The 65984-nt window shown below is 34.3% G+C and overlaps 2 protein-coding genes across 29 annotated transcripts; one reads left to right on the forward strand and one right to left on the reverse strand.

Moving 5' to 3' along the window:
* Nucleotides 1-30973: 30973 nt before the first annotated feature.
* Nucleotides 30974-38635, reverse strand: LOC18096745 (DEAD-box ATP-dependent RNA helicase 20). Of its 2 annotated transcripts, none has more exons than XM_024598208.2 (10): nt 38446-38635; nt 38067-38335; nt 36408-36587; nt 36133-36294; nt 35781-35935; nt 34872-34964; nt 33551-33636; nt 33219-33445; nt 31937-32170; nt 30974-31362 (listed from the first exon to the last, which is right to left on the reverse strand). In XM_024598208.2, the coding sequence occupies exons 1-10, from the start codon at nt 38499-38501 to the stop codon at nt 31304-31306; spliced, it is 1521 nt and encodes a 506-aa protein (XP_024453976.1). In that variant the 5' UTR covers nt 38502-38635; the 3' UTR covers nt 30974-31303. The 2 variants fall into 2 exon arrangements, with proteins under 2 accessions (XP_024453976.1, XP_024453977.1); XM_024598209.2 differs by having other exon boundaries at nt 38067-38327; nt 38446-38597.
* A 7213-nt stretch (nt 38636-45848) lies between these two features.
* On the forward strand, nt 45849-51125 carry LOC18096746 (uncharacterized). 27 transcript variants are annotated; one of them, XR_008058892.1, is made up of 7 exons: nt 45849-45974; nt 46472-46593; nt 46846-46943; nt 48045-48097; nt 48281-48566; nt 49030-49132; nt 50558-51125. XR_008058892.1 is itself a non-coding variant. In XM_024597499.2 (7 exons), exons 1-5 carry the CDS (start codon nt 46342-46344, stop codon nt 49073-49075), a joined length of 534 nt encoding a protein of 177 aa, XP_024453267.2. In that variant the 5' UTR covers nt 45981-46341; the 3' UTR covers nt 49076-49132; nt 49727-49821; nt 50558-51125. The 27 variants fall into 27 exon arrangements, 9 of the variants coding, with proteins under 9 accessions (XP_024453267.2, XP_052307721.1, XP_052307722.1 ...); XR_008058891.1 differs by lacking the exon at nt 45849-45974 and adding an exon at nt 45981-46246 and having other exon boundaries at nt 46862-46943; XM_024597499.2 differs by lacking the exons at nt 45849-45974; nt 46846-46943; nt 48281-48566 and adding exons at nt 47223-47345; nt 48807-48866; nt 49727-49821 and having other exon boundaries at nt 45981-46593.
* Nucleotides 51126-65984: the final 14859 nt, after the last annotated feature.

The raw sequence follows: 65984 nt of genomic DNA on the forward strand, positions 1-65984 counted from the left end.
GAGAAGTATTTGTTAGCGAGAGTGAGAGGAGAATGGAAGAAACGGTGGTTGGGTCTACTTCTAGTGCTAGCAACGTGCATGAAACAGCAAATGACAACACTAATCCTTACAGAAATATGGTTATGGATGCAATGAGAATGAATCAAGGTAATGGCAGTCAATGTCCAATCGTAGAAGAAGAACCTAATGTAGATGCAGCTAGGTTTTTTGATTTGTTGAAAGATTCTGACGAACCATTATGGGATGGCAGCACGAACCACAATAAATTATCGGCCGTAGCACAGGTGTTCACCATCAAGTCAGATCACGGGTTGAGTGAGGCCGGGTATGACAAGATTATTGAATGGGCAAGAAGCATTTTACCTGAAGGGAACAGGCTGAAAGAGAACTTCTATGCTGCGAAGTCCATGATGAAACCCCTCGGTTTAGGATACCAGAAAATTGACATGTGCCCTAACTTCTGCATGTTATACTATCTTGAAAATGTTGAGATGACCGAGTGCATGACATGCGGGCATTCCCGTTACAAACCTAGAACTGGCAGGGGAAAGACTCTAGTGGCATATAAAAAACTTAGATACTTCCCGATCACACCTAGACTGTAGAGGTTATTCATGTCACCAAGGACTGCTGAGCACATGACATGGCACCAAGCACATCATGCGGTTGATGGAGTGATGGTTCATCCTTCTGACGGCGAAGCGTGGAAACGCTTTAACAGTGTTCATCCTCACTTTTCCGCTGAATCAAGGAATGTGCGTCTTGGGTTGTGTACAGACGGATTCAACCCATTTGGGTCATTTGCTGCTCCTTATTCTTGTTGGCCGGTCATACTCACAGTTTATAACTTGCCACCGGGAATGTGTATGAGGCCGGAGTTCATGTTTTTATCTACTGTCATACCCGGTCCAAGAAGCCTGGGGCGGAATATAGATGTTTGTCTTCGACCGTTGATTGATGAGTTGGCACAGTTGTGGTCCTCCGGAGCTCTGACTTATGATATATCGAGGAAACAAAATTTCCTTATGAGGGCGGCATTGATGTGGACTATCAATGATTTTCCAGCTTATGGAATGCTTTATGGTTAGAGCACGCATGGGAAACTCGCATGTCCATACTGCATGGAAAACAACAAGGCATTCACGCTAGCAAATGGAGGTAAAGCTTCTTTTTTTTACTGTCACCGTCGCTTCTTGCCACTTTATAACAGGTACAGAAAGAACAGAAAAGATTTCTTTGTTGGCAGAGTTGAAAAAGATGTTGCATCCCCGCGTCTTTCTGGTGAAGAATTGCATGATGTTGTCTTAGAGTACGGTGACATTGTGTTTGGCCTTCAATCAGGTAAGCAAAAGTTTCCTGGTTTTGGTTTGACCCATAATTGGGTAAAGCGAAGTATCTTTTTTAAGCTTCCTTATTGGAAGACCAATTTGCTCCGCCATAACCTTGACGTCATGCACATCGAAAAGAACATGTTTGAGAATATTTTCAACACCGTCATGGATGTGAAGGGGAAGACAAAGGACAACATCAAGGCTAGATTGGATATAGCTTTATATTGTAACCGTAAAAATATGGAGTTGGTTTATGATGAGTCACGGGTCGCAAAACCAAGAGCAAGCTTCGTGTTAGAGAAAAACGCACAACTGCTAGTCTACAAATGGCTTAAGAGTCTGCGTTTTCCGGATGGACATGCATCGAACATATCAAGGCTGGTTAATATAGAGGACTGCAGATTGTATGGAATGAAGAGTCATGACTGCCACGTGTTTATGCAAACACTCATCCCATTAGCTTTTCGTGATTTGTTGCCAAAGGGAATATGGGATGCACTCACGGAGATAAGTCATTTCTTCAGAGATATATGGTCCAGCAAGTTGAATGTTGATCACATTGAGAGGCTTCAATGGAGCACTATGCAAACTTGAGATGATATTCCCTCCATCATTTTTTGACTCAATGGAGCATCTCCCTATACATCTACCGTTCGAGGCAAAAGCTGGAGGACCAGTCCAATATAGATGGATGTACCCATTCGAACGGTTAGATATTACAGTTGCAATGTAATTCATATATTAAAGTATTTTATATGTTTTTCTTAATTGAAAATACTTGATTAATATTTCAATGCAGGTACTTGTTTAATCTCAAGAAAAAGGTTAAGAACAAGGCGCATGTTGAGGCTTCGATATGTGAGGCCTATATTGTTGAGGAGATCTCAACATTTATCTCGTACTATTTCGAACCTCATCTGAGAACGAGAATCAATCGCGTTCCACGGCATGATGATGGCGGTGAAGTGCCTTCCAATGGGAACTTGTCAATATTCTCCAATACTGGACGACCCACACCTAAAAATGCCGTAAGAGGAAGATATTTGTCGGAAATAGAATTCAAACAAGCACACAACTATGTTCTATTTAACTGTGATGAGCTGAGACCTTTTATTCAATAAGTTTATACTAATTAAACTTTGTTAGTAATATACTGTTAATTATATATTGTAATATCATACACTCATTATCACTTGCAGGCAACATCGTCAATATTTGCTCTCCAATAACTCACAGCTGACTGAATCCCAGATCTTTCAATTACAAGATGAGCAGTTTGCCACGTGGTTCAGAACACATGTAAGCACTATCACAAACTCATTCTAACTTGCAAAATTACTGTACGTATGCATGTCATTACGAGATTCTCGTTCATTTACTGTTTATTGATGTACATTACATGCAAGGTTTATCAAATGGGAAGGAGTGCACCTAAGTCATTGTCTTTACTAAGCCTGGGGCCTGAAAGAAAATGTAAGTGCTACAACGGGTATTTTGTCAATGGATATGTTTTCCATACTGAAGAATACGGGCAAGGAAGAAAGACATACAACAGCGGTGTTTGTGTTAAGGGATCCACTAGTAGTGAGTTAGAAGTTGACTACTATGGTAGATTAGAAGAGGTCGTCGAACTGCAATATCATAACGAGCAGAATATAGTGTTTTTATTCAAATGCTATTGGTATGACACGACTGACAGAGGAATCAGAGTTGATCCGCACTATGGTCTGGTCGAAATCAACTCAAAAGCTAGACTCCGCAACATAAACGATGTCTTTGTTTTCGCAAAGCAATGTCAACAAGTTTATTACACATACACCCCTTCATTTAGAAAGGATCGATCAAGAGTGGATTGGTTGTCCATTTTAAAAATGAAACCCTGGGGTCGTGTCGAGGTTGTTCAGGATGAGAACGAAGACACAAGTGTGCGAGATGAAGTCTTTCAAGTTAGTGAGGTGGTTGAACCATATCGAGTTGCTCCTTCGATTGAATTGGAAGAAAATTCAAATTTTCGTGTTTTCGATGATAGTCTTGTTGATGTTGACGCAGATGAGTTAAATTTTGTTTTGAGCTCTAGCGGACAACCAAATATCGATGAAGAAGATGATATTCATATTGAAGATTGCGATGAAGGTGATGAGAATTCAATTGATGACGAAGAAGAAGAAAATTCTGACTAACTACCAAAATGAAGCCCTATGTAAAACCCTTTTTTTCATGTAATTTAGATTATGAATGATATATATATTTTGAAACACAAAATATGTATTACTTGAAATAATTAGTTGAAATGCCACAATTATGAGATAATTACTTGAAATAATTATTGATAATGGATGATATATTTTGTGACATGAAATAATTACTTGAAATGCCACCACATCACCGACGGACTTAGTCCGTCGGCATTTCACAGAGAGTTCACAAATAATTACTTGGCATGCCACCCAATCACCGACGGACGTAAGTCCGTCGGCATTTCACAGAGAGTTCGAAAATAATTACTTGAAATGCCCCAATCACCGACGGACTTACGTCCATCGGCATTTCACAGAGAGTTCGAAAATAATTACTTGAAATGTCACCCTATCACCGACGGCCACACCGACGAATTTAAATCCGTCGGTAAGTTGTTGGCGGTTCAATTTTACCGACAACATTACCGACGGACCGCGCGAATTTCAAAGGGTTGCGCATTAAATGCGCCTCTGACCGCGTAATCTTGCCGACGGAATTACCGACGGACCACGAAAAATATGGAGGGTCATTAAAAATTTTGGTGCGAAATTCAAAATTTACCGACGGAATTTTAACACATCACCGACGGAATAAATTAAAATAATAATTAATTTTATATCCATCGGTGAATCCGTCGGTAAAACTGCCATATAAGTTCAAGTGACTGCCCGTTCAGTTCATTTTTTCTTCTCCTTCGTTTCTCACCTTAAGCTTTTGATTTTTTTCCTCTCCATTCTTCAAAGCTTTCACCTCCAATCTCTAGCAAGTTTTCTTCATCATCTTCATCAATTTAAAAGGTTAGTGTTTCCTCTATTTCATTTTACTTTAATAGTTTTTTTTGCTGTTTTTTTGGTTATTTTTTTTGTTTTGGTGTATTTTTTGTAATGTAGATAAAGTCTATAGTTTTTTTTTGCATAATTCATTGCTAAAGTATATAGTTTTTTTTTTGAATTTATTGAATATTTTTTATTGTTGTATTGACATAATTATTATTAGTTAATTTGTTGAATTTTTATTGTTAATGTTGAATTTACCATAGAATTAGTAATTGAATATGTTGGAATAATTATTAATTTTACTTTATTATTGCATGATTTGTGTTTAATTTTTTCCATTTATTTTGATTGTTATTCTAGAGTTTTTTTTTTAATTTATTGAATATTTTTTATTGTTGTATTGGCATAATTATTGAATAATTACTTGAATTGTAATTGTTAATGTTGAATTTACAGAAGAATTAGTAATTGAATATGTTGGAATAATTATTAGTTTTACTCTATTATTGCATGCTTTGTGTTTAATTTTTTCCATTTATTTTGATTGTTATTCTAGAGTTTTTTATTTATTTATTGTTTTGTTGTATTGGCATGATTATTGAATAATTACTTGAATTGTAATTCTTAATGTTGAATTTACCTTAGGATTAGTAATTGAATATGTTGGAATAATTAGTATAGATTGGGTAAATTGGTTGTGGCTATTGTTAATATGTGCAGGTTTGTGGATTTGGGTAGTATCCGGTATAGGGGAGGTGCTGTCAAATTTTTTTTTTACATTTGAATTTAATTATATAATTATTTGTATCAAATTGTATAGATGCGTAGAACGAAAACCAGAGCTGGTCGCTCAGGTGCGGTCGCAGCTAGTTCGTCTAGCAGTGAGGATGATATTTCCTTAGGTGCCTCTCAAGAAGAGGCACCTACACCACCTGCGCCGTCAACCGATGCTGCGACTTCCAGCGGTACTTCACAGCGCAGAGGCGGCGTGCCTTCGCAGCGGAATCAGTTTACCCGCAAGTATGAGGCACAGTGGAAGGACGACCTTTCAATGTAAGTTTGTTAAGGTTTTAGTTTTTTAAAAAAAAATTACAACATAATTTATCAAGTAATCACTATTGAATTTATTTCATTTATTTTCAGGTTCACAAACATTGAAGCCGCCCGAGTAATATCATCAGCGTTTAAATCGTCGATGGAGATTCCATTGTTTCAATGGAGTCAGATATCCAAGCATCCTGAATGGATGCCTCAAATCAATGCATGGTTTAACAGGTTTGAGGTTGGTATTAATTTATAATTTTCAGCTTATTAATATAATTGTAAATAAATTATTATTTTTATTTAAACTTATTTATTTATACAAAGCACAAATTCTGTTGGGACATTGAGCATAACACTGTTGTGAGGAGGGTGTGGGAAAATCACGCGGCAACTAGGTAAGATCGAAAACAATACATGATTTTTTTTAGACAAAAATTTATGTTTCGAAATGTAATTTTTGGTTGCGTGAAGCAGGTTGCGTGATTTTTGGTATGAAGCACAGAAAAAGGCAAAAAAAACCGCAAGGGATAGGGGTTTCCAAGGCTGGAACGATGTTGCGGTTTGGAGGGATTTCAAACCGATATACATCCCGGAAGATATATGGCCGCACTATCTTGAGCACGTGACGTCTAAGCGGTTCACACGACGCTCACAGTCTGGTGCTGGCAACCGGAATCGGCCAATTCATGGCGGGGTGACAACTCACACTGGCGGCTCCGTTCCGTTTGCTGCACATGCGAAACGGATGGTAAGATTAATTTAAATGAAATATATCGTTAAATTCAGTTGTTGTTAATATATCTTTTTTCATTATAGGCTGCGTCTCTTGGACGTGAGCCGAGCCCGATGGAGCTGTTTGTGGAGACGCACGTGCGGAGTCAAGACCACCAAAAGGGGGCGCAACAGTTCGTTGATAACCGTGCTCAGCATTTCGTGGTATGTTTGTTCAACCATTTTATTTTGTAAGTTATTATGTAAGTTATTATGTTTATTGTATTCAATATGATGATTACTTTTTTTTTTTTCAGGAGACCTATAATAATCGGTTGATGGAGAGATACGGGGACGACACTTTGACCCATCCGGAATTCGATCCGGATTTGTGGATGGAGGTTGGCTCGTCAGGTGGACCCGATTAAAATCGGGTTTACGGGCTCTCCAACACTACGGCCGACAACTTGCGGTCGACCCGTAGTGTTTCAACCGTTGGGAGCTCCCAATCAATATCGAGCTCCCAATCTAAGGAGTTCGTGGCTTTGCAGCAATTCACCGAGAAATACGATAACCTACAAGCGGAGTACGCACAACTCAAAGCGTCTCATGCACAACAAAGAGCGGAACAAAGAGCGGAGTCTGAGCAATTCAAAGCGTCTTAAGCACAACAAAAAGCGGAGTATGAAGCGGCTCAGGAATAGCAAAAAGCGGCTCAGGAACAGAAAAAAGCGGCTTATGACCAGCTTTACGATATGATTATGAAATTGTCAAATAGCGGAACATGTGCGCCTAATCCTTTTTGGCCGTATAACCACCAGCCTCCGCCAGGATCTCCTCCTCCTCCACAAGCTCCATCATCTTTATATTAATTTGAAATCAACATTATTTACCTTTAAAACTTCATTTATTATTTTTCTTGAAACATATTCAGTTTGTAATGAATATTATTTAACTTTGTTTTTTTTTTATGTTTAATATAAATTTTATTTGCATAATTGGTTTGTATTACAATTAATTTATATAGTTTTATATTATATATCCTAAATAATTTTTTAAAAACAAATTAAGAAAAAAACTATTACCAAGGATTTTACCGACGGATTAATTCGGTCGGTATTTTAAACACTCACTGACAGACTTACCGACGGACTTAATCCGTCGGCATTTAACAGTAGCTTCCACAATCACCGACGAATTTACAGACGGACATATTCTGTCGGTATTTCATACACTCACCGATAGATTTACCGACGGATAGTTTTCGTCGGTCAATCACAATATCCCGACGAAATAAAAATCCGTCGGTATATTTCAAGCGGGAATCTTTTTTTTTTGCGCGCAAATTCCGTCTGTAAAACCATCTGCAAATGGTTTTTTTGTTTTGCCGACCGATATAGCGACGGAATGGGGAATCACCGACGAAGGTAAAGCCGACGGACGTAATCCGTCGGTGATGACGTCGGTAAAAAAATCACCGACGAACTTCTTATCACACACCGACAGAATTTTTCCGTCGGTAAAACTGTGAAATCTTGTAGTGATCCCCACGAACACCACCATCATGTCGAGACGAAACAACAATAATCACAAAGCACTGCAATATATGATGATGATAAAATCTGTAGAAAACGGATCATCTACAAGGTGAAGAATTAGAACTGTTAATGCATATTCAGCACGCTGAAATTTAAAATTCATTGCCGATAAAAGGTCGTCAGCCAGTCATGGTCCAACTAAAATGGAGTCAAAGGAGAATGAATTTAGGACAGTACTGTCCTTCAGCATCTTTACATGAACCACCTGCAACCAAGTGGCTGATAAACCGTGATTTTTTCTAGTTTTTTTTTTTTAGCGTAGCAACAAAAAAAATTAATAAAATAACACAGTGTAAAAAATATTTAGAAAAATAGCACATTTTAGAAAGTCTACAAATGACTTCCACGATTCGTGAGTTGTGAGAAAAAATAAAAGAAAAAAAAAGATTTCATACTAAAACTCTTGTAATGACATCATCAATACTATTAGAAAGATATTGATTAGACGAATCAAATGACACTAAAGAAGGTAGCCAATAACGACCGAAGTGGGCCACACAAACGGCATAAAAGAAAGTGACCTTCAACACCATTGAATGACTCGTATGACCCACTCCATTCACCGTTCATGACTTTATTTGATGTTGCTAGATTTGTCTTGTCGAGATCTTTTATATAGTACCGGTGGCATCATCATCGGAACTTTGGTGTGCCTCTGGAGTCATTTTCTTTTTTTTTCTTTCTTTGTCATCAAAGAATGTCACAAACGATGAACAAAGTGGACCACACAAGTTTTCCAAAGGTGTCGGGCTCACTTGTCTTTGGGGTACTTTTATGGCACACTCTAGTCACTATTGGTAACCTTTCTTGGTGTTGTTTGATTCACAAATGACACTTGCGACTCGCAAATTGTAGATATCATCCACGACTCTTTAAATTGTGTTATTTTCCTAACTATTGTTTGATGTGAACCTCTTGATCACTTGGTCAAGCTACCTCCAACGAAGTAGATAACAACCTGAAAAGCTAAAAATCAGGTTTGATAAAACATTGACCGAAAGGTAACCCTGTACCTAAGAACCAAAGATATTGGAAAAAGACTTGAACCCAAAGATAACCTTGTATCTAAGAACCATAAATATACGAATGACGCCACAAAGCTAGTTAATCTTCGATAAGTCAATGTACGATCTTTATCCCTATAAAGAAAGGTTGTTTTGCCACAAAAAAAAAAAACAAAAGGAAAACTCTTGTTTATTCTCCAACTTGCTGCTAAAATTTTCATCTAAAAAAGTATAATATAGTCTCCTCTAACTAACCCTAATAAACCCCTTTTGAGTTGCAAGCTAATGAGCATAAACTAGTAATCAACTAATATAATTCCATTAATAAAATAGACCCCTAAACAATATCAAATGGGCACATTGTCACTTGGAAGAGAATGAGGGTCATGGCTTGTTTTCTCCTTGATTCAACATCCCGAGAACGCTTTTTAGATGTCATACCTTTTGAAACTTGAAGAAATTGACTTGAAAAGGTTGGGTTTTGTTGAAATTTGAGATATTTTTAGAGAGAGTTTCAGGTTAGGGTTTTTAAAATTGATTTGGGAATTTTGTGACCTGCTAGAAAGGGACAACAATATTTATATTTTTAGGAACCCCAGTTGTCTTGAGTTAGTTAAGTTAGTCGACCGATTTAACCTCAACCATGAAATTTCCTAATTTTCTCTTTCGATCCTTCTTGTGCACTTAAAAGGAGTCTTTTCCATGCAAAAATTATGTCCAAAACCCAAAGAAATTAAGGGGTCAAAATCTAAAATTTTAGGCAATAGTGTCATTGTTTATGTTGTTTCAACTAGTAGGCCAATTGATCTAATCGTATAAACCGGTAGACCAGTTCATACAGAATTTAGATTTTTTTGTATTTTCTCTTTTAGATATGTTTTATAAGTCTAAATATATTTTTTTTGTCCAACTTATAGACTCAAAAATTAAACCTCACTCAAAACTCAAAATTTCATTGTTCACAAAGTATCTTATGCTTTGTTTCTCTACTTTAATCAGGCGGTCAATTGAATTGGTAAGACAAACGGGTCAATCGGTACGTCCCAGATTTGCACTATCATGAATTTTGTTGCAAAACAGATGTTTCATGCAAAGAAGGTATACATTTTATCACTTAAATATATCCAACTTATTTCAAATAATGCACACACACAAAGATAAAACCTCAAATGTCATTAGCATGAATAAAGCCTAAGTTCCTTCTTATTTCGCAAAAGTGATCATTTCCTAAAGGCTTTGTAAAATATCTATTAATTGATGTTTTGTTCTTAGAAACTCAAGTACAATATCACCCTTCATCATGTGATCCCTTAGAAAATGATTTCTCACTTCAATATGTTTTGTACGTAAGTGTTGTATAAGATTCTTAGATGGATTTATTGCACTAGTGTTGTCACACTTAATAGGTACCTAATCCAATGCAAGACCAAAGTCTTATATGGTTTGTTTTATCTATAATATCTTAGCACAACAACTACTAGTTACTATATATTCCACTTTAGTTGTAGATAAGGCAATTGAGATATGTTTCTTACTTGCCCAAAATACTAATGATGATCCTAGAAAATAACATGTTCCATCAGTATGTATTTTATCAACCTTACACCCGGGAAAATCAGCATTTGAATAGTTAATCAAAATCAACTTGCTTTATTTTAGATATCATAACCATAAGTCAAAAAATACATTTTATAGCACTAATATGAGATTTTTTAGGATAAGCTTGAAAATATGTACATAGACAAACACTAAACATAATATTAGGTCTACTTGCAATTAAATATAAGAATGAATCAATCATACCTCGATATTTGGTAATGTATCAAGGTATGATTGGTGTATGGGCTGGTGGTGTAGAGAGGGTAGTTGCTAGCATTACGAGTATGTTGCCACTAGTGGTAACAATGGTTGATACCGAGAAGAATGGGAGACGTCGTTATTGAGGAAGACAAAAAAAAAAAGAGAGAGGCTGGCTAAGAGAAGAAGATGAAATGACATTATTATTTTTTTATGAGGGTGAAAGATGGAATGGTTGGTACCTATAATGTTTCTGCCAAAAGAGGATCTGGTTTTAGAGAGGCTGCTCCTGGTGAAGAAGAAAAAGAAAGGAAATGGCATTGGGCAGTGAGGTATTAGATGCTAACCAAAAGTCTGATGTGGGTTTTCTTTTTTTCAAAGAGGAGTCGTTAAACAATAAGATGTTGTCGTGGGTTTTGGAGGGAGGCTACCAATAATGGTGACAATGAGCATAAAAGAGGTTAGGTTTGGCAATTAATTTTAGCTAAGGAGATTAAGGTTGTAGGTGCGCTTTTTCTTGTGTGGTGGCTAGCAGCTAAAGAGTAACAAAATAGGTTTAGGTTTTTTTGTGAGTAGGGGAGAGAATCTAGGTTTTTTTAATTTTCTTTAAGTTTTTTTTTTTGCCTCCCCATTGCTTGGTTCCAAAAACACTTTAGTCCCTCATTTTTTTCTTTTGCATTTTGGTCCCTTTTATCCAAATATTTTTTCTTTTTTATTTTTCTTATATTGTTGAGTTTTGATTTTTTTAAAAAGGCAACATCAACATCGACTCGATGAGAAAAAAATCAATGATTTTGAAAATAATGCGTTAAAAGTTGAACACGTTGAAAAGAAATTTAAAATTTTAATTCTTTTAAGAAGACACCAACAATGTTGAAAATGACGCAAATACATCAAGAATAATTTATTTTTTTGGTATTTTGAAAATATTTAGAAAAAATAAGGGGTCAAAAATTGATTCGCGAACGAGAAGTATAAGGATGATGCCACGAAGTCAATTGTTCTTCGATAAGTCATTTTTCAGTTCTTTAGAGAACCAAAGAAGGGAGATTATCCCACCAACACACAACAAGTGCGGCAAAAGAAGTTTATTGATCTAAAAATTATGTAACCCTTACATGTCTGGTTATGCTTTTATTCATACTGACTCTAGACTGTAAAAACCTCCACCCAACGAATAGTGATTCGCGAGCGATAAGTATAAGGATGATGCCATGAAATTAGTTGTTCTTCGATAAGTCATTTTTCAGTTCTTTAGAGAACCAAGAAAGGGAAATTATCCCACCAACACACAACCCTTACGACAAAGAAGTTTATTGATCAAAAAATTATGTAACCCTTACATGTATGGTTATGCCTTTATTTATACTGACTCTAGACTGAAACAAACCCTAATAAACCCTTTATGTGGACTTATATGAGACCCACTTACAATTAAACTCAAATAATATAAATAAAACTCTAAACTAAGAAGAAAATAATAATAACAATAATAAATCTAAATTTAATATCCTAAATATGATAGGATCAGATTTGCTGCTCTAAAAAAGTCCTATATAAGCTAGGAAAAATCTGATTTGAAACATTTGTGCTGCCACCCCCTTTAAGTCCTTGATTAGCTTAGATTTCCTTGTTTAACTTAGACAAATAAGAAAACAAATTTCCCTTTCAGTTGTTGATTTAATTACTTTCCTTCCTAGGCTAGGGAAAACATTAAATAATCCTTCCCTCTTTAGGAATCAGATCTGCCGAAACTTCCTTGATTGTTAGGAGAATAAATTGTTGACTTTTTACCCTTGTATCATTAGGAAAAACAAGTCTAAGAAGGCTGGTATGGGGTCGGACACATCAGCCCCTTTTTCCACACAAATTGGGCTCTTCTTTGACCTGAATTAGAGGTTGTCCTTCATGCTCCTTAGATGTTCCAAGCTCCTCTAGGTCCATCTTGCTCCATATGTTTTGTACAAGCACATTCAATGCTTCTTTAAGCTTATATGCCCTAGATCTTATAATTAGCCTAATTGGCACCTTCAATGGGTTGTTGGCATGATTACGCTTGGTGTTGGGTTGATCCTCATCATCTCCTCTCTCTTCAAAAGGATTTGATCTCGAATTATCAAACAGAGTAAGATTAGAAACATTAAAGGTAGCACTAACATTATACTCACCTGGCAAATCAACTTTATAAGCATTGTCATTGATCCTCTCAAGGATCTGAAATGGCCTATCTCTTCGTGGTTGTAGCTTCGATTTCCTATGGGCTGGAAATCTCTCCTTGCGCATATGCACCCAAACCCAATCGTCGAGTTGAAAGACAACATGTTTGCGCCCTTATTGGCTTTGGTTGCATACACACAGTTTCTCTTTTCAATTTGTTGCCGCAGACTCTCATGGAGTGTCTTCACCACCTGTGATTTACTATCACCATCCAAACTAACACTTTCATCAATAGGCAAAGAAATCAAATCCATGGGAGTCAAAGGGTTAAATCCATACATAATTTTATATGGTGAAAATTCAGTAGTAGAATGCACACTATGATTATATACAAACTCTATAAATAGCAAACAATCTTCCCAATTCTTTAAGTTCTTTTGAATGACAGCACGCAGAAGTTATGTTAAGGTCCTATTAACTATTTTGGTTTGTCCATCTGTTTAGGGGTGACAAGTAGTTGAAAACAACAGTTTAGTATCCAATTTACCCCATAACACTTTCCAAAAATAGCCAAGGAATTTAATATCTCTATTAGAAACAATGCTCTTAGGGATCCCATGAAGTCGTACTATCTCCTTAAATCAACAATGTTAGTTGCATCATCGACTTATGACATGGAATAAAGTGTGTCATCTTTGTGAACCTATCAACAATTACAAAAATTAAATCTCTATCCTATTTTGACCTAGGTAAACCTAAGACGAAGTTTATCAAAATGTCTACCCATGTTTCCTTTGGTACAGGCAAAGGGATAAATAAGTCATGTGGTTGAGTCTTAGACTTTGTTTTCCTACAAGTTATGTATTTATCACATGTGTTGCACATCTTTTTTTTTCATTTTAGGCCAATAAAAATGCTTATGTAACACATCCAAAGTCTTAACAACACCAAAATTCCCTATCAACCCGTCCCCATGTGCTTCACGTACAAGCAATTCACGCATAGAACTTAATGGAACACACAAACGACTCTCTTTAAACAAATATCCATCAAGTCTATAGAACTTTCCAAAAGCCAAAGTTTCGCAAGCATTGTAAACATTAGTAAAATCATTATCATCCTTGTATAATTATGTTATGTGTTCAAATCCTAGAAATCTAGCATCCAAAGTAGACAAAAGAACATACCTGCGTGAAAGTGCATCAACCATAATGTTTTCTTTTCTTTGCTTATACTTGATCACATATAGAAAGGTTACAATAAACTCAACCTATTTGGCACGTCTCCTACTCAACTTACCTTGCCCTTTCAAGTGCTTCAATGATTCATGATCGGAATGTATCACAAATTCCATGGGCCACAGGTAATGTTGTCATGTCTCTAAAGTTCTTACCAAGGTATAGAGCTCCTTGTCATATGTACGATAATTCAAGGTTTCCGCCATTAAGTTTTTCAATGAAATACATGATGGGCCTCCTATCCTGCACTAACACAACTCTTATACCTATGCCTGAAGCATCATATTCAACTTTGAAAGCTCTCGTAAAGTCTGGCAAAGCTAAAAACAAGCATCGGACAAAGTTTATCTTTCAACAAATTAAAAGCCTTATCATGTTCATCATTCCATTTAAATCCAACAGACTTTTTCATAATTTCAGTTAAAGGTGCAGCAATGGTACTAAAATCATTCACAAACCTTCTATAAAATCTAGCAAGTCCATGAAAACTCCTTACCTCACTTACTGATTTTGGTGTAGACCAATCTCGGATGGCCTTAACTTTCTCCCCATTCATCTAGATACCCTGCGCAGTTACGACATAGTCAAGAAACATAATTTTCTCCATGCAAAAGGTACACTTCTTAAGATTAGCATACAATTGCTCACTATGCAATACACTAAGTACATTACGCAAATGATCAAGATGCTCATTTAAGTTCTTGTTATAAATCAAAATGTCATCAAAATACACAACGATAAACTTACATATAAACGCACGCAATACATGATTCATTAAATGCATAAACGTAGCAGGCGTATTTGTAAGTCCAAACGGCATGACTAACCATTCATACAAACCATGCTTAGTCTTAAATGCAGTTTTTCACTCATCACCTTCTTTCATCCTAATCTAATGGTAGCCACTTTTTAAGTCAATTTTAGAGAAAATACACGATACATGTAACTCATCTAGCATGTCATCAAGCCTAGGAATAGGATGTCGATACTTTACCATTATATTGTTGACAGCACGATAGTCAACACACATCCTCCATGTTCCATCTTTTTTAGGCACAAGTAACGCTAGTACGGCACAAGGGCTCATACTCTCACGAATGTACCCTTTCATCATTAACTCATCTAGTTTCCTTTGAAGTTCCTTCGTCTCTTCGGGGTTGCTTTTATAGGCTAGATAGTTAGGAATCGAACCTCCGGGTACAATGCCAATCCGATGTTCAATTCCCCTTAATGGTGGTAATCCATTAGGGATGTCTTCAAGGAATACATCATCAAACTCCTGCAATAAACAAACAGTCATACTAGAAATAGCAGAATCAAGATCGTTAGTGTTCAAAAAAGCCTCCTTATACACAAGTAAGATCATCAGCTTGTTAGTGAAAAACACAGATTTGATTTGAGCTCCTTTTACATAAAAATTAGGTTGTTTCTTTAATCATCACACAAGTTTACTTTCTTCACTCTTTGGGTTTTACCTCCACTCTCAACCGGTTTAATTAATAATTTAGGTTTAGCCAAATCTGATGGTCTTTTCTCACCATCGTCCTCACGTGAATTTTCACTCTTCTTATCCTCACATTCCCTTCTAATTTCAATTGATCATCATACATTTATTTTGGAGAAAGAGGTATAAGAGTGATGGTTTTATCATCCTTTACAATAGTAAACCTATTTCTAAACCTATCATGAATCGCCTTTCGATCAAACTGTCATGGACGTCCCAAAAGTAAGTGACTAGCATGCATTGGGACTACATCACACATAACCTCATCAGAATACTTCTCAATAGCAACACAATCAATACTTGCTTAGTAACCTTCACTTCACCACATTTATTCAACCATTGCAATCTATAAGGCCTAGGATGCTTAATACAACTCAGATTCAATTTCTTCACAAGAGTTTCACTAGCTATATTAGCACATTTACCTCCATCAATTATCATTCTACATACCTTGTTTTGGATGTGACATCGAGTGTGAAATATGTTTTCCCGTTGTTGATCTACATCATCTTCTTTGATTTGCATGTTCAGCACACGCCTTATAACCAAGGACTCTCCCTTAACAAAATATGTAATCTTCTCATCACTACAATCCATCAAAGGTGGTATCTCTTCACTTTTAGATTTGTCACTTTCAGATTCAACCTCCCTATTATCTCTTGTAAGCATAACTATTCGATTTGGACAATGAGATGTAATGTGCCCATCCATATGAGCATCCTTTTTGGCCTTAGGTGGTTCGGCCTTTGCATAAGGCTTTGGTTGGACAGTCCCCTCTCTCTTCAGATTCAGCCTCCATATTAAGGAAGATGAAGTCGGATTGGTCTAAAAACTACTTTCTTTAAGGAAAGTGATAGAAGATCTCGATTCTTTCTCTCTAATTAACCAGAAACATAGGAGGAATCACATCGTGGCTATTCAGCGGGTTGATGGTATGTTTACTACATTGGTTGATGAAGTGGGGGAAGTTCTTGTTCAATGTTATCAAGCACTACTTGGTTCTTTGAAGGCCACTATTCTAATAGATGTTGAGGTTGCTCTCATTGGCCCTTGCCTTGATGATAATTCCCATACCATTCTATTAGCTCCAGTGTCTAATGCAGTTATCAAAGAAGTTCTCTACAGTAGTGGCAATGACAAAGCAACAGATCCTGATGACTATACTTCTTTTTTCTTTAAAAAAAGTTTGGCATATGGTTGGAAATGATTTTTGTGATGTTGTTACAGATTTCTTTGCTTCTAGAGAACTTATAAAGCAAGTGAATCATTCAATCATAGCTCTTATACCCAAATTAGCTAGTGTTACTTTTGTTGCTAATTTTCATCTTATCTCTTGATGTAATGTCATATATAAAGTCATCTTCAAGATCCTAGCTGGTTGTATTACTAATGTTCTTCAGAGTATAATTAGTCATGTGCAGAATGCTTTCTTGGGTGAGAGAAACATGGTTGATAATATCAATCTCTTGCAGGAACTTCTTCGGGAGTATGGAAGGAAGAGGGCCTCTCCTAGATGCATCATCAAGATTGACTTCAAGAAGGCTTTTGATTATGTGCAGTGGCCTTTCTTTAGGCATCTATTTATGTTGTTTGGATTTCCAACTCGCTTCGTTCACTTAGTCATGAAGTGTGTCGAGACAGCATCCTTTTCTGTGGCTGTGAATGGTGACTTGTTTAGCTTCTTTCCAGGAAAATGTAGTGTTAGGCAAGGTGATCCATTATCTCCTTACTTATTTATTACATGCATGGAATACTTTTCTAGGATGCTTCACTTGGCTACACAACAAGCTGGTTTTTGTTTCCACCCTAAATGTAGCTCCCTTTGAAGTTGTCACCTTGCCTTTGCAGATGATGTTCTTCTCTTATGTCATGGGGATATATCCTTAGTTGTTGTCCTATTTTAGTAGATTTTATCTTTTGGAAGAATATCAGGGCTAGCCATAAATGCTACTAAATCTTCCATTTTCTTTGGTAGTATTGGCAATACTGCCAAGCAAGCTATTCTACAACATATAGGGTTTTCTGAAGGCAATTTCCCCTTTAAATATCTTAGAGTGCCTTTAAGCCCTCACATTTTACTAGCCAGCCAATACTTTCCCCCCTTGCATAAGTTGGATTCATGCATTCAAAGCTGGCATGGGAAACACCTTTCGTATGTTGGCAAGCTAGAGCTCATTCGATCTGTTCTGTATGGAGTGGTACGATTCCGGATCAATATCTTTCCCATGCCTAACCTTGTTATCAGTAAGATTACTTCACTATGTAGGAATTTCTTCTAGAATGGCAACCTCACGAGCAATAAGTCTGGTTTGGTAGCATGGAAAAATGTATGTCTACCAAGAAGTGAAAGGGGTTTAGGCCTTTTAGATATCAAAGCCAGAAATAAAAGTTTTATAGCTAAGCATATGTGGAATATCCATCTTAAAATAAGTTCTCTATAGATTCGATGGATACATCATTACTACTTACCTCATCATACAATATGGTCTTCAGAATCTCAGCGACCTTACTTCCCGCTCTGGAAATATAATCTCCTTGTAAAGGATCAGTTGCTAAGTGAATGTGGTGGCACTGCTGAAACAATCAGCTTGTTATAGTGCTGGCAAAACTCATTGGGGATCTTCTTTGTTGTGGCCCATAAATTCTTCAGATTTAAGGCTACCACTATCCTATAGCACAATGTGTATGGGAGCATTGGTCAATGCCCAGGCATAGTCTCCTTTTATAGCTAGTTGTTCTTAGGAGATTGAAAACAAAAGATAGACTCAGGGTCTCTTTGTTAAATAAACATTGCATGTTCTGTAGATAACATGAGGAGACACACATCCATCTTTTCTTTGCTTGTAACTGGACCTCTCTCATATGGTGTAAGATTAAGTTTTGGCTTCGTCTTAACAGAAGCATGGCTACTCTGAATGGTGCGATTAGGGGCCTCAATGGTAAAAAGAAAGGTCTTCAGCCAAGAATGCGTAGAGTTTCCCTATCTTTAGTTATATGTTTGATTTAGGAAGAAAGGAATATAAGAGTGTTTAACAGCTCTATCAGATCGATCGACTGCTTATTCTACAAGTTCCAAATTCTTTTCTACACAATCTTATATTTTCATTAAACAAATCACTTGGTTTATTTTATTGCAGACTGAGAACTAGATTGTTCTACCACTATAGATCCTATTTTCTCTCGTGCCGATGCCCAGTCGAGGTTGCTTCCATTCTTTTAACAAGACTGAGATAGGTTGCTTCTATTATTTCCGCTACGATGGAATGTTTGGGCTTTTACTGTCGCTGTCGGTCCTTCCTTGTTATTTTGTAGTGGCAGAGATGATGAAGATTTGATTGTTTGCCTGCTAATTTCTGAGCCTAATAAGGCTCTCAATAATGAAAAACCTAGCAATGTTTGACAAAGAAAGAATCCAACAAGACTTCAACAAACAAGAACCTAACACGGTTTTGGGCCTAGGAAGGCTCGATTTGATTTTCAAAGCGTAACAAGATTTCAGCAAAGAGGGAATCCAACAAAGTTTCTAAGTCCAGTAAGGCTCTATTTGATTAAAACCCATCAAGGTTTTGACAAAGAAAAGTCTAGCAAGATTATAACAAAAAAGACCCAGCAAGGTTCCAAGCCCAACAAGGCTCACAACGAATAATAAGAAGTCTAGCATGGAAAAATCAAAACATGGTCCACTTTAGAAAAGGAATCTTCAATTTTAACCTTGCCATCAGGAAATCAGCTTTGCAATCAGGAAGTCTAACTTTGCCATCAAGTAGTTTTAGACTCAACCATGCAATTAAGACATCTCTATCCAAATCCTTGAGCTAGGTAAGTCGTTTTTCACCTGGGCAAGTAACCCATTACAATGCGACTATTTTGAAAAATCTTTGTATTTTCACTTGGGCAAGTCACCTATTACAATGAGACTATTTTGAAAGATCTTTCTATTTTTCACCTGGGCAGGTGACCATTTTGAACAATCTTTGTATTTTTTACCTGGATAGATCACCCATTATAATGAGACCATTTTGAAAGATCTTTGTATTTTTCACCTCTGTAGGTCAACCATTATAATAAGCCATTTTAAAAAAAAATCTTAAAATTTTTCACATGGACATGTCATCTATTACAATGAGACCATTTGAAAAAATATTTAAATTCTTCACTTGGGTAGATTGCCCATAATAATTTGACCAATTCAATAAATTTTGAATTTTACCAATAGATAGGATGCCTGGTACATCTATACCATTTCAAAAAATCTTTTATTTTTTCATAAAGATCATATTTTTCTTTATAAATTCTATTTATTTTCTTTTGAGTGTGTTTTTAGCTCTTACATATCGAATAACGCGCTTTCTGACCCTATCTGTTTTCTCTTGAGTGTATTTTCTAGCCATCACATATCAGATAATTCACTTTCTAGCCCTAATATTCTTTGAGTGCACTTTCTAGCCTTCATCCATTAGATAGTGTGTTTTTAGCCCTATCTCTTTCCCTTCAAGTGTACTTTCTAGCTCTCGCATACCAGATAGTGAACATTTGAGTCTTATCTCTCTTTTTCTTAGCGAACCTTTGAGCTCTCATCTCCCAGATAGTGTGCCTTTGAGTCTTATCTTTTCCTTTTTAAGGGTGCCTTTGAGCCATTATCTCCTAGATAGTACGCCTTTGAGCCATATCTCTTTTCTTGTTGAGTGCACTTTTGAGCTCTCATATCTTAGATAGTGCGCTTTCTAGCCCTATCATTTTCTTTCCGAATACGCTTTCCAACCCTCGCATACAAGATAGTGTGCCAACAAACCCTATCTATTTCCTTTATGAATGTGCTTTCTAGCCATATCTTTTCCCTCTGAGTGTGCTTACTAGCCCTCACTTACCAGATAGTGCGCTTTTGAGCCCTGTCTCTATTTTAGTGTGTCTTTGAGTCCTCATCTCCCAGATAGTGTGTCTTTGAGCCCCATCTTTCCCTTTTTAATGCACATTTGAACCCTCATCTCCCAAATAGTATGCATTTGAGCCTTATCTCTTTTCCTGTTGAGTGCGCCTTTAAGTTCTTATCTCCTAGATAGTACATCTTTGAGCCCTATCTCTTTTCTTCTGAGTGCGCTTTCTAGCCTTATCTCTTTTCTTTTGAGTATGCCTTTGAGCCCTAATATCCCAGATAGCGCGCCTTTGAGCCATATATCTTTTCCTTTTGAGTACATTTTTAAGCCTTCATCTTCAGCATAACGCTCATTTGAGCCCTATTTAGTTTTCTTTTGAATGCGTCTTTGAGTCCTCAACTCCTAGATAGTGCACCCTTAAGCCATATCTCTTTTCGTTTCGAGTGTGCCTTTGAGCCCTATCTTTTTTATTTTAAGTATGCCTTTGAGCCCTCATCTCTTTTCTTTTGAGTGTGTCTTTGAGCTCTCATCTCCTAGATAATGTGCCTTTAAGCCCTCATGATGACAACCAGCCCAACACCAAGCGTAATCATGCTAATGACCCATTGAAGGTGCCAATTGGGCCAATTATAAGAGCTAGGGTAAATAAGCTTAAAAAAGCATTGAATAGGCTTGTACAGAACATATAGAGCAAGATGGACCTAGAGGAGCTTGAGACATTTAAGGAGCATGAAGGACAACCTCTAATTCATCTAATTCAGGTCCAAGAAGAGCCCAATTCATGTGGAACAAGGGGCTGATGTGTCCAACCCCATACCAGCCTTGTTAGGCTTGTTTTTTTTCCTAATGATACAAGGATAGAAAGTCAACAATTTATTCTCCTAAACAATCAAGGAAGTTTCGGCAGATCTGATTTTTAAAAAGGGAAGGATTATTTAATGCTTTTCCTAGCCTAGGAAGGAAAGTAATTAAATGAGCAACAAAGGGGGGAATTTGTTTTCTTATTTGTCCAAGTTAAACAAAGAAATCCAAGCTAATCAAGGACCTAAAGGGGGCGATAGTATAAATTTTCCAAATTAGATTTCTCCTAGCTTATATGAGACTTCTATAGGGCAACAAATTTGATCCTATCATATTTATGATATTATATTCGAATTTATTATTGTTATTATTATTTTCTTTTTAGTTTAGAGTTTTATTTATATTATTTGAGTTTAATTGTAAATGGGCCTCATATTAGTCCACATAAGGGGTTCATTAGGGTTTATTTCAGTCTAGAGATAAATGCACAACCAGACATGTAAGGGTAACACAATTTTTAGATCAATAAACTTCTTTACCGCACTTGTTGTGTGTTGGTGGGATAATCTCCCTTTCTTGATTCTCTAAAGAACTGAAAAATGACTTATCGAAGAACAACTAACTTCGTGACATCATCTTTATACTTCTCATTCGCGAATCAATATTCGTTGGGTCGGGGTTTCCATTTTCAATAGTGCTGGTGCCTAGGTACAAGTTATCTTTGTGTCACACTCCTTTCAAACATGATTTACTTGGCTTTCTAGGAATTGATGTCTTTGCACGTTGGTTGCTTGACCGCGTGTTCAAGAGGTTCACATCATTTGGTATCAGAGCTTGACTTCATTAATCAGGTTATATCCTTCTAAAATTTTCATTTCTTGTTGATTCCGCAAAAATTCTTTAGTGTCCAATTTCTTCTTCTCCTTGAATTTTCAGCATATCATTTTTTTTTATTTCATTTTGTTATTGTCCAAAATATATCAGTAGCATAAAAAAAAGTGAAAAGAGAAAAGGAAAGAAAAAAAATCGTTAAAAAAGACGTTTATTGGTTTTTGCCACCGAAAACTAAACAAGGGAAAATTAGATTAAATCAACTTAGAATTAGCTCAAATTTGATACTCTGATTACTGGGTTCCTAATTTCACCACATATTAATATTGGGGTCAATTGGATATCATTTTCTTTGGCTTTCAATTTCGGGTCTAATTAAGTCTAATTCATAATGTTTTTGTGTCAACATATCAAATCTTGTCATAAATTGCTCAAATTTTGTATTCTATCTATTTAGGTTGATATCTCACTATATCTAAAATTTTAGCTCAATTGGACATCAATTACTTTAGGTTCCAGATTCAGACTTAACTCGTTGTAAACGGGTTGGTTTTGCGTCAACTTTTGAAATTCGCTTTGTTTATGCTGTTTTATTTTCTTGCAGTATATTTTGAACATATCTAACATATTTGGGTTTGGTTTCATTTGAACATATCTAACATATTTGGGTTTTGTTTCATCATTTTTCATATTTTATTTATGTTTTTATTCGAGTATTTAGTTTCGTTCATATTTCGGATAGATTTGCTTGCTACTCGCGAGACTATCATCACAATTTTATTTTGCTTGTTTTCTTGTTTTTATTGCTTCTTGAGTCATATATACCTATTTGGATTATGCTACTAAGTTGGTTCTATTTGGTGTTTGTTTCAGTTCCATAAGAATCGCAAGAATGTGAGATGAGATGTATGAGCGTGTGAGGATATTAAGAGTGTTTAAGCGAAACATGAGTGACGTGAGGATATTTGTTTTACCACTAACCAATTTTTGTAGGTACTATCATGTTATATCAAAACAACACACCACCCCCTCCCGAGGGAGAACTTAAGTTCCAAATGCAAGCCATGACATAAATGATGGAGATTATGAATTTTGTGATGGGGAACATGTGTAACATACTTGATAGGGTGGAGAAACGTAGTAACGAGCCTAGTATAAACACCTAAGACATGAGGAAGGTTGGGGTTGAATCGAAAGCAAATAGTGGCAGTAGGGCTGAAAGGCCAAGATGGGCTGATATGAGGATTTTGATGGTGATTTGGATGCTATCAAACTGAAAATACCTTCTTTTCAAGGTAAAAACGATCCCGAGGCGTATTTGGAATGAGAGAAAAATATGGATTGGATTTTTTATTGCCATAACTATTTAAAGGTGAACAAGGTAAAATTGGTAGTCATTGAGTTCACAGATTATGCATTGATTTGGTGGGATCAGAATGTGATTAGTAGGAGAAGGAGTTGAGAGAGGCCAATAACATCGTGAGAGGAGATGAAAGTGTTGATGAGAAGACAATTTGTGCCTAACCACTATTATAAAGTTTTGTATATGAAATTGCAGGGTTTGAATCAGGGTTCTAGGTCTGTGGATGAGTATTTCAAAGAGATGGAGATCGTAATGATTCGGGCCAATACGATTAAGGATAGAGAAGCTACTATGACTAGATTTTATTCTCTTTTTTTTTTTTATCAGAATGTAAGTATGGATTAAGATAAAAAGTTACCATGCTAGTTAACTAGCAAGTACAAATACATGTACAGAGAAAAAAGGGAAACAAGCTCCCAAGCAGGCAATATTAACAGCCAAGCCATAAAATAATGGCCAATTGTCCAACAAGACAAAGATAGATAAACAACCTATACACCAACTAAAGAAAAGCACATTTCCTGCATAATTCACGGTTACAAAAGTATCCAATCCATATATTGGTGTCTAAACTAACCGAAACCGCAGTAGGAAGAAACAAACAAGCATGCTAAGCATATAAATCCCAAGGCAGATAGACATAGAATTGAAGGGGTTTTGGGTTTAATCATGAAGTTATGTTTTGAAAGAGTCGTCATCTAATATTATGGTCACTAGAAAATTTAATGCTTTGAATGTTTAGATAAGGGGACTAGTTGTGCAATGAAAAGATGCATCACCCCTAGTGCACCTTACTTATGGTAAGTTATGGTTTATCTCTCTTCATGAGGAAGTTTTTATCTTATCAGGTTAAATCTTAATCGCTTTACGGGCCCACATTCTAGCATTGTAATTATTTTCTATTTTGTATCTTTAATACCTTAGAATATACTTTACAGTGTATTTTATACCCCTAAATATTAAAGTCTACAACTAAATTCTAACACTCTGAATTTTAATTAAATAAATTAATTGTTGTGGGATTTTTAACATTTTGATCGAACCCTAATAGATAATCATAAACTGATTACAATATCCATTTTGTATTTTTAAAATATGATAAAAAAAAATATGATTTTGTCTTTTTAGTCGATATGCATGAAAAAAACCCTTTAGGATTTGGCCATATGCAATTAAAACATTTGGTTAATTAAAACCTTTTATCTTTTTCCCCTTTTTTACCATATATTTAATGCAAAATTAAAAAAACAAGGTAATGAAAAGGAAATACAAAACACACACATTCTTTTTTTTTTTACTAAATGTTTTTACTCACACACCCACAATTATATGTTTACAAATAATAAAAATTAATAAAACTTACACCAAACATCTCAAATTTGCAAAATAGGCCTCCTGAAATTCATAAAATAATCTGGAGAAGTTGCTGAAAACTCAGGGACATTGATGAGAAGCTTCTAAAAGCGTCGTCGTCACTAGTGAGGCATGAGCCCTCTCGCCGTCGCTGGTAAAGTGAAAAAAATAAAAGGATCTAAATCATTCTCTTCTTCCTTTTATTTCGACACTGGGTGAGTGTCATCACTACCTGCAAAAGCACCAAATCACACAAGACAATTAATTTTATTATGTTTGTTTTACATATCTTATTTTTTTTAGTTTCACTTTCTTCTTTGCGTTTACAAGAGGCTATCATGGAGAAGAAAAGGAGTTGTTGGTTGTGTTGGGCTGTCACAGGTGGTGGTCAACGATTTGCTTGGAAATGGTGGGAGGCATACCCAGTGATGGCTGCTAATAGTAGAATGGTAGGCTGGCCTTGTATAAGTGTCTTAGCTGGTTTAGTGGTGAAGAGGGTTAGCTGTTGGGTTATTGTGAGGAGCTATTGGTTGAAGCTCTACTGTTGTTGTCAGCATGGCTGAAGGAGAAGAGGTGAAGCTAGGTTTCAGCCGTGTGTAAGCAGGTGGTGTGGAGAGGGTGGTTGTTAGCGTTACGAGTTTGTTGTTGTTAGTGACAGCGATGGTTGATAGTGAAAAGAATAGGAGAGGTCATAGTTGAGGAAGACAAAAAAAAAAAAGGGTAAGGTTGGCTAATAAAAGAAGATGAAATGCCATGATTATTTTTTATGAGGGTGAAAGATGGAATGGCTAGTACTTGTGATGTTTTAGCCAATAGAGGATCCAGTTTTAGAGGGGCTGCTCACAGTAAAGGAAATGGAGTTGTGCAATAAGGTATTAGTGTTAGCCAAAGGTCTGATGTAGGTCCTTTTTTTATTCTATAAGTGGCTAGACACTGAGATTCAGTCGTGGGTTTTGAAGGGAGGCTGCCAGTGATGGTGAGAATAGGCATGAAAGAGACTGGGTTTGGCCATTATTTTTAGCCGTGGAGATGGAGGTTGTGGGTGTGCTTTTTCTTGTGTGGTGACTAGCAAGTAGGGAGTAACAAAATAGGTTTTAGGATTTTTTGTGAGTGGAGGAGAGAATCTGGTTTCTTTTTTTTATTTTCTTTAAGTTTTTGTTTTTTTTTTTTTTTTGCCTCCCCATTCTTGGTTCCAAAAGCACTTTGATCCCTCATTTTCTTCCTTTGCATTTTGGACCCTTTATCCAATTATTTTTTATTTTTCTTATTTTTGTATTTTGATTTTTTTGAGAAAGGCAACATCAATGTCAACCTAATAGGAAAAAATCAATGATTTTAAAAATAACACGTTAAAAGTTGAACGTGTTGAAAAGAATTTTAAATTTTAAATTTTTTTTAGAAGACATTGAAAATGTTGAAAATAACACAAATACATCAAGAACATATTTATTTTATTCTTTTTTATATATTGAAAATATTTAGAAAAAATAAGGGGGTAAAATTTTGGTTATGACATTAACCAAGAGAACTGGAGATGCAAAAGGGTTGTAACTATGTTGGATAACTCTATTTAACAACATCTCCTTCACTAAATTTTATATGTCCTCTTTATGAATGAAAGAACTTCATAAGGCCTAATGTTTACTAGCTTAGCTCCCGGCATAAGAGGAATTTTATGATCTAGCTTTCTTATTGATGGTAAAGTCTTTAGTTCGACAAATACATACTGAAATTCCTCCAATAATGCGTTAAATTATGTATTCTCTATCTTGTTATTGGTTTCTTCTAAGATCGATAAAGAGAATAACTGACCGGTAAAACCACATATGGTTTCTTTCAAATTCTTATGGACCTTTGTCGTAGTCATCATCTATAATTTGGCCTCTTCCACCATTCCTTTCAATTCAATTGTCCTCTTTTCTTTCTTAAATGAAATAGTCATCTTGAAAAAATCAAATAGGACATGAGAATATGTCATTAACTAATCTACTCTCAAGATCATGTAACACCTCCATAATTTCAACAAAAACAAAGTGTTGAAAAGAGATTATTTAAAGTGGTAAGTAGCTGAATAGGTTTAAAAATAAAAACAAAACAAAAATTAAAAATTCTGACAACATAACACCATTAAAATTGACATGTGAAGAGAGATAACAAATAACATGGGATGAGAAAGAGCAAAAGAGTGAAGAAGAAAGAAATTAATTGAGAAAAAAAACAAAAGGATGACAATAATAAAGCATAGAGTACTAAAGAAAAAAATAAAGTATTACCTATAGAGATGTGTTGTTCTTCAGCTCCCATTGTTGGAAAAAAAAAAAAAAAAGAGTTGTGGCTAGTATTTCTCTTATAAATGTCGGTTTGTCTTCCACTTTATTGATTTTTTTTATTTTTTTATCCTAATCTTAGATTTTTATCCTAATCTAATTTTTTTTTGGGTAAATTAAAAAATGAAATAATAAGTCAAAATATAAATCAGTTAAAAAAAATTCAAACATAAAAAGAAAAACTTCAAGCAAGGCTCGCTTAGGCAATGCGTCATCAAAATTCATCGCCTGAGGCTACTAAAAGTGTTGAGACCTTGCCTTGTCTTGCCTAAACACCTCAACAACTCTTGACAACACTGATTGACATACTGATGTTTTAGCACCCACCCAATAAAAGAAACACAACTCAAAGTCAAATACTCAAACATCTAAGAAGCTATATTGTTTCATGTCAATTTCGATTGTTAACACAAATTATAATAAGGGTATTCCTAGTTCAAAAGCTAGGATACACAAAGCACACAAGTAACATGTTTGGAATCAATTCTTTATTGTAATTGAATTCAATTATAATGTTTAATTTGAATTCAATTGCTAAATACAATTCTCCTTAACTAACCCCTTTTATTCTAACATGAGAGACACACAATTCGTGTGCATACAATTGATTACTGGAAAGGTGTGAATTGAAAGTAAAACGGTGCGCTTTCATAATGGCTACAATTACTTGAAACCTGGCTTTCTTCTTTAGTTCAATTTGTGCATGTAACAGGTATTCCCCCTTTGAACCTGACCTTGTCCTTAAAGGAGAAATCTGGAAACCTATATTGAATTTCATCAGTATACTCTCAAGTTGCTTCTGACGGGGAAAGACTTTTCTAGTGGACTAGAATTTATGTGGTTGTCTGGTTACCCTTCTTCACCATCCTTTTTGTCCAAGATTGCCCATGGAATTACCTTGGAAGCTGGAGGAATATTGGGCAATGTCGCCTGCATTACCCTGTTCCCGATGTGCTTCTTCAACTGGGACACGTGGAAGACTTGGTGGATAGAAGTAGATGTGGGCAACAATAGCTTGGACGCAACAAGGCCAACCTTTTTCAAAATCAAGTATGGTCCATAGAATTTTGAAGCTAGTTTTTGAGAAGTTCTTTGTGCCACTGATTTCTGACGATAGGGTTGTAGTTTAAGATAAACTAAGTCCCCTGGATTGAACTGTCTTTCATTGCGTTTTCAATTGGCTAGCTAACCATTCTTTGTTGAGCCTGTATCAAGTTGTCTCTAATTTTAGCAAGCATTTCTTCCCTTTGTGTGAGCAATTGATCTACAGCCTCCATGGTTGAATCCTTTGGAAAATAAGGAATATGTAAAGAAGGGGGGAAACCATAGAATATCTCATAAGGGGTAGACTTAGTAGTTGTGTGGTAATTGATTTTGCCCTTAGATCAACCTTTGAAAACACAACAGCTCCCACTAGTTCTTTCAACAGCTCTTCTACTATAGGAATAGGGAACTTGTCCTTTACTGTCATCTTGTTAAGGGCCCTGTAATCCACACACAACCATTAATTGTCATCTCTTTTTTTTTACCAAGACCACTGGTGAGGCAAATGGATTGGTATTGTGTTGTACAATGCCAAAATCTAACATCTCTGTCACTATTTTCTCTGCTATATCTTTTTGTAAACCAGAGTGTCTATAGGGCCTCAAGTTGATTGGTTGTGATCCCTTTTTAAAGGGAATAACATGGTCATGTGTCCTAAGGGGTGGTAACCCAATAGGTTCTTTGAAAATATCCTGGTAAGAAGTCAACAGATCTTCTATAGCAGAATTATTCCTAGTACAAGGCTACAGATTAGTGGTTATAGAGTTTACGATGTGATCACCCCCTTCCATTAATCTTAGGCTGCACAGACTGACCTTCACTAGCTGAGTTGGATTGTCAATCAAACTATTAAATTGCTTAAATCCAATAGTTTGTAGCTTAACTGGACTTTCTCTCTACAACAATACTTCCTGCCCTTGTCATACAAAAGACATCCACAATTCATTGTAATTGGAAAGTCCAGTTAATAGGATGTTTGTTTGAATTTTTCATAATCATTCATTTCAATGATTTCAAAATATTGGTTACATCTGAATAACCATTTATAGACATCGTCCCTATTAAAACTAGGAAAGTCATGTTTGGGTTTGTATGCCTAATGAAGTTGTTGACCTTCTTCCCCTACCCAGCAACCTTTAGTAGCACCAATGGAGCACCCTGACTGCTCTCAGTTAACACCTTATTCACCCATTGTCAGACTTAGCTTCTACATAAATGTAATTTGCTGGAAAGTTAACCCACTTATCAAGTCTTTGATCTCACCAAACTTAGCCTCATGGCTATCCAATTTCTGACCATACCCTTCCAATAACTTTTTACTTGTTCATACTTCGTTGCGTGCTCCTTGTTGGCAGACTCAAGGGAGTCTTTCAAGCGCCTCAGATCTTGTGCTCTAGTGTCTAGAGTCATGGCCTGTGTCCAAGGTTTGAAGGCTCTGATACTAGTTGGTACAAGAGGTATTTTCAGGAAACCCACCTAGATTGAATCCAGTAGTTTGGACAGATGATAATCACGTAATAAAGAAGGAAAAGAAACAGTAAGGGGGAGTGGGCAATGAAATGGCCTCTCATCATGCATTCATCATGTTTTTGTATATCCCTATTCTATCACAACCATGTTATATATATAGCATTCCTTCCAGACTATTCTCCTTAACTAACCCTTTTATTCTAGCATGAGAAACACGCAATTCGTGTGCATACAAATGATTAATGGAACAGTGCAAATTGAAAGTAAAATGGTGTGCTTTGATAACAGCTACAATTACTTGAAACCTGGCCTTCTCCTTTAGTTCAATTTATGCATGTAACAATAAAGCAGATGTAGGTGATGAGGGTTGTTGTTTTTTCTGCAACAAACAAAGTGAACAAAAAGTCAAAGACCTAAATTATTCGATAAAATACAAATAAAAAAAATAAAAATAGGTTTGATGATGAAGAGCTTTAGACCTCCTCCTCCTCTCCTTAAAAACTAAAAACAATACAGTTTACTTAATTTCTTTATTGGGGTACCTTGTTCTTTTTATTCTTATGCCAAAAGGTCACCCATGCCCTTTTTTTTATTTTTTTTAATGATTGCTTGTGATAATGATGATTTTTGTCAAATTAAATTAATACTTGAAATCTTGGTATGGATTGTAAAATACCAAAATTCCAACCATGGATGGGAAAATTAACCATTCCAAGGAAAAGAAAACTCTATTCCAATGAAAGCAGACAAGTGGAGAATTTTATAATGCTGAGAAAGTAATTAATAGCATCCTATTAATTATTCTCAAGACTCACCTTCAAAAATAATAAACATAAAAAGAAAAGAAAAGATGAGACACATGACCCACTTAAAATGCACCTCGAAGAAAAACACATAAAGAGAAGAAAAAATAAAACTCACAACACACTAAATGATAAAAATAATTTCATTTAAAATTTCTCTTTTAGTTATATCTACTTTATCTTTAAATTAAAATAACTTACATAATGATCCTAATTATTTCTTGAACACATAAAATTTTATTAATAAAAAAAATCCTTAACTTGAAAATAACCTTGTTTAAAAACAAAACAAAACAAAACAAAAGGTTGTAAAATTATAGGCTCCTTGGTAGAGTTCATTTGTCTTGAATTTGATTCCCTTGTTTACCTTCGAAAAGAAAAACCCAATTCGGGTCTCAGCACCAAGTTGTCGAATCATCCAGATGCTGCTGTCACACAGCAAGTTGGGGAAATTGAAGAAACGTTTCAGAAGAAACGTTTCAGAAGAAACGTTTCAGAAGAACCTTTCGAAAGAGAGCAGCGGTCCAGATGAGGTAGATATCGATCCAACATTCAAAAAGTAGAGGGAGGCCTGCCTGCCTCTGCCATCACCTTCATCAGGGCCTGTCTCTGCAAAAATGCAGACAACTGGTTTGACCGTCCATTTGAAGCTTATTTGCTTTAGCCTTCTTAATGTATTACACATTCGTAACTCTTGGATGTTTGGGAGTTGGATTAAACTTACAAATTTATTCCGAAAAAAAGAGGAAAAAAGAGAATAATATTGATACAGTGGTGTCATAACTGGCAACTCAATTGTTAATGAGCGAGCTACTGAATTTTCAACACTATAGCACAGATGCAAGATCCTTTGGGCATAATTTAACAGTTATCTTACATAGCTAACTGCCCTCGTGTATATATAGGCAGCTAGACCATTCAAGTAAAAAGAAGCAATCCAAATCCGAAAAAAGAATCCTTGCCTCTATTTCTCTTGCCATACAAGTCTCCTCTTTTGATAACACTATTGGTCACCAAGCTCAACGCCCACCTTCATTCATTAGTTCCAAGATCGGCCACCACTATAACCCCTCCCACGATCTCGGAAACCCCCATGGCCTGGTGAGATAGAGAAGCAAAGTAGAGCTTTAGTAAATAAGAATGCGACACACACTAATAGTTGTAACATGCACATGCAGCAAACCACATAATGCAATCAGTATTTTATCAGCTCATCACTCTACAGTAAGTTCATCATAGTGAATGGAGGAGCTCCATCACAAAAATCAACATCTATCATAGGAAATGAAGTAAGAAATCAAATCCTTAAACCAGTGGCAGTTTGGCACACTAAACCTATGCCTCTTACACATTTCAACGACCTCTTGAGACTTTTGCCAGGGATAATGAGCGCAAAGACTCCAATGATGGCCATGACTCATGTTTTCAAGTGGCCACTTTATGATAATGGATCCAGACCTTAAATTTCTATCTAAACAAATCATAGCATTCAATGTCCAGAGAATCTGGTTTCCCAAAACAATCCAGATACTCTTGCCACCTGGGCCCCCACCTAAAAAGAAGAGGAAAATATCCCCAGAAAGTATCCCTAAGAGTCATTCCGCCATTATTAAGATTGTAATCCTCCCCCAAAAAAAAACTGGGTGAAAAGAAAAGGCTCCAGACAACTAACCAGATAGTAGAGGAGGTGCACCACGAGCCATTGCTGTCAATTCTGGACTGACCTTCTGTCCAGCTTCCTCGAGTATGGTGACAAGTTCTTTAGCAAATCTGGCATTTCCAGCTGTGAAGAAAGTGTAAGCTGTTCCTTTTGCTCCTGCCCTTCCTGTCCGGCCAATGCGGTGAACATAATCCTCTAGGGACCCAGGGAAGTCATAATTGATCACATATTTAACATCCTTCACATCTGCCACCAAAACAAAACAATAAGGAATCCAGAAACTGAGGTGGCTAAGTCAAGAGATGATCCTCCCCTTAAGAGTTTTGCAGAGGTCAAAAACCTAAGAACCCATGTACAGCTCCCTAGCAAACCCAAAGAGAGTTCAGTGCCCCACAGAACTCCGAAAGAGAAGATACAAATTCAATCAAATTATGGGGCCAGATGAACAACACCCTTCCCCACAACCTCCAACAAAAGAAAAGGAAAGATTAAGAGCTGAAAGTTTGTCAGACAAATTACAATAGCCATCACCAAAATGACAAAAAAAAATACAAAAACAAAAACAAAACAATTAATGAAGCTAATGAGGAAAGGATATCCTTGAAAAACAAAATGTACAGAGCAGTCATTTAATGTGAAGATCTCCATTACATTGAACCACAACAGACCATACGGAGAGCTGAATTTTAGAGTTCACAAAGAATATATACAAAAAGATGTGCTTGGGAATACTAGAGGTAACTCCATCAGACTGCATGATCCAAAATCTGTAGAGAACATATCCACGAACAAGATTTGAATGCTGTAACTAAATTTCAGGCAAGAAAGATAGCAACAAGATCATACATGATGGCAAAGCAATAACAAAGCTACAAACGGTTTATTCAAAAAGTGTTCCGAAAATTGAAAAGAGTAACTTTGTCTGGATAAGAATATATAAAATTGAGATGGACAGAAAAGGTAAAACAAAAAGGATCAGAAAGTGTGTTGATAGAGGAGAATGATAAAGCTATCAACCATAGATAAAGGCAGGCTTAAATAATGACAGCAACTACAGAAAGATGATTATTCTGTGTACAAAAGAGAAGGAGATGAGTTTATAAATTAGAGAGAATTGGCTGCCTTAGTGAGCTGGCCTTATTGAGTTGTGGTTCTTTATAAAGGGGATAAAGTGACATTCAGAAATAAAGGCAAAAAATCACAGACAACCATGTAACAACCAAAATTAGGGGCATAGAGCACAGTCAAAAACCAAAGCTTTGTAGCATCAGCAAGATGTATATACAGTGTGTACCTAATCCACGAGCAGCAACATCTGTTGCAGTCATTATAGGACTCTTGCCAGCTTTGAACTCAGACAGGACCCAGTCTCTTTCTGCTTGACTTTTATCTCCATGAATTGAGAGAGCAGGCCACCCATCCATGCGAAGTTGTCGAGTGATCTGGTCACAACCTTTCTTGGTATCCATAAAAATCAGAATACGACTACCATCCATGATATCTTCCAGCAACTTCACCAATCTGGAATGTGAAGAAAGATATGTGAAAAATCCCATTTCATGTACAACAGCAGACAGATGCTAACAAAAACAAGAAGCAATAAGACAAACACAGAATACATCATACTTGTTATATTTCTGATTCTCCGAAACAATGTCCACATGTTGACGTATTGCATGATTAGCTTTTAAATCTGGAGATCCTATTATCACCTGCACAATAATATCCAAGTGGAGAACCAACTAAAAAATCATGCAACAACAATAACAAAATGAGAATCCAGATGAGGCAAAGGCCTTAGGCAATACTATTGATTGAATGATCACAATGTTACTGGACAGTTCATAAGAAGACTAGAAACCAGAAGTTAGAAACATTGAGCAATGGAATGCTGTTTATTGCAACTTTTTGGTGGCCAGATGTACATTGCTGAGAATCTTAACTTCTCAAGTTGGTTTAAATGACATAAGAACCCATATCAATCTATGAGATGTAACCCAAGTAAGATAATCTAACTATATTGGAAATAACCCAAAATGAGTAAAACTAATCAAGAGTAAATTAACTAGGATTTGATTAACTTTGTTATAACATGAGGAGCACTAATTTTTAACCTGAATCAACTTCATGAACTCAAATCATTTTTATCTTTATCAATCTAACTCATTGAAGAAACAAATGAGAATTGAAGAAACAAAAAACACCACATAAGCTTCCAAAGTTGCATTTGAATTCAAGCTATACAAGGCAAGTATGCAAATTAATGTTGTTCTCATTTGAGATTACATGTAGAAGATAGTGGCAACCATCCTTACTTGTTGGATGGTCATACAGCAGCTCATTTGAATAACTAGTGATCAATATGTCTGGAATTTGTACATGATCCTAGGATAATAAGACACTGGCAGGTTCCTTCACCACAAGGTTGCAAATGTCTGTAGGTTCTGAGGTGGCTCTATTGGGATTGATGACTTGGAACTTATTGGATTGGTGGTAGTAGCAGCTCCTTTGGGCTGGGAATGTGGGGCAACATGGAACAGTTTGGCTATTCCATTCATCCAATCATCCCCAACACAAATACATTCCATCTGGGTGTTCTCAAGTAAGGGAGTGAGAGAGTTGTAGAAGATTGAATCATTTGATCGGAGTGCCATGAGGAGGGATTTCAGTACAAGATATTTTATCCTTGAAAAACTTATGTTCTTAGGATGAATGTTTTTGGTACAAGATATGATTATGCAGCACGACATTATCAATTCTATTAGTTTTGTGATGGAAGTGGGTCACATTATTCTATCACATTTCATAGAATGTTGATGGAGTTTGTGTCATGTATTTAAACATTTGACTAATCTTCTCAATTTTACAAAGGCACAAGAGGGTCCATTTAATTTCACAAAATCAATTGCGGACAATATTATGTGCCTGCATAGAAGAACTATCTTACTTTGTATGGATTGTAAAGAGACTGCCGTGCCAGTTGTTCAACCTCTTTAGGCCAAGTTGCACTCCAGTACAAAGTTTGACGATCTGGTCGAATCTGCATACAGATCAAAAGGGCAATTGTAAAAAAAAAAATCTCAAGAGTAGAACTAACTAGAAAAGGTGTGCACCTGCAAGCACAAACAAGTGTGCACATGTGCATGAAAAGAGAAGGGAGAGACTACAGAGAATTCCAATCAATCTTAGTGCTACACACTTTATTAACTTTTGACTGTTTGGTAGGCTGCACTTTATAATTAAACCTATTATGCTAGCCAACAACAGCATGTATCAGATGGAGAGTAAAGTCGAACCAGGTTGAATTCCAAGCATATTCCCACCTATTCATGTTTTCACATGATTGGCATAAAAAACGAAAAAGATAACCTCCAAATTCAAATTTCTATAAAATCAGCATTCTAAATTATATATCTTGCATGTTTTTGAGCTAATCATAGTAGAACCAAGTTTCTCCTTCAGTTGCACATGGTGAACTTACCATATCAAAAAATACAAAACAAAAAACAGTATACCAAGGAATCAAACAACTTCCAGCCATTTGACTAGTTATACAGCTAGGCTGCCATTAAAATTCTAAACCGGTAGAAACCAATAATCAATCCATAGTTCACTTCTTCCATGGAGGCTTTATAAGACATCTGCTAACCATATCCAACTTTGAAAGAGTTCAAACTTAATAGCAACAGCATTACTAAACATACCAGGAAAAGAAGAGGCAAAAGGTAATGGGCTTAACAACAATATCCATGTTAGTTGTGCATAACTTAAATGAAGAGTTATGTATCTTCGCACCACTTTACAAAGATCGTTTATTTTCTCACAAAGAGAAAACGATAAGGTTAAAAACAAGAACCTGTGAAACAATTTTTCGTATCTGAGGCTCAAACCCCATGTCTAACATCCGATCTGCTTCATCCAGAACCAGATAAGTAACCCTTCGCAAATTTGTATGATGCGACTCCATCATATCAATCAACCTTCCCGGTGTAGCAATGACAATTTCAACACCTGAGTCAAAAACAAAGTCATAACTTTAGAAAAACTCAAACAACAACCTGTGTAATCCAGATACACCATTAAATGAAGTTCTAAACTTTTAATAAATAGTAAACCTGTTTTAGTGCTTACGCTCAAAGGCCATGAATAAGTTCATGTGTCAAAAAATTGTGCAGAAGCAATGTCATCCAATGTTAACCACCACATACCTTTCTGGAGGTCACGCACTTGAGGTCCCTTTGGAACCCCACCATATATGCATGTATTTTTAATCCTTGATGATGCACCAAATTTAGCTGCTTCTTGTTGTATCTGAACAGCAAGTTCACGTGTTGGAGCTAAAACTAATACGATAGGTCCATCTCCAGGAGCTGGAAAATAAGGGAGAACAAGCCCAAACTTAAGCCAACACCACAATCAAAAACATATGGAGGCATGTGAAATGATATGAGAAGCTTCAAAAACTAGCAAATTACACCTTTACCTAAAAATGGTTGGGCATTAACATGGATAATTGCAGGCAATAGGTAAGCAAGTGTCTTCCCAGATCCTGTTTCAGCAATACCAATGAGATCACGGCCCTTCAAAGCCATTGGCCATCCTTGAGCTTGTATAGGTGTAGGTTCAGTAAACCCAGCTTTTGAAATTTCTTGCAGAACATAATCTGGAGAAAACTAAATAGATTCTAATAAGTTTACTACCAAATAAACGTTGTTATCCAATTTAAAGACTCTCCATATAAATGTTATTCATTTCAGTGAACTTAATTGATGTAAAAAAATTGCCTATCCTAGTTGATTAAGTGCTGTAGGTTGCTTACCCAGTCATGTTCTATTCTGCAATCTCTGATTATTAGTTTTCTCAAATAAACGTTGTTATCCAATTTAAAGACTTATCCATTCTGAAATGTTATCCATTTCAGTGAACTCAATTGACGTAAAAAATAGCCTATCCTAGTTGATTAAGTGTTGTAGGTTGCTTACCCAACCATTTTCTATTCTGAAATCTCCTATCACTAGTTTTATTTCCTAATTCCCTTTTTCATCCTTTTCTCTTTTTTTATAGGAGAAGGAAGGGGATGTGGGGAGAAAGTAGTCTAATAGTTGGGTTACCCTCTAGTGAGTAACCCTTCCCCTCTCATGTAGTGTGAACAGAATATAATCTCACATCTCTTGAAACAACAATGAGTGATTTTACCAAACTAATGAATACTTTTCAGCACCAAATTAAGTAGCTAGGAAGTATTATATTAAGTTGCATCTTAGTCCTACTCTAAATAGCCATTGAGGCTGCAAAAAATGCTAGCCCCGTCTCTATAAGAGATAGCAGATTAAATCTTGAAGAGCATGTCAAAATTTCCACCTCGAGAAATACATCCCTCAGAGCCTGTTTGGCATTGTGGTAGTGATTGCTTTTCAAAATGTTTTTCACTTGAAAATGCATCAAAATAATGTTTTTTCCAATTTTTAAAATTCATTTTTACATTAGCACATCAAAACAATCTAAAAACACCAAAAAAGTAATTTGAAGCAAAAAAAATCATTTTTTTTCAAAAGCGCTTTTGCACCGCAAAACAAACGGTGCCTCAATCCCTAGGGAATCAATTGATCATAGTATCCCCCATTCTATCCCTATGCATGAGAAACAATTGGATTATAAATCCTAACAATGATTTAAAAGGTAAAACTTAAAGTTCATTTCAAATCCAACAGTACCTGTTAAGAGTAACAAATTAAAGTTTTCTAAAGAATGAATCATATACAGAATCCGCATTTTCCTATCCTATCTACCAACCAGTTATAAAAATTAGAACAATTGGCCTCTCCACCCACACAAATGATTCAAACTAAGTTAAACAAGTTGTAAAAAAAAGTCTGTTATCGCAATGCTCCAGATAGGCTGATTGACAAATTTAAAACTCGTAACCAACCCTCCCAGGAGAATGACTATCCTAGGTTTCAGTTAAATCAAGAGCACCTCCTGCAACACAGCAATTCCAATACCATGTGGCAAGGAACCTCTCATCAGCAATCTATCGACTACCTACCAAATCGAACCTCTAAAACAATACACATAGACATAGGCAACAAGAAAACTCGAAATCAAAGGGATTTAAAAAAAATCAAAAATCGATACACAGTACCTGGAAAGCCGACATCATGAAAACTCTTAACAGGCTTGGGAACATCACGGCCCTCTACAGTAATCTCCCTGCGTAGCCTATACTCCTCCACATCCCTTTCTGACATTGCTGCCACTGATGGGGATTCCACATGGAAATTCTTCTCAAATGGAGTCAGCCCATCTAAATCCGACTTCGCAGGCGAGTCACCACGACCATGCTCCCTCCTCTCGGATGATGGCCGAGTGGAGCCACCACCATAACTGGAAGCACCGCCGAAACCTGAACCACTAAAGAAACACAAAATTCACAAAAATGAAGTAACAATGAAAGAGCAAAACAAGCTATCCTAATTCAGTTGTTGACTGCTGTATAATTATAAACACATTGAAATGATTACCTTCTCCGGTCACGGTAAGAAGTTGGGTCGCCGGAACGGCTGTCGTATCGGCTCATGGTGCTACTCCCGGTGAGATTATCAGGGATGATTTTTGTTTTTGGTTTTGAATTTTAGGGTTTAAAAAAAATGGAAGCAACTGGGTGAGGGAGGAGTTGTTTATTTCCTTCTCTGCGGTTTTTATAATCTGGCGTGCGTGCGTGCGTTTCCGTTTGTTTGGTTGACGGTGTACTCTAGCTCACCATACGTGTTTTTTACTGTGACAAATTGAGATGACAATTATACCCTGATCCAATGAATATTTATTCATCCATCATGCTGAGTTTTCATGTTCTTTAATTACAAACACAACTATATTACAATTACAAATTATAATTACAAAGAAATCTATAAACAGATGGGAAAACATTGTTTCCCCTTGTATTGAAAAGTATTTTCTTTTTTTTTACTTGAAGCATTTTACTTCAATCCCTGAAATTTTTTAAAATTTCATTCCGATAATTAAAAATTAAATTTGATAATTTATTTTGATTAACTTGCTACGAGGTTCTCATGATGTTAAAAAAATCATCTAGACATTAAGTTAATGCTCTATTTGCCTAAATAGACTTTAGTTTTATTGCTTAGAACGAATTGAAACTGTGTGGATCCAATACGACAATTAGACAAAAAATCTATTTTTTTTATTATTCATAAGGCATAAATTTTAATTTTTTTGTCCCCAGAATTTTTTTATTTTTTATTTTTATCCTTGTTTATTAAAGTTTTGAGTTTCAATCATGCACTTCATTTGTTTTGCATATTAGTCTCAGTATTTTGTAAAGAGAGAAGGAGTTCACTTCATTTGTTTTGCATATTAGTCTCAGTATTTTGTAAAGAGAGAAGGAGTTCACTTCATTTGTTTTGCAGATTAGTCCTTGCATTTTGTGAGGAGAGAGGAAGTTGCTAGAAAATAGGAGAGGAGAGTTGTCAGTTGTCTATATTTCAACAACTAAAAAAAACGATGTTAGTGTCAATGAGTTTCATTTGACGAGATAAGTTTTATTTAGGTGTTTTTAGCCCCTTTTCTTGCTAGAAAAAAATAAATCAAGACTCTGGAATCTTTTATTCAGGATGATTTTCATTTTTTTTACTGGTTAAAGGTTGTTTTGTGGTTAGAAATTGGTATATCCTAGGATTTATGAGATGCTTCTTATATGTTTTCAAGTAAACAAGTAATTGAAAACGAGTTTTTTTGTTTAAAAAGCTAGGACCAGACTTCTCAACCACTTGAGATGTTCAGAATATAACCACCAAATGATGCATTGTTTGTTTTTTAAAAAATAAGTGTATGTAAGTGATGTGTTGCCCATTTAAAAAAAAAAGAAAAAAAGATGGTCGTAAACAATAGCCCACCTAGGCATAAGCATTGGCCTCTTTTTGGCCTTTATGGTTTCTTAAAATTAATTAATTAAAAATAAATTTAGAACAATAGTTTATTAAATATCATTTGTTTTTCACTTTGTTTTTGAATAAAACTATAGCATTCTTTTTATAATACTAGCAAGCACTCTTTTTGCATTGTCCTTCATAATTGTTATTTTTCTTAAATTTTATTTGATGACTTTCTTGTGAATGTTTATTTTTATTATTGTATAATTAAATAAAAAGATACATTTCAAAAAATAAAGTTCTTAAACTCAATTGAATCCATAACTCGGGTTGCAAATTTAGCGTGTTAAATTGGGTTAACATAAGTCACTTCAAAACCTCATCATCTCAATATTTTTTTTAAAAAAATGACAGTCTTGAATTTTTTTTAAATCAAACTAGGTTTTAATTGAATCATGTTTGGTCTTGTTATGTCAGTCAAGTTACATCAAGTCAACTTTCATTTGGTTTAATTTAAAACTTAGGTCAAGCAGAGGGCGAGTCGGGGAGTTTCTAGGTTGACTCATCAGGCATGTCATAACCAAATTTTGGACAAATAAATTGTTTTTTTAAATAAAAAATGCATATTTTTTTATTTTAAAATCCAAAAATATTTTTGAGAAACGAGGAGATAAATCTTCAAGCTGCAAAAGAACAAAATGCTAGAAGAATAATCATATTGGGTATATTAACAATATGGGTTGAAGAAAGACTTAATTTGAAACAAAGTTTAAGATTGAAATCTGAATTGACCAAAATTAAAAGAATTAATTAAATTCAAGGACTTAGTTAAACTTCTAATGAGTTTTGAGTAGTTAGTCGAGGACTCAATTGAAGAAAATCAAGTTTATAGGTCTAATTCAAATCAATTTGCAAAGATTGAAAGATTAGGATCACAATTAAAACTTTGAAGGGCTAAATTTGTGCAATCAGGGGTTTAATTGCAAGAAAATCAAAGTTTAGGGGTCAATTAAGGCCAAATTGAATAAATTCAAGGCTAGTGACCTTTATGTAAAAGGCACACAACATTGGGGACTATATTAAACTTTTCCAGAGACTGGATTGAAGAAAATAAAAGTTTAAGGCTTAATTGGGGACTAAATTGAACAAATTAGAAACCAAGGGCTATTTTGAAAAAGTCATCAGACTTGAAGGATCTCAATCAATTTTTGGCAAGGCCTAATTGTGTAAAATTAATCAGGTTTATCTCGATTAAGGACGTTTGAGCTTAAATTGTCTCTAGTGGAGTCGTCATTCTATCGCGCGCGGCGTGACAGGATATCGGGATCAAAGAGTCACCACCTAATTATTTGGTTTAATGTCACTAGGAGACCTAGATGGATTGGTCTTATTTGAAATTCCAGGGTAAGGGACTGGTTGTGACGAAGAAAGATATTAGCACCCTTAGCGCACCTTATCTGAGGTAAGCTGCATTGTGTGGTTTAAATGTGGTTTAAAGGAGTTGATGGATTCCTAACTGATGGTCCATCTATGACCCATAATAAAGATTTACTCTCATGAATAAATCTGGTATTTTGAATTTATTATGGGCTTTTATGCCCAGATAAAATATTATAGGAAGAATCTATATAGGTGCCCTAGTAAGGTTCACCTACCTTAGAAGGCGAAAACGTTTTCCACAACTCGTATATTATGGTGAAAAATATTCTTAATTAAAATTGATGAATATTCAAAAAAATTCTAAGAACTTTCTAATCAAGTCTTGATATTTAAATACCAGCCTGCTTGTAGGTGCAATATTTATGCTAAAATGTTGGCCATTAATATTCAAAGAAAAAGAATTATGGTTATTGAAATATTAGCCAAATTATTAAGGAAGTTTACAAACATGTTGTAAAATTCAAAAAAAATGCAAAAACAAAATTTCTAAAACAATGCTAATTTGTTTTTTTAAATAAAATGCAATTTTTTATAAGGATTGGGTTATATGTAATATGCAGATTTTTTTTTAGATACACCTACAATTCAGTCAACTTGACCAAAACTCAGTTTCAGTTCTTTTTTAAAGGATATAAAAATAACATCAATTTATATTTTTATAAAAAACAAATTCGAACAACATTTTGAATTTACCTGAGTCAAATAGGTTGACCCACGTAATCCATAACCTAAAACATGGCCTTAACTGGATTTAATAATTTTGTTTTTTGAAATCTATTTTTTATTTAATTAAAAAATATTAAAATAAACATTTGTAGAAAAGACAACAAATATAATTATCACGGAGAAATGTATTTCTTCAATATAAACTTAATTTTCTTATTAATGCATTTCTTTATTATTTTAACAAAAACATGTTTTTTTACACATTTTTTTTAAATAAAAAGCTATCTAGATCTTAAAAGCTTGTTTTAAAAACAAATATTAAAACAGTTTCTAAACATTTTGTATGTGATTGAAGGAAAAAATAAAAGAAGACAATAAGCCATGTGATTGCTTGTATTTTGGTCACAAGAGCTGAGAAACTAGATCAGAGTTTTTGAACACTTAATAAACACTCTAAAAATCTCAATATAGTTGTTTCTCAACTCAAAATATTCCTAAATCCATTTAAAAATATAAAATTAAATATTGATTTCCCCCAACTCCCATTTACCTTTTTTTTCTAACAATATGGAAGCTAAAAAAACCTCAATGATACTCCTCTTATCAAAAGAAACATATTGATATTAAATTTGACTTTTTTATCACAAAATCTAGCCAACTGACCATTTTTTCTCTCTTCAATTGTTTTTTAGTGACTCTCTCTTCACTCGAATTTGGAGGTTGAAAGATGAAAGTTTTAGACTAAAACATTAAAGTTTCAAACTAAAAACCAAAAATGAAAATTAAAATTAAAAGATTTTGGTTGCAATTATTTTTTAAAAAGCACCTAATGAACAATTTTAAAAAAATCTTGTATTTTGCCTCACTTGTTAGTTTTGGTCCCCACATTTTTATTTTTTCACAAATAATAAAAACTGATTTTTTTTTTAACAAAACCAAGTATCAATCCAATGTCAAATTATCTTTTTTTGAAATCACCATAATCCTAGAGAAAATAAATAAAAAAATAATCAAGTTCATTTCATTGCGAATGCAACATAAAATGATGAAATTAAAAAAAAACTTTAATGATTAGGGTAGAAAAAACTTGAACTAGGAGAAAAAAACAAAATAAAAGAACGGAAAAGGAATTTTTTGGCATCTAATGTAATTGTAATTTGTAGTGTAATATTCACGTGGTGCTTGGGTCCTACCTCCGTGCTGGGCACATCCATGCGTATACATGGTGTTTGGGTTGTGCTGGGCGGGAACCATGTCCGCTCTCCACTTGAGGACACCTGACGCTTGGCTCATTGTGCTGGAACCAAGAGAAATGGGTCTGTTGTCAAAACCCAAGATCAATGGGTCGTGCGTAAGGACTCAATTTTGCTGGGTCCTCCATCAAGACCCAAGGTTCTTGGATCCTAGGATTCTAAATATTATTATTTGTTTTAGAAATATTATTATTTTTATTATAATTAATATTATTAATAAAATAATTAATAAATTTCAAAGAAAATATTACTATTACTATTACTATTACTATTAAAAACATATTATCATTTATATTATAAATTTTTATGGTATTTTTTATAAAAATAAAAAGTTAGCCCGCGACGTAGTATTATTAAAAATATTCAACAATTCCAGGTATTAATATAAAAAATATTATAATTTGCGTTGTAAATATTATTATTTTTATAAGAATTCAAATATTTAATATAAAAAAAAATTATTATTTGCGTTCTAAATATTCTTGGAATTAAAAATAGTATTATTTGTGTTATGAATATTATTAGTTTTACTATAATTAAAAGTATTAATATTAAAAATATTATCTTTTGTGTTATAAATATTATTATTTTTATAATAATTAATATTATTAATCAAATAATATCTAAATTAGAAAAACAACCATAGATTTGATTTGAAAGGTAAAACTAAAAATTACTATTATTATTAATAATAAATTTTTAAAAAAATTGTTATTGCTATCGAAGAAAACTACGAGGGGAACCGTGGCGCTTGGACTGCTGCATGGGGGCTGGGCACACCCCCTGCTCCCATGTGGCGCTTGGGTCCTGCCTTAGTGTTGGCCACACCTCTGCGCACATTTGGCGTTTGGGTCCTACCTCTATGCAGGGCACACACGTGGCGCTTGGGTTGTCTGCCTGGAGGCTTGGCATACCCCAGCTCACACGTGGTGCTTGGACACGCCAATACCTAACTATCCTTGAGCCTTGCATGTTAAAGAACCCAAAATAGCCTTGGGTCCTGCCAGCGTCAAGACCCAACTTTTTAAGAAAATAAAAGGTGAGCCTACGGTATAGTGCGCACCACCTAACTAGTATAAATTAAAAGGAGGGGGGATTTTATTGTACCTCTCCTCACATAATAATATTCACTATAATAATGTTTTTTTTCTTTAATTTTTTTAATCTATATTTTTTTTCAATTTCAACGAAAAACTAAAAGAGAAGGGAATTTTATTGTATCCCTCCTCATATAATACTATTCATTATAATGGAGTTTTTTTATTTTTTTAATCTATGTTTTCTTTTTAATTTTAATAAAAAACTAAAAGAGAATGAGATTTTATTGTACCTCTCCTCATAAAACACTATTTATTAGAATAATGTTTTTTTTTTAAATTATTTTTTTCCAATCTATTTTTTTAATTTTAATTTCATCATTCTATATTAGATTTATTGGGTATTGAGTTTCATAGTTTTTTTTCAATTTACTTCTTATGATGTTTTTCTAGTATCATAACTCGAATCGTGAGTTTGACAGGTTAAATCGATTGACTCAAGTACTCTTTTTTTTTTTTTCTAATTGATTGTTTTTTTTTATCAAATGCATCCTTGACACATTAGGTTGATTGAGAATTAGACATTATGATTTATTTTGGTTTACTTTCTATGAGGTTATCTCCGTCTCATGACTTGAATCACGGGTTTGGTAGGTTAACCCGGTTGACTCGAGTTGTTTTTTGTGTTTTTTTATCGATTTTTTAATTTCAATTCCATCATTCAACATAAGATTTATTGGGGATTTTACTTCATAATTTGTTTTCAATTTACTTTTTATGAGGTTATTCTAGTTTAACGACCTAGACTGCGGGTTTGACGAGTTAATTTAATTGACTCAAGTTTTTTTCTTTTTCTAATTGATTTTTTTTTAATTTCATCATTCAATATTGATTTGATTGAGAATTAGGATTCGTTATTTGTTTTAATTTTTTTTTCTATAAGGCTATCCCTATTTCAAACTCGGGTCACGAGATTGGTGGGTTAACATGAGTTAACTCAAGTTATTTTTTATATAATTTTTAATTTTTTTTAATTTCATCTTTCAACACTAAATTGATTGAGAATCAAATTTTATAATTTGTTTTTTATTAGGTTATCTCGGTCTCATAACTCAAGTCATTAGTTTGGTAAATTAACATGAGTTAACTCAAGTTATTTTTTTATTTTTTTTAATTTTATCATTTAACATTAATTTTATTGGAAATTAGGCTTTATAATTTATATTTATTTATTTTCTATGTGGTTATTATGGTCTCATAACCCGACACGTAGATTAGTAAATTAAGCCGAGTTGATCATAATCGATCCAAGTAGTCTCAATATTTATAAAAAAACTTTATCTTAAATATTTATTTTGAGTCAAACTATATTTTTATTTATTATTCAAGTTATTTTTAAACTCGTTAAATTTACCGATCATCACATGGTTTTTTTTTTTCCCTACTAAAAATTTAGTTAGATGTTTTTTTACGCTAAAAAATTAATTCTACTCATAGTACAGGTGAGATAATAATCTAGTGCATGCGTGCGTGTATACATTGTCTTCAAGGAGATGCTGACACGTAAGGGTTCCATAAGAAATGCACCTACAGCCCCACCATTGAATGTTTGGGAAAAAAAGAAGATAAGGTTAATTATCCCCAACCAAAAGAAAGCCCAAACAAAACCAGCCGAAACCCAACCCAGCAGCCATAGTATCCACTTTAACTGCTCAAGCAGTTTCTGACGTTTTCAAACGCAAGACTGTTATTGTTCATGGTAAAGGTACTCATCACTTTCACACTTGTTTCTCTCTCTCTTTACTCATGTTCCTCTAGCCTCTTATCTATCATGAAAGAAATATAGGACTTTTGTTTTCTTATGGTGTTGTGGTTAATGAATAAGGAGAATTCTTTTCTGTTCAGTCAAAGAAAGAAAGAAACTTGTTATTTGTGTTAATGGGTTTTCAGGGATTGCCATTCTGTTATTTTGGTCTTCTTTTTCCTGCTTTGATTAGCTAGTTGCTCAGATAAATAACCAAAGCAAGGAAATGATAGGTAATAGAATAATTAATGGAAACCTGTACGTAGGACCCTATATAATCTGCTTTCATGAGTATATGCTTTGGAAAATTTACTTTTAAAGTGCTTAAATGCAAATTAATGATTTGTCATTCCTAACAAGGGTTGATGATCAAATGAAGGATTCGTTTATTTTTATCATTTTCAATTGGGATTGTTACTATTTTTTTCTTTTTGATTGGAATTTATGTGAAATTGTAGAACAATTGGATGATTCATATTTGGGATGTGAGAGATGGTTGCCAAGTCGGCCAAAAGTAGAGAAGCCTCCATCAGTGTTTAATGCCGCGACTTTGGCTTATATTGATGATAGTATTTTTGAGGTGTGTTTTTATTTTGTTTGTTTCATTCAATCACCATTTGGATCCACCTTCGTATTTCTTACATTTTGTTAAAGTGAGAGGATGGTCATAATCTGTGCTTTATTGGTGCTTGAATCAGAAAAAGAAAGGTAGAATATTTGCAGATGCATGGCATTCTGTTTATGGATGCATGGTTGTGTTTTTCATATTTCCCTTACTTTCTAACCAGATTCATTTTGTATTTGTCACTCCCATTTTATTTTTGAATTTCAGATCCTTTGTTTTTTAGGTTATGATTCTACTCTTGGCACGCCTTTTGTATACATCAATGTAAATGGGCTGCATTGCACCTTCTTTTTGCATCACAAGAGGTTTATGTGTATTGTGCTCCGGGTACAAAGCTGAATCAAACATTAATGGCATGATCTATTGATAAAAGAAAAAAAAAAGAAAAATTATTATGTTGGAAAAAGCACAGGGCATTAAGGAATGATCAACTCATTAACAAATGAGCAGATATACTGGTTGATGGCTTTTTTAGATGATTAGCTGAGAATACATATTTCTTTGTTGATGCTTACAAGCTGCATGGTATATTCTATGTTTGTAACACAATTGCTGTTTTTCTGAAGCTTATTTAACTTTGCCAGATAATATACACCATTGTTTCTAAAATGATGCAGCTATATGCTCGTAGGCACTTTTTGTTTCCTCCATTGAGTCTTGAGGAACATAATGACTGTGTGATTGCAGTTGTACGCTGTGAAGCACAAGTACAGATTTCCTAATCAATATTATCTTTTCTTTCTTTCTTTCTTTCAATTTTGCATCACATTTGTTATTCTATATTCTTAAATGGAGACTTTTCCGTGGGTGAGATATGCTATTTTTTTTCCAATCAAGTAATAAATCTGTAATCTTGTATTGTATACCACTTTTCTATTTTTGGAGTCTATGATGTAGATTTTACTTAACTCAACCTTCCCTTCTTCTACCCATTGTTAAGATCCCTTGTTATTCTAACTTCTACGGATTTGTTGGTGAGCCTTCACTTTCATCTGTGAACTTTAGTTACTATTCATGATGTGATAAGAAGAACAATACAATATGCTAACCAATTGTATATTCAGTTACAGAGCATGCATGTTGTATATAGTAGCAAAAGACTTATAGGTTATGGTCCGTATGGAATTGTATCTCTTTCTCGTACTTTTTTTGGTTCTACATAATTTTGAAGTTTTTTCTTCCCAACCCCTTGTGTAGTTTTAGGAGTCTGGCAGTATTTTTTTAGCTGTTTGAAGGGAATTGGGTTGCAATAAAGGATTTAAAATGGTTTGGTGCTAGTTTACAATTGGTTTGGTTTCTCCTTTTCCTGCTTTGATGTTCGCCCCTCTCATCTTTTTAAGTTCATTGTTATGTGATATCTTTGTTGCTCAAGCTCAAATGCTAATTTATTTGATTGCTGCAATCAGGATGCATTGCTCCAGAAACTTCTCAATGATAATTACCTGTCAGAGGAAGAAAGGTCTGTAGAACATTTTTTGTTCATTTATCCTCTTTTATCTACTGACATAAACTCTTAAATGCTTGTTCTCCTTCTTGTCAAAACTAAAAACGAGCAATTAATTTTTTTTTTTAAAATCAGACGTGTGGTCTTCTGAATTTAATTTTGAATTTGTTCTTATCTTATCCCGTGATCTAAAAGCAGCCTTTGAATTCTATTTGGACTTTTGGGAACCCTTCTATTTTAGGAGCCTAGAGCACACCTAAAATTCCATGTGAGGTAGCACCATATGAAGGGAAATTACTGATTCAGGTTGGAGAATGTGTTCTTGGCATTTTGGCAGAGTAACAGAATTTCAAGTTTTCAACTCTTTCAAAAGATGATGATGGGACTTCTAAAATTGAATGGAAGGAAAGGCTCTTGGTTTGAGTTGCTTGAGATATTACTTGGCATACAAGTCAAATGTCATGTGGTGTCATGGCAAGAAATCGTAAGATTTTTCCATGTACTCACGACCCCTAAAAGAGTCGTTCCAATCAATTCCTCTTACTGATGTAAATTCTATTTGACAATTTATTTATTGAGATTCATAAAAAACAAAATTATTTATTTTATAATAGAAATAGTTGCTTATATAGCAATAGTCAACTAGATTATTTTATTTAAGAGTGAGATTTTTGGGACACTCATAGAGAGATGATGAATTACTTTTTTCTAAAAAAAATTGAAGGGGGGAAGAAAGAAAGAAAGATTATCAAATGGTTGTTAGTAGATTCATCTTATTGCTAAGGTGATGTTATTTAACCTAATACATTTCCTTTAATTGCCGGAATTCATTGAAGCTAAATTATCTATTGAAAACTGTGATGACATGTTCCTTAATCTTCCATGGTAAAAGAATGATTTTTAGAAGATTGTAACTAATCATCACCTTTCAAAACTTCTTAATGCAGGGGTGTTCTTCGTTTGGGAAAGAATGTTGGTTCAGCTAAAACATGAACAAAAAAGCGTGTTGGGGTAGCAGTTTACAACTGAGCATCTTCACTAGAAACATTAGTTAGTACCCTCTTACCTTCTGGTTTTAACAAGATGTAAGCATAATATAATGTTCTCTTAGGGTACAATTTGGTTTAGTTTGGACGCCTGCATAAATGGAAATGCTCAAGGAACATTAACCATCTTTTCAACAATATATAAGTATATAGTATTACAATTACAAAGAAAACTAAAAGAGGCTGGGAAAACACTATACATGTCTGCATTGTGCATGCTCTCACAATTAATTGTGGATTGCAGCAGTGTTTTTATTTTTTTTGGTCTTAAACTTCTTCTTTTTTATTATTGCATCCTTCCATGTGTTGTTTTTGGTGTTTTGTGAGTTGAGAGTTTCTTTTCTGTGCATATTCTTGAGATTTAAAGTTTTTAATTAGATTTAAAAACTTGATTACAGGTCAATTTGATGAGATGTAGTTTGATTTTATAGTATAAGGAAACAATTTAAAGGAAAAAGACCACACTAAAAACCATAAAAAAGGTGTGGTCAATCTCAAGTTGGCGTGAAAAAGTATGTTTTAGTCCCACATATTTTCCTTTGACTTCTATTTTGATCCATTTAGTGTTGTTCCAAAACTTATTTTGTTCCCTTTTCAGTCCTTGAGCTTGAGAGATAAGAGAAAAAGTGATCGGATGGCGCATTTTGACAGCAAAAAAGACTGATTTTGGTGTCAATGAGTTTCATTTGACGAGTGAGTACCATTGATGTGTTTTTAATCCTTTATCTTGCCGGAAAAAGTAGATTGAAACTCAAGAGTTTTTTTTTATTTGGGTTAAGTTTTTTTATGTAGATTAAAGGTTGATTTAAGGTTAGAAATGAGTTTATTGAGGTCTTCTTTCTTAGGTGAAAAGAGATTTAAAATGAGTTTTTTTGTCCTAAAAGTCAGAACTCAACTTTTCAGCCATCTAGAGTGGCTAGAATTCAGCCAATTGACTATGTGTCATTTATTTTTGTTTTTTATAAAAAAAATTTGGTGGATAATACGTCATTTGTCCAATTTAACAAAAAAAAAAAAACAAAGTCAGGCACATTTTCTTGACTTCTCTATTTTGGGCCAAGAATGCTCCACCCAGGTCTAGGCGTTGGGTTCTTTATATTTAGCCCCCTTTTTTATTATTATTTTTTCTTAAATTTTAATTAAAGTTCGTTAAAATAAAATTATATTTAGGATATTATTTAATTAGATACCATTCAATTTTGAATTTGTTTACAAACAAGGTTATAAATTTTTTTATGATATAGAAACTCTTATAAGTTGGTGTGAAGTTGGCTTAGGTTGTATTGAGACATTGGTGTATAGTCATATGTGATTATCTACCTTTTTGATTGATTTCTTATCCAATTTGCTTGGTAATGACCTGAAGTCATTATTCATGATTCAGAAATCTGCTCTTGGCTTGTTTTAATTTATACTTTGCATATTATAGGTTGGTTATCTCTTCCTGACAAATGTAAATCGTTTGGAAGAGTAATGCTTACGTTGGGATTCTCAACTGGTTCTTCTACACAAATGATTATGGAGGAAGCAAATAGTAAGTCAACTTCTAGAGCGCGCCTTTCTTGTTTGTAAAATAAAATTTGTATCGAGCACCTTACCTCTTCGCTTTTGTAATAAAATGCGTGCCACAGTGGCATGATATGGGCATCATGTGCTCAGGTGCAAACGTCATGCACTTTTTTTTCATTTCCTTTCAAGCTTGGGATTCTAAGGTTATGATGTTGTGGGGCAAGAAAGCTAGGGGAAAGCTAAGATCACATTGTGTGGCAAATGATGGCAGAGTAAAATAGAACTGGCTAATTAGGACTGAAGCCTGTGTAGAGAGATGATGTAAGTTAGTGACAATGGTGTCTCTTTCATGAGGGGAAAAAGAAAAGGACTTGTGCCTTACATGCTTTTTGCTAACCCTATGAACACATGCCTTGGCCCAACATGTAGCCTCGCCTATGGATAGCTTTAATGACATGAATTTGGGATCTTTTGGCCTTCTTTTCACACACCTTATCTCTTTACATGCTTGTCCCTCGCACCTTTGTTTCTCTTTTCCTCTCCTCTCTTCCCATTATGTGTAGCATCTTCTATTCCTCCTAACATGCCATGTTGCATGTTCCTTGTTCTAAATGCTTACTGGCAAGTGAGCCTTTTTCTCATGCTTGTGTAGCCGTGATTATCCAGCCACTGTTGGTGTCTCTATCAACTGGGGTTTCTATCATTGGATGGCATCCTCCTCGATGGAGACACTAGATACATGTTCATGCTCGCTGCGGCATTTTTTTTTCCTATCATTGTGCTAAACTTGGTTCATGTTTGTGCTAAATATGTAAGATAACATAAACTTTAACAACTAATAATGTAAAAAGAAATTAACACAAACCATAAGCAGTAATATAGACAAATATTTTAAGATGTAAATGGGTTAATACACAACCAAGATAGCAAGAGTGAAATCTAAATAAATATCAAAGCTTGTTCGTTGCAATTTTTGCCAAGTCTACATAACATGGGTTTAACATGCTTGTTAGACTCGAGTAGCTTGGATATGACGCGGTTGCTAAACCCATGGCACTTGGGTTTGGCATGGGCGTTTTGGCTTAGAATGGTTGCCAGACCCAAGTTGCTTGGGTCTGGCGTGGTTCCTCCGACCCATGGTGTTTGGGTTTGACATGGTTCCCGACCTATGGCACTTGGGTTTGGCATGGACGCTTGGACTTAGCGTGGTTGCTAGACGCAAGACGCTTGGACCTGGCATGATTGCCAGACCCAAGTTGGGTCTGGCGCCTAGGATTTGCATAATTTTCGTGAGCCAGGCAAAGATTATGGTTTTGTTGAGGATCAAAATACTCATGCAAATATGTTGAATGGTCTCAGGACATCTAACTAATAATTTCTTGTGAACTTCTAATGTATTGTTAAGAAAAAAACAACAAATATTTCTGCCAAACACTATTGAGTTTCAATAAATACTGCAAAATTTAAGCTAAACTCTACTATGTTAATACCAATTAATCTTTGCAAATTCAACATTAGTCTTGCAAGATGTCACAAAAGTAAGGTAATGATTTATCCATAATGAGTTAATGAACGCCAACAAAAGAGTTTTTAGATCATGGTAAAAACAAAGTGGTGTTAAGGCAAATAACGAATTAAAAATTCCTTTCCAAAAGTGAGGGTCAATCCATTTCGAGCTAGTTGCCCTGCGTGAAGTAGGTAAGCCAGGTTAGTATGTTAAACCTATGAACTGAGTTATGGACTTCGCTGATATTATAATTTGTTTTTTTTTTAATCTATTTTTTCCTTAACTACATGATAACAAAAATAGATGATTGCAAAATCAAACACCAACTCAATACCGAGATGTTTTTTTAAATCACAATAACCTCATAAAAGGCGAAACGAAACCAATTATGAAATTGAATTCCCAATTAATCCAGTATCTAAGGATGAATATAATATCGAATGATGAATTATCACCATTATTATTATAACAATTACTATTCTTATTACTATCATCATCATTATTATTACTATTATAACCACAATTATTATTATTATTATTATTATTATTATTGCTATTGCTATTGCTATCACAATTACTAACTATTACTATATTATTACTATTATTATTATAATTATTATTATTAAATTTGAAAAAAAAATATTATTACTGTTGAAAAAAATCATAAATTTGATTTGAAGGGTAAAATTATTATTATTATTATTATTATTATCACAATTACTATTAACTATTACTATATTATTAATTAAATTTGAAAAAATATTATTACTATTGAAAAAAAATTATAAATTTGATTTGAAAGGTAAAATTAAAAACTATAAGAACTTTGGAAAAAGAGCCAAGAGAAAAAAATTAAGAAATCAAAAGTAGAAGGATTGAATTGAAAAATATAATATACAAAAATTAGAATTGAATGGCTAAATTATATATAAAAAAAACTAACATAAAAAAAAGACCAAAATAAAAACATTATTTATTTGGGTCTAGCCTAGTTAGATTGTTTGCACTATGTGCATTTGCAAAAAAAACATTAATAAAAATTAGTTCTCACGTTACTTGGGTCTGACAAACATGTCAGATCTATGTTTACTTGACTTTGGACTTGGTCGGCGCCTGAAGTCCAAACACCTTAGGTCTGGCAAATACACCAGACCCACGTTTACTTTGGCCTGATAAACATGTTAGACCTACGTTATGTGAACTTGACTGCCGCCAAGTCCAGACATCATGGGTTTGGCAAACATGCCAAACCGGCGTAATGTGGACTTGGCTGCCGCCAAGTCTATGCACCGTGGACTTAAGTCCAGATATCATGGGTTTGTTAAACATGTCAGACCCATATTTATTTGACTTTCAACTTGGCTGGCATAAAGTCCAAACATCTTGTTTGTCAGACCCACCCACTTTATGTAACTTGGCTACTACCAAGTTCATGCACTATGGACTTGGCTAATCACCAAGTCCAGACATCATGGGTCTGACAAACATGCTTAACCCATATTTACTTGGGTCTGACAAACATGCTTAACCCATATTTACTTGGGTCTGACAAACATGCCTAACCCACTATGTTAGCAAACATGTTAAATTTTTGAATCAGTAACAACAACAATGTTAACAAACAACATGTTAAATTTCTGAATCAGCAACAAATGATATGCCGCAAAGACTAACACAAAAATAAGCAGAGCATCAACTCTAAAGCTTAAAAAACTCTTATCAAGAATAAAGAAAAATTACTCTACTCTTGCAAGCTTCTCTTGTTAACAACGCAAGGATATACTTGTTGTCCTCCAAAAAAATATTGATTCAACATACTCAAAGTTCTCTTGTTCTTCCTATTAATTTGTTGTTCAAACTTTCTTTTACCCATCTCTAATCCTCCTAACATTATTAAAAAAAAAAATCAAAACAAGTTAGATCTTTGAAAAAGATCTCACCTTTGATGTTAGAACCCATAAAGTCCACTACTTTTCCTTAAAAAATTATAGGTTTGATGGTGAGATTAATAATGTTCTCATTAGATACATCCATTATGTTAATAATTAACCACATCAAACTTTTAGGAATAGACAAAAGCAAACCACATAATTTTTCTCATCATTAATCATACCATAAAATTCCATGCTCTCTTTGTTATCTACTTCTCTTCGTCGCGACTCTGTCAATTTGGTGCCCTCTTCTCTTCCATTTCTTCTGCCGATTTGGTTGAGAAGAAAGAGAAGGACTGAACACAGGAAGCACCATCATCATCTTCTTTTTGCAGTTTCCTCTCGTTTGATTCACTTTCATTCTCTTCGTGATCTGAGTTGTAAAAAGTTAAAAGAAAAGAAGAGAGAAGAAGCAATGAATGAGAAGAAAAAAAAAACCAAAGAAACGTTTTTCCACTTGCGACAAGATGAGAAATTGAAAATGAAATTACTATTATAATTTATAATAAAATATTTCTTGATTCATAGTGATTTTCCCACACTATTTAGCTTTTGTTATAATTGTTAATTAGACTTGGTCTACTAACTCACTGACAGGCTAAGCCAACAGTGACAAGACCATGTATAAAAATGAAACAGCCCTACATTATTTTTGCATGATTCCCCTCCATGTGTAAAATCTTTCTCCCTTTTGTGTTCTCTCGTGTGATCTTTCCCATTTTCCAGAGAATCTTGGGTACTTTTTTTTATGTAATGGGGGAGGTGAGGACTAGGCAAGCTAATGCAAACTGCATTTCCAAGTATTGCTTAAGGTACCAGGAAAGTATGCATGATCCAGAATAAAGAGTACCCATTTTCCAAAAAAAAACATTCCAGCTTCTTAAGATGCTATCTAGCGGCTTGACTTCGTCTTTCGAAGTTTAATTTCCTCTCCACCCAAGGGAGCTTATAAAGTCATGTCTGGAGAAAAAATTAAGAATTTACCTTTATCTTTCATTGTCATACTTACGGGAACTGTATAGCTTCTGGTGTATTCGACGTTTCCACTTTGTGTTTTATGCTCTGAAGCTGATATTCAATATCAACAATGCAGTATATGCATCCGAACCCTGAATAGTTTGTTTTTATTTTCTTTCTACTAAACCTCAATGACTACTCTGATCATCGACACCCTGTCTAGATCTTTTGGTCCTTTGTCTTATCGACTTCGAACATTTTTAAGTGCTTCTAGAAGCTCCCAAATCTACATTTTCTCTCCATCTTTTGCTCATTGAACCACCTATCGGTTCAATTTCCTTTTCTGATTATCAGCTGATGTCGTTACTCTGGACATTGTTTGAATGTTTACTACTGTTGTATGTTGGGGACGCAACACCCGAGACACGGTTCACATTCATGTTTTTTTTTTTTTTTAGTTTAACGTGGGTGTCCGGGTCAGCTTGCGTGCACCTCGAGTAATCTCACAGGCCTTGAAGTTAACGACCATGTAAACCTCCAGTGGCCATCATATGAGCAAGGTTCACATTCATGTTTGATTGTAGACGATGAGGGATAACTCAACTTATTATCATTGACCTTAATTTATATTGTTTTAGTAAACATTTTATTTAGTGGGTCATAAGTTTATTTGTTGGTTTTGATTAGGTTTCTATGTTTGACTACTTATATGTAATTTTCTAGGTCAGATTATTGATGATGAAATAAGAAAAGTTAGAGACTTCTCCCCTCCCTTTCTCCCCCCTCTCTCTTCTCCTCTTATTTTTCTCTCTCTTCCCCACCTCCTTTTTCTCTTCTTAGACCATAATGCGAAAGGCAGCACTGATCTTCAACATATGACAATTTGCCTGAATTCCAACAAAGGTGGCAGAAGGTGTAAAAAACTAAGTGGACTATTATTCATTACCCATCCATCCATTAGGTTGAGTATAAAATGGCATGTCCATAATGCTATGTATGGTTTGAGTATAAAATGACATGTCCGTCAATATAAAGGTTTACTTGTCTTTCGAGCAAAGGTATGGTTGCTGTATCTTGCTGAGATTTACGATTCTTAGAAATTGTAGATGTAAGGATTCATCTGACTCGGTGTTCCATTAAATCGCCATGATGTAAGACTCAGCTATTTGTGCAAATTTGATACAGAGTCGTCGGTTGAGATGGTCACAGGCTCTATTTGACGCCACACAAAAAAAAAAAAAAAAAAAAACATTTGCGATCCCCTCAAGGGTTGTTTGTAGTCATGATCGCATAGTTTTTAGACCCGGTCCGGTGGCCGATCCGGGTTCTGGGTTTTGACCGAGTCACTGGGTTAAATTTTTTTAAAATTAAAACGACATCGTTTTAGTAAAAAAACAAAAAACAAAAGTTAACGGGTTGCAATTGGGTTTTTGATCGGGTCACACCGGGTTTTTTTTTTCTCTATTTTTTCTTCAACCTGGCCCGGTTCCAGCCCAGGGTCGACCCGCCAAGCCGGGCCGGGTTTCAAAACTATGCATAATCATATTAGTTTTTGTCAATTCTTTGTTTTGGAAATAAATTGTACTTGTGGTGTTAGGTTATCCTTTGATATCTTTTACTCCAAAATATTCTTAACCTTGTGAATCCTTTTTTAACTGATAAATATGTGTGTGAATACATCTTTATTCCGTAAACTTTAATTTGCCTATTTGTGTTTGTTTTACTCCAAAATATTAAAAGGATGGAAATATATTAAGTTTTAGACTCATAAAACTTTTTTTTGTCGAGCTATTAGAAGAAATAAATATATGTAAGGAAAGGGTATTTGATATATGGAATGGGGATGTTCTCAATAATTAATAATCACTCCTACTAAGCACACTTGATATATGAAATGGGGATATTTTTAATAGCTCAAAATGAGGATTCTAAGTTTAGTTTTGTTTTTCATTTTGGTTTTTTCACCATTCTCGCGTGAGGTCAAGGGTGTTCTAATCTTCTCTTTAGTTTTTACTGTGCATGTGAACAGTGTAATCCATAGTACAATGGTGATTTTGCCCTTCAAAAACCAAAGGATTTAACACACTTAAGGGTAAAATAGTATTTTCACACTTTATTGCATAGTGTAATTATGCGGGAAAAAAAACGAAAACATGACAGCTAATGTCCGAGGAATGTTTTTGAGTTTTCATATTTTATGTACAATGTTATTATTGAATAGCCCTAGGGGTCATCTTTTTTTTTCCCCCAAGGTCAAGGGACATTTTTGGTTTTTGACATTGGTTTTTTTTCCAACTATCATGTGGATTCAAGGGTGTTCTAGTCTTTCTATAAATAAAAAAAGTAGTTAGCGCGTGCGGTGCCTTTCGATGGCTTTTGGTCCCCTTCTGAAGCGGCATCTGAAGCATCCTATGACCCTCTACATGGTGGGCCGACACATATCAGCTGTCAGGGCACAACGAAGCTCTAGTGACAATTCTTCTCCTTTCCCTTCCTTTCTCTCTCCTTCACCTTGAAAGGTGTGTTAGCCTTGTAAAATTACAAAGTGGTCCTCAATCTTTTAATTGTATTGAATTTGATTTTTTTTTTAATTTTATCCCTTGGTATTTGATTTTTTTATGTTTTTTTTGTCAAATTTGATCCTCATTCTTTTGATTCTTATTTATTTCGCTTTTAATCTTTTTTTCTGACTAGATTTTATTTTTTGATTCCACCCCTAATCATTTGATTTTAATTTGTTTTTGTTGATTTTGATATTCATTCTTATGATTGCAATTTCTTTTATTTTTAGTTCTCTTCTTGATTAATTATTTTTTAGCAATTTCTTCCTTCATTGTTTAATTCCATTGATTTTTTGTATCATATTTGATGCTTATTTTTTTTTTTATCATGCTTTTAAAACCCGGCATAGGAGTCGACCCCTATCATATGGTCACTAGTTGGGTCGAATGACCGGGGTTACCAGGGTCAATCGGATTTTTAATTATGCAGGAAGTAAAAATGATATTATTTTGATGAAAAAAATTGGTAAAAAAAATCAACGGGTTTGACATATTTTTCCTCTAGCTAATCGCTTGATTTTTTATTTAGCTAAAAAGAAAAAAAGGTATTATTTTGAAAAGGAAAAAATGGAGAAAAAACTCAATAGGCTTTGATTGGATGTTCTCCTAACTAATCGTGTTATGGATCAATCCAAAATCTTGACCTCGTCAAGCCAGGTCATTTCTTCCCCTATGTTTTGGGACTCAACCTAGCTTAAGCGTCAAGTTACAAGGTTAAGTAGGGTTTTGCAATAAACTCTTTTATTTTTATTTTTTATGTTCTTTTAGATTAATGTTTTTTTTCAATTTCATCCATTAATATTTTATTAAGATTCTTGCACCGTTATTTTTTTGAATTTGCCTTCTATAAGATAATTCTCTTATGATGACCCGGGTTACGAGTTTAGAGAATTATTTTGAGCCGACTTCTTCATTTTATTAAAAACAAATTTAATTATTTTATTTTAGTTTGATTCTTCAACATTTGATTAATTATGAATCATCCTTTATTATTTTCTTTCATTTTCTTCTTGTAGGGTTATCTCAATTTCATGCCTCGAGTCACAAATTTGATGAGTTAACCTAGTTTGACATGGGTCATTTTTTTTTAATATTTTCCTTTAATTTTGGCAATCGCCCATTTTTTTCAATTTGTTTATGGTCGGTGCTTTTTTATTTATTTATTTTATAACATATAGTCAATCCAATTACCCAAATCTCAAAAAGAATTTCACTTTTAAAAATCAACCGAGTTTTTTTAACGCGATCAACTGAATGACCCAAATATCATATTTTTATAACTTTTTTAAAAAATAATAACTTTGCCTGAGATTTCTTTTTTTCGCTATCGAAGAAATCTTAACAGCCTGCGTCGTAGCATGGGCCAAAATATCTAGTAAAAAAACTAAAAGAGAAAGGATTTTTATTGTTGCTTTTACCATGGACTGTCACAATGCAGCTGAGTTCGTCCCATTTTTTATCCTATAAAAAGTATACAGTTACGATCATTGGATTTTTTTTTATTTCAATTGCATCCTCTCATATTATGATTGTGTGATTTTAAATTTTATAATTTATTTTGGCCTGCATGTTCAAGTATATTCTTGTTGGCATGAAACATCCTGACATAAACTTAAAGGTTAGCAATACAAAATGAAATTTTTATTTATAGTTTTATAGAAAATTAAAACAATAAGAACTAAATTAACACCGAGAAAAAACAGCCCCTTTTGCTTAATTATTGTTCATGGGGTGTAAAAAAACTTCAATTTAGTCCTCGAAGTTTTTGTTTTTTTATTTGATTCCTATTATTTTAGGATTTTATGTTTTGATCCTCAATTTTATTTTTATTATATTTTAGTCCATAGATATTGAGAGATGAGAGGAAGTCATTGGGGGGGGGGGGGGGTGGCCGACCATACTCTGACAACAAAAAATAGATTTAATCTTGGTGTCAATAAGTTTTTATTTGAGGAGAAATTTCAATGGAAATGATTTGTTTTTTCTATATAAACATGTTGCAGAAAGTAGATCGGAACCAATCAAGTTGTTTTTTTATTGAATTAGATTTTGGATTTTTTAAATGGTTAGAGAATGTTTTGATTAAGGTTGAAAATTGGTTTTATTAAGGTTTTTATGATATTTTTTGGGTGTTTTCAAGTAAAATGCAAGTTGAAAATTGAGTTTTAGGCTCTAAAAACTCAGATTTTGATTTTTCAATTATTAGTTGATTAAAATCTAAGTTAATAGACAACATATCATATGTTTGAGTAGGTGACATATCATTTATTTTATAACAAAATAAAAGAGAGAGGATAAGCCTCATGAAAGAAGAAAAAAGAAGAAGAAGAAGAAGAAAAGAGGGAGCTAGGAACGTAAGCCATGCTTTGTTGTTGTTGATTTTCTTGACATTTTTTCTTTTTTAATTCAAAAATAATATTATATTTAAATTAATTTATTAAAATAATATTAAAGGGATTGTTCAATTATGCCATTGAATTATATATTGGACTAATATGCAGAATTTTTAAAATAATTTTGTATTTTTTATTATAATTTTTTTTTATTTTTATATTTTTATATAGGTGTTTGTAAATGATCGATACATGATTTGTTTTTCAATTAACACATGTTTTCACAATTATAATGATAAAAAACAAAGCATTTCATAAAAAAAAAAAAAAAGTATGTTTTAGACAAAATAAAAAATTAAGTTTTTAATTAAAATTATATATCTTGTCCTTTTTTATTAGAATTTTTGCGCAAATTATTTTTTTTATTGCTTTTACTTTTTATTTAAAAAGCCATGTTACTAAAAAATATTTCATTGTAAAAAAAAAATCATTAAATAGTTGAAAATGAAGTAAAAAATAAACTGTATTATCGTGGTAAAATGAAGTGAAAAATAAATTCGGAAAGATGGTCCACAGACAATATCATTAATTAATTAGTTGAAAACAAAAATTGTATTAAGTTGCGTTTAAAAGCAACTAGATCGGTTAGTGCAGTGTTAAGACAGGTGATATTATCCATCTGTCTTCACAAATTTGTGGTTATTGTTTCACGGCAGCCACGGAGACATCCTTAACAGAACGTGTGATCCATAGATATTAAGTGCAGATAAGCCAACACACACACAAATATTTATATTTGTGTGTGGCGCGCGTGTGTGCACGTGATTAATTTTTTTTTAATGTTAAAATAAATGTTTATGTAATATTGACGAGGTTGGAAAAATTCTTAGTAAAAAAAACAGAGGCTGTTTTTCAGGAATTGAAAAAACTAAATCCAGAGGACTTGGTGGGGTTAATGACACCTGCAAGAAAAATACTATGCACGTGTTGTTATCAAAGTTTTAAAGTGAGGAAATTTAAGAATTTAATAACTAAAAGAGATCACACGTGCTAATAAAACAGTGATCTGGAAAGCAAATAAAAACAAAACACCATGAATCGAGCATCTCACGCTTGCTCTCGTACAATTGATTTAATTTAATTAAAAAAATAAAATTTCTTTTTAAAAAGCTAGATTCAACAAAGGTTGGAAAAAAACTGAGTTAACCCTTGTTACTTTCAAAACCACAGAAAAATCTCATAAAAAATGAATTACAAAATAAAAAAATATTGGTGGATAAAATGAAAAAGAAATAAACTTAAAAAAAGAGAAAAAAGCCAAGCAAACTGTAGTGAAACTTGGAAGCCTGAGTTAATATATCAAACTTATAACCCATTAAATTATAGACTTGGACTAAACTAAGAAGCTCAACACCCGCCGATTTAAATGCTAGATGATGAAATCAATAAATTTAATTTAGTTAAAAAATAAAATTTCTTTTAAAAAAGCTAAATTTAACAAAGATTGGAAGAAAAAAACTTGAGACAACTCTTATTATTTTAAAAAGAAAGATAATTCCCATAGAAAGAGAATAAAAAGAATGTTTGAGGATGAAATCACAAAAAAACAAAAGAGCTTAAAAAAATGTAAAAAACCAAGCAAGCCCGAGTGAACCTTGTAAACCTGGGTTAAACTCTTAAATCCACAATCCGTTACATTCTCGACCCGGACTCAACCTAGAAGCTCAACACCTGAAGAATTAAATGTTGGAGGATGAAATGAATTAATTTAATTTAAAAACAAAAATCATTTTAAAAAACTAAATTTAACAAAGACCGAAAAAACATTGAAGCAACTAGTGTTATTTTCAAAACGAATAATAAAATCCCATAGAAAGGGGATAACAAAATAACAAAATGCTGAAAGATTAAAAAACATCTTAAAAAATGGGAAAAAAAAACAGGAAACCCGTGTTAACTTCGTAAATCGGGGTTAATCTCTTAAATCCCATAACTCATTAAATTCTAAACTCGAACTCAACTAAGAAGCTAAACACATTGCCAATTAGATGTTGGTGGATGAAATGATAAAAAAATCAGTCTAAAAAAATCTTACAAGGTAAAAAATTAGCAATAATAATAATAATAATAATAAAATATTAGATTTGATAGGAAAAAGACTCAAGAAGGATAAAATCATAAAAAAAATTCAAAAACCATCTAAAATAAAATAAATAGCAATAAAAGGAATTAGAATCAAATCTGATAGATGAAAAAAGTTTATTGGGGATGAAATTGAAAAAAAAAACTTACTTTCATAAATTATTCTAAATAAAAAAATATAATGAAGAGAATAGGAATGGAATCTTATATAAGGACAATAAACCCCAGGGCTAATTTGATTTTTTTGAAGGCCAGGATGAAAATTGAGTAGGAAAGAGGAAAAAAGAAAAAGAAAAGACCATACACGTCAAACCGACAACAATTATACCACATACACCGCCTATATATAAAGGGGACACCGAGACTCTTCGACCGCCTCCCTGTAAGCAAGGTTTTCGCCACCGTACGGTGTTGCATTCTTCGTCTGAACTCGGCAGATACTGTTCATGCACTCCCAACTTTTATTTCTTATTTTGCTTATTTATAAAATTACTATGCTGCCCCTAATGACACTCAATAACTGTCAAATAACCAAATGCAAAAGACAAAAAACCCCTACATCAAAAGCGAAGTTTTTAAAATTCCAAGGGAAATGTTGTAATTTAACTGTTTCAAAATCAAATCAAAGACTAAAAAGCCTTGACCAAAATTTAATTGTTGTCAATGGTAATAAAGTAATTATATTGTTCAATAAAAATATAAAAAAACTATTTAACCTTATTTATTCTTATAATAACCAAAAGTCCTATAAAAAACATCTCCATGCCCCCATAAACAAAACCGAGTGATTTAGCCATCGAAAAAGCTATTTTAGCTTTTGTTATAATATACAACAAAACACCCCTAGACATGCATGCATGGCCTCCCGCGAGTTGCCGTCAAGAGGACTGTTCTAGAGGATCACTCAGGCCATCAAAATCAAGAATCTTGGATGTGGATCTCATCATCCATTAAGGAAGGATTTTGTTAACTTGTCATGGCAAAGACAATCCCACTGTCTGTCGTCATATCACACACGACACAGCAACTCAGCTCAAAGGTCATTGCTAGCTTCTACTCCATGCCTCCTCCAATTTTATTATTGAATCGGAAAAGTGGCAGAGAGAAACAAACTTTTGTTTGCATGGAGATGAATGAATGGATGACGATAAGGGCCTATCCTTAATTTTATCCTCTTTCTTTTCATTGGGCAATCAAAACAAAACCAGGAAAGAAAAGAAAAGAAAAGCTGTGTATGGTGTTTAATCGTCTTGTCCTCTCTAGGAATAAATGGTGTGATGAGAGAAAAGGGCCCTTTCAATTTTCCTCGTTGTAGATAAGCTGAAGTGTCCTCCTCATCCTCCAATCACTTCCATGTAATTTATCATTTTTTTTTGTTAAATTAATTGTTTGTTTTTTTATTGCGGTTGCATCGTATTTTTTTAAAAAAATTAAAGTTTTAGCTTTATATTATTATTATTATTTATTATTTTGGTGTGCTAATATAAAAAATAAATTTTAATATATATATTTCCAACTTTTATCACATTCTCAACAAGCACTAAAAATTATGTAATATTAATAATTATTTCGTACCATCTAAGAAAAATGAAAAATACATGTAAATAAATAAAATTAAATAATTAATACCTAGTTATGAATATTCTCTCTCACCTCTTTTTAGCATTTCAATAAAACAATTTAATTAATTCTGAGAGATAACTCAACTAGTCAAGTCTTGGGTTTGCTTTTCAATTGTCACGAGTTCGAGTCCCCTCATGACTACTGAAAACTTACATGGTTGATAATTTTAAAACTCGTGGGATGTTCGGATATCCATGTTAATTAAAAAAAACAATCTAGTTGCTTGAGATTGATTACTAACACAGGTGGGATAACTGATAATTAAGCATATTGATTTAATTTATATATATTCTGAATATAAGTGGGGTTTCAGAAACGATTGGATCAAGAAAATCATTTAGTTCGACAACGACATGCATGCACTTCCTATCAATCAAGGACCCGAAGGCAAAAGACATCTAGCAAACCTTGCACGGGGCCCCATTTTGCTTCAAAATCAAAGCAACACAGAGAATCTCCAGGGCCCTCAGCTCAACTAAATGGTGGCATTTTGTGCCTCTGCACAACATGGGTTTAACCGATTAAGCCCAGGCAAGGTGGGTGAATGTAATAACTAACACGAGTAGATGAAATCTCTCTGGGTGGTTGAGCCCAATGGTCCCTAGTGGTTGGAAATTGACCGAACCTAACCATGTTTCTAACACGGGTTCGGTCCCATCCCTGTCAAGTGCCACCATAACAGATAGGGTTCGGCAGGTTGCGGGAGGTAATGGCAGTTTACTTAATTTACCTGTTACCTACCGGCTACCGTGACCTGAAAAGTAAAAAATATGACGGAGGCGAAGCACACCTTTTTACCTGCCAACATCACATTTCAATGCAGCCGTAGTCAAATTAAACGGTAAGCGACTTTTGCTTCATTAGGGGGAAAGCGAAATATCAATGACTTGCCTGATTGGCATGGCTATATATTATTAGATGGGGACATTTTTTCGTGTAGGGATAAGATGCTGAGAGATAAGCCTTATTGTTTTCATATCATTTTAATATATTTTTAAATAAAATTTATTTTAAAAAATAGCTGCTATAACGTAAATATATTTAAAATGAAAACACCCTTTTAAGTTAGGGCACGAAAAGGGCTAGCAAGAAAATTCATGAGGTTGGGACCAAGAGGTTCTAGGTGGTGACCCAGTAGTAAGAGCTTGGGACCAAGAAGTTTGCTTTCTCTGTGGTCTCAGGTTCGAGTCTTGTGGTTGCTCATATGATGGCCACTGAAGGCTTACATGGTCGTTAACTTCAGGGCTCGTGGGATTAGTCGAGGTGCGCGCAAGCTGGTCCGGACACCCATGTTAAACTAAAAAAAAAAAATTCATTAGGAAAGAAAAATAGTGATCTCGACATTATCTCAAGCAAGTTCCATGATGTGCAAATGGGAACTTGATTTAGAGTAAAGAGAAAGACAAGGAGGGAACAAACCCATCTCTAATGAAATCCTTCGATCAATCATTTTCCTTTTAATTAATATGGTTTGGGATTGCTGAGAATCAATTACAAAATAAGGTGGGAAACATCATCATGTTCACTCAGCTGTGACCTTCCAATTGCCGTGTGAAACTTAACTTGATCATAGAACAACAAATAAATTAAAAATAAATAAATAATAATAATAATAATAATAATCCAGGTTCATGATTTAGGTAGTCCTCAACCAGATCGATCACTAATCAACATTAATTTTTTAAAATTATTGAGATAATGACCTCGTGGGTCTTAAATGGAATCAGACCTTTGAACTATCCAATAAAATCTATCTATAAAACTATTAAAACAAAATTAATATAGTGCTACTGCTCGAGAAAGAAATGTTTTGCATCTAACGACCTTGTGCTTTCATCAATAAATAAATAAATAAATAAAGAATCATGTAATTTTATCTTCACCAACAGTTTACACTTCTACCTAATAAAAATGAGCAAGGATTAAGTCGTGTAACTTCTTTATAAGTTTGGTTAAAATCATCTTCACCGCTAGTTATAAGATTTGAATCAAAACATAACTCGTTAACACGAGTTAACTCGTGATCCGATCATCCCGAATAAACCCATCAAACTTAACTCTGAAATAATTATTTTGGGATCGAGCCTTTGATTCTAAGTTGGGTTTCATTACAGTACTTCTAACTTGGTGCTTAACCCTAAAACAACCAGATGGGCCTACTGCTGCTAGGAATGTCTTGTCAGTTAACGAGGTAAGTCATGCCCAGCTTGATAACTAATCTGACCCACATACTCCTCTCCTTTTGCACCCTCCACAGTAGAGATCACAAATCAACTTATTGTTGTAGCTGATT

This window comes from Populus trichocarpa, chromosome 3, assembly GCF_000002775.5.
Source record: "Populus trichocarpa isolate Nisqually-1 chromosome 3, P.trichocarpa_v4.1, whole genome shotgun sequence".
NCBI classification, from domain to species: domain Eukaryota; kingdom Viridiplantae; phylum Streptophyta; class Magnoliopsida; order Malpighiales; family Salicaceae; genus Populus; species Populus trichocarpa.

Excerpts from the sequence above, each read along its gene's own strand:
- LOC18096745 (XM_024598208.2), bottom strand. The coding sequence starts at position 38,501 with ATGAGCCGATACGACAGCCGTTCCGGCGACCCAACTTCTTACCGTGAC. Across the intron at positions 34,965-35,780 it reads TACGAAAAATTGTTTCACAG|ATTCGACCAGATCGTCAAAC; the intron begins GTTCTTGTTTTT and ends ATCTGTATGCAG. Across the intron at positions 33,637-34,871 it reads CTCTTTACAATCCATACAAA|GTGATAATAGGATCTCCAGA; the intron begins GTAAGATAGTTC and ends ATTATTGTGCAG.
- LOC18096746 (XM_052451760.1), top strand. The coding sequence starts at position 46,342 with ATGCAAATTAATGATTTGTCATTCCTAACAAGGGTTGATGATCAAATG. Across the intron at positions 46,594-46,845 it reads TTGATGATAGTATTTTTGAG|ATCCTTTGTTTTTTAGGTTA; the intron begins GTGTGTTTTTAT and ends TTTGAATTTCAG. Across the intron at positions 48,098-50,557 it reads TACCTGTCAGAGGAAGAAAG|GTTGGTTATCTCTTCCTGAC; the intron begins GTCTGTAGAACA and ends TGCATATTATAG.